Raw genomic sequence first — 72,089 nt, forward strand, 5'->3', positions numbered from 1 at the left:
TATCATCATAATAGTCGCTCGGATTAATCTCAATTTTTTGCATTTTATTAAAAACAATGCTCAATTGCTAAAAAAAACGTGAAATTTGAGATGCCATAATTTGTGCAAATCTTCCTTCTGTTAGGATGGAGGTAGGATGAATGTGGTATAAATCACATTGAATACAAGTGCATGTTTTTCATTGAGAATTTTCATGCCACTGCTCTCATAGGCACACTGCTACTTTTCTCTCTTTGTTATATGATGTGCCAATAAGCACATAGAGAAAATAAAAATGGAGAGAAGCAAAAGACTTCAACATCCCTCCACATATATCAAGTCAATAAAGAAGAAGAAGAATGCAGTTGGCTCATTAAGTCGTCAACATCTACTACTACAAAACTCTCAAAATGTTCATTGTGGCCATTTGTCCTGTTTTCTAGACAGAAAGTTCAAAATGGTGTGGCCAAAACTTAGGGGAGAAGGGATGGGAGGGAGTTTAATTTTTCTACAAATTGATCATTACCTCTTATATTGTCGCACTTTGTACTGCAGATATGACCACATATATTACCACTAACTTTATTGCTATCATTATCACTCTCCACTTTGGTGCTGAAATGTACAAATTTGGGTGCTTCTTTCTATTTTACATTAAAAAATAAATAAAGAATATGATATTTTGGTGTGTGGTGGATGGTCTCCCACATTGTGTATGTCAAGAAGGTTGTTGTAGTGCTTGTGATATCAATATAAGGAGATGCTCTCGTATGCATGAGGGATGTTCATTCTGGTCCTATCTTGTGTACTCTACATTGGTGGAATAGATGAGCATATGTATAGGTAGTTAAGAGCCTTCTTGATTTTTCATATTCTTGCTTCGTTCAATGATTATGTACCCCATAGAGCCCAATTAGGCGTCTCTCTTGCAACCCCTATGGTGTTGAGGTTGTGTAGCAATCATCAAGTCCCTCTCCATTGTGAAGCCACCCCTCGGCCTTCTAAACCTCAAAAATGAAGGAGGCAACCAAGCCATCTCTTCTAGATTAACCACATATTAAAAAGCTTAGGAGGAAATCCTTGCACAAGAGTAGTGTGGCCCTTTCTTTCGGGTGACTAATTGATCCTTTTTTGTGGATTCCTTCATTGTTGGTTGCCGAAGCAAGAGATCTCATCTACAACCCATTGCACCAATATTCCTGTCAATTCGGCTTTGGTATGTGGCAGTAGTCTTTCGACCCCTCACAATCAACAAGGGATAGAATTGACCAAGCGGCTTTAATTCGATTCATACACATGAGCAGCTCATCGGCCTCATCTTCTTAAGACTTTTGTCTTGGTTTGTTGCTGTGGATGTGGAAAAATTGATCTTCCTAAATTAGATTTACCAACTGATATGATGGTGCTAGCGAAGATATTATTAGGGATAGTGTTCAAGGTGTTGCCCAAGCCTTGATTGCATGCTCGATGAGGCCATTGATAACCACTCCCAAGTCTTGACCTTGATTTCAAATGTTACAAGGGGTTGTGTGGTGTGTGGCTGGACGGTCTTGGTGTGAACCAACATTGTGTAGGCCAAGAAGGTTGTTGTAGTGCTTGTGATATCAATATAAGGAGCTGCTCTCATATGCAAGAGGGACGCTCATTCTGGCCCTATCTTGGTACTCTACAATATTTTTCACAAAAAAAAGACCAAAAAATGGTATTGAGATATGAAAGGATTGTTATTTGAATACATTAGCTTGCCTAAGACAATTGGTTTCTACATCACGAATGATGACCCACCCACAAGTAGGATATGCATTGTCGCTCGATGTGGACAAACCCGCACAAAACAAAAGAGGGTCGCACTCTTCTCCCAAACACCATACACATTTCACCAGAGCGGCTATATTCTTGCATTCACCGCTTTTTTTTTAAAGGCTTTATATAAAGTGGTGATGGTGTTCTCTCTTTCTGCGAAGAGATGTTGAGCAAGGAGCAGAATAAAGGAGCTCATGTTCACTTAATGACCTCTTTAATAGTGGGAGCAATATCGCCACTATGAAAATTTGCAAACATTTACTGCGGTAAAGAAGGTTTGTAGAGAGAGAGTCCAAAATGGCTCGCCAAAGAAGAGGGAGGAGGACAAAGGGACTATTTTTTGAACTAATAATATTATCGCTAATATTACCAGGTTATTACTGAGGATTTTTTGACAAATATTACCAAGTGTATTATCTCGAGGGGAGTTTTTGCACTATGGAATTCAAATTTGAGTTTCCCTCTATCTAAGCAATTTTGCTAATGATCAAATTTTTAAAATCATGATTTACCTCTCTTTAAAAATGAATCAAAAAACAATATCAAAACTTGAAATGACGGTTTTGAGAATAAATATGAAAGTACAAAGAAAAAGCTCCATGCCTAAAGCACCACTAGAGATGAGAAGCCAAACATGGACAACATCCATTGCCGAAGCTTGCATATACCCACAAGTGCAACCCACCAACCATCCATCATGTTTTGTAATGAACCTCATAAATTGAGGTAGCCGTCTCACACCGTTATGGTAAAACACAGACAAGCATGTTTTACAAATATAACCCCTCGTCTTCTATGTACACCATCGAAGCTTGGTGATGGTGTGTTTTTGTGATGGAATAGAAAGACCTCCATTCAACAAAGCATCCCCGCCTTGAGAGTAAAATATTGAGTGTTTGATCAAGTACCCCTTTGGAGCCCACATTTTCCATTTTTGATAGTGATAGAGTGAGGTATGCCGACATTTTACGAGATGGCAGTGTCCTCTCCGCGTGCCAAAGCTTTGGTCATTCTTGCATGGATCGACTTGGGCACTAATGATATTTGCAAAGCATGAAAGGTGTTGAAGAATCGAGGGTGCACTCCTGCCTCCATGGACTTGCTTCCATGCTTCCCTCTCTTGCATACACAATGCCTTTTTCATTGCCCACAAGTCCACCCACTTGGCCATAACCTTTGCATTGAGGATGTAAATTTTGTCGATGACTCGGCGTAGATTCAAATACATGTTAATTAATTTTCCCCTCCCACTTGTTACATGTGAATTCATCCTTGCATCCTCCTCATCTGACAGCATACTAGGCATTGAAGGATCAACTTGTACCAAATACTCTAAATTGTAAAAAAATGCCTCTTGCAAAATCCATCCTTTGGCTATGCATGTCTCTGATTGGGCCTGTAGTCGCAAAAAATCTTTGAGAGTCTTTAAAAACCTCTCTAGAAAGAACATCCATCATAAACTCACTACTCCACATATAGCGATCTCCTCAACCACATGAACCAAGAGGTGGACTTGACAAAGAAGAACGCATTGAGGAAATGCATCCTCAATGGCACACGGTGTTTCCATGGCAAGCGTTTGAGCAGTAGAGATGATATCTTTGGAGCTCACAAATATACAAGATAACACACAAGAGCACACTAAGAGAACACACAAGAAGATATAGTTATATAGAGAAGTTTAGTTGAATAGAAATATGAGATACCTTGCTAACTCCTTGATTTTAAAGATAGCTCTCCTCACTTTTTTTCAGGACATATGCACATACTCACCGGAAAAATAAACTACATTGTCAAAATATTAGAATATCCAAACCTCCAACGGGCACTCTCTTTATGGGACAAGTATCTCTGTTTGATGGAGGGATTGTTTGGCCATTACACTCGGAAACACCTTGCAACCTATGTCCTTACGCATGCCGCTCTACACTGGTGCCAAAATCTTAGTTCTCCGTACCGCATTGGCAATGCTTAATTTGCACTCTATCTACGGTTGGTCTGATGTCTCAATCACAGAGATTTCCAGGTAAACACAATAATCCTAAGCATGGTAAAGTGAAAATTACAGTTCATATAAAGTGATCAAAGGGCTGACTTGTTCATGTAACATCAGGTTGCTGAATGAGCAAATCTTCCCAGAAGAGAATCACAAGCCCCCTACCCATCTAGCCGCTAAAAAGCTTCTTACTAATTTGGGCTTGAATTATCAGAAATACATGCATGTCCTAATGATTGTATACTTTTCTGCAATGAGTATGCAAACCTGGAACAATGTCCCAATTGTGGATCAAAGAGGTACAGGGAGGTCACACAGGAAAACTTTATCCCAGCAAAGGTCCTTCGACACTTTCCTATCATTCCAATAATAAAGAGCATGTTGAGGTGCAAATCCATTGTCGCTTTAATGATATGGCACTCAAATACAGATCGAAAGATGAAGTTATGCGGATAACTGCTGACTCTCGTGCATGGAAGCACATAGAGAAAAGTTGGCCTACATTTAAGGACGAGCCTCGATGTATCCACTTTGGTCTGGCAATGGACGGAGTAAACTCATTTGGATTATGGAGGTCGTCATGGAGCACGTGGCCTATTTGTCTGGTTAATTATAATCTTCCACCATGGCTCCCTATCAAGAAGGGCCATTTGTTGTTGTCATTGATCATCCCAGGAAAGTACAAAGCAAAGAACATGGACGTCTATCTCGCATCACTTATAGAATAGCTCCAAATCTTGTGGATAGGAATCGATGTGGTTGATATGTCCCAACCAATCAGACAATGGAATGTACATGTGTAAGGCATTCTCATGTGGACCATGCACGTTTGGCCAGGGTTCGATGAGTGCTCAGGTAAGTGCCTTTAAAACCCTCACATGCATGTGATTCATGGCTATGTCAACGATTTTAAATATTAATATGTGATGTTTTAGGCTTGAGTTACTTGGGCAATCATGCATGTCCGAAATGTGGTCCTCGACTTGGCTTCTTCCGCTCTGAGCATTTGAGCAAGACAGTTTAAAATCTAACCAACCCAAATGATTTTCTCATATTAAATTGATCACTTAATGTAGGAGAATGAACGGGAACAATTATTAAGATATAGATATGTTCTTATAGATCTATCTCAACACGGGGCCAATAGTAAAGGGGCCCAAATGAGAGATGGTCTAGCAAAGAGCAAGGCTAACCAATGGAGCATAAGACCTTAGGGTTAGCTTCATTGAAGATCTCCAATAATGTGTGTAAAAGTCCTTTGACCTTAGGTAAGCTAGGTCTGAGCTTGAGGTGGGAACCCGGCCCAAGCCCGAGGTGCTTGTCGTGCTTGAGGTGCTTGAGGTACTTCACCTGCTGCATGATTAAGGTGCTTGAGGTTCTTTGACATGCTTGCCTAAGATGCTTGTGGGAACACCCCTAGTCCAAGTGCTTAGTCATGCTTGATGACTAAGGTGCTTGAGCACCAAAGGTCAAAAAGATCCCTACAAAGAGGGGGGCGAGCCCTTTTCTTAGGGGCTAGAGAGAGAACACACACACACACACACTCAAGGAAAGCCCAAGCTTACAGAGGAAACAGGGACACATGTCAAGCCCCTACCCATGTTACCTCCATGAGGTGCTTGAACTCTATTGGCTAGGATTAAAAGGGGTCCAATGATAATTTACCACAATTATCTAATTGTTTTTGCATTTATCGAGTCCTCTCTCTGAAAGGGGAAAGGGGGGCACTTGTCCCAAGACTACACCTATTGCTAGAAATGGCTCAAGCTTGTGATTGGCTAGGCTTGGCATGAGCCAATGAGCTTCAATGATGAGCTAGAAAAGGGGGTCGACCTAGCAAGGAGGGGGGTTCTTAGGGGGTATACTTACCCACACACACTCACAAACCCTCTCATTGTGTGCTATGCAAAGTGCAAGAGCTCCCTCTCCTTCTCCAAGCAAGTAGAGGTTGAGAGCCTACACCAACACTCTTGGATATGGAGTGCAAATCCAACCAAGAGCCATGCTTCAATGCTTAAGCTTTCCATATCCTTCTTCTTCATTACTATGCTATTATGTATGCTAGCAACAAGAGTTATGATAAGTGAGGAACTAGTTCTTTCTCCTACGAAATGTTTCTTCTTCCTCTTCCCTACCCTCATTCCCTGCTAGCTCTCTCCACCTTCGAAGGTGTTTGAGGTCTTGGGACTGAGGCTTGGGATAGTTAAAGCTTTCTTTAAGTTTATGTTATGTTTGTGATGCATGAAGCTTTCCATCTTCATTGCATCACCTAGGTCACAAGGAACACAAAGATTGTATTGTAACAAGTCTCTCTTAATGGGAGAAATCATAATACAAATGTTTATTGGAGGGGGGACCGGCTCCACATAAATCCAGTCCTCAACTGTTGTCATGTTCTCTAAATTCTCTCTCTTGCAAAAGTATTGGTCATGCCAAGTGAACTAATTGTTATGATTATGTTGCTACCTTCAATTATGTTCACCCGCTATGCTCACAAAGTCATTTCTCAAAAGTACACTCATTAATTTCCGCTACTCTCAAATTAAATAGGCCAATTCCATTACACAGTTTACGAGAAGCATGGTAGATTTTTGCCTGAAGGACATGAGCTACGTGGACCAAACATATGAAAACATGATATGCATCCATTGAAAGCGAGCAATTGGAAAAACATGTGGGCAAGCTGCGTTCATACACGATCCACTATGGACAGAAAATGATGAGAATGATCTGTCTAAACTCTCCTGGCTCTATGTCGTTCAAGTTTCTCCACATAGCAAGCAAGTGTGTGAGGGATTGGATGTTGAGCTCGAAGAGGTGATACATGAACAAAGCGCAGGACTGACTCCCACTTTAAGTTTAGATTTTGCGGTGGATGTCAGCATTCAGCAATTGTCTGAACCTAGAGATGAGGTGTCAAATAGTGAAGCTGATGTGGAGAGCGACGAAGAAGTAGAGTTCAACAGCAAAGATGCAGAAGTACAGATTGAGATAGAAATCTTTGGTGCATCAGATCTCATAGAAGATGAGAGATTAACTAATGACTTTTGCTAGGAAACCTTCTGCATGGCTCTTTTTATTAGTCTACAATACACTTTAGATTTTGGTCATTTATGTAGCAGTTTCGTTGATTTGTTGTTTGTATTGATTAAGCATTTCTTATGTAAACTAACGTATTTTGTGGGTTTTGTTTTTGTATGATTAGCCATGGCCGATGACGATGAGCCCTACCATCCTAGTTTTAGTTTTCTAGTCACTCCGGCCGGCATGTCACTCGAGCAGATGGGCTCGTTTTTGTCTTAGGTGACACTAGAGCAGATCGCCATGGCACAACACCTTTGGGGTGCAGATGCAGGTACCTCTAGACCTACTACGGCCACCCGGGATTAGTGTGGTCCCTACATCTAGCGGCCCCACACCTTAGTCTAGTGTGCCCTCTACGCCTAGGACTTGTGTGCCCTCTACACCAACGGGTGGTTCATCCTTGAGACGACGTCGCCATTGTTCTCGAGGCGGTGGTTGCTATGGTAGTGGTTCTACCGATGCGTCCACACCAACGAGAGAGCACCCACCACTCTCTTCAGTAGATAATTCCCTTATGGGCACACCACGTACACCTTGGGGATCACACAAGCATGATCCTAGCAAGGTGTGGATGAGCAGGGATGGGGCTGTTGTGGTAGATAGGGTGGGAAAGGAAATGTGATAGAGGATTCGATAGCTTTGTACGATTCAGTTTGGTCATACTGTGATGGAGATTTGGAAAAATCTCGATCTTGAGACAAAGAATTACATTGTCGACACCAGTCAGAGAGAGTACAGGCCGGAAGAGGGGTACGGCAAGGTCTCAAAAACCTAGATTTTGAGCGTGGCGAGGTCCACAATGTCACACCATCAGTCAAAGGCCAGAGACAGATTCAACGACGGTGATCCCAAGCCAGCATGGTTGGACGCAGAGGAGTGGATTGGGACTGCACGAGAGACACAAGACAATTCAAATATATTTAAGCAACAGAGAGATGCAGCTAGAGCACGTTTGGAGTCTACTGGAGCGTCACATCTTGGGAGTGGAGGCTACGATACGCTTCGATATGAGTTTGTTAGTATTATACGTATGCTTTAAATTATGATAGTATATATGTTATTTGAAGATTTATCTAATGATTAAACCATAATTTTGCAGGAAGTTGCTGTGAAGCGCTTGGAACACGCGCCTTCGGAAACGCCAAGAGGAGAAGTATGGGTACAAGCATGGACTTGTGGCCCTTTTGACCCAGTTGGAGGAGGAGGGAGAGGACATCAATTGGGAGGCATTACCATGGGGGCTTCTCACTTAGTGACCTCTTGCATATGTACAGTTTTGTAGTACATATATTTATGGTTTATGGTTATGTTTATGGTATGGTTAAGGTTTAACAGTCAACTTATGTTTATGGTTTATGGTTATGGTTTTGGTTTTGGTTCACATGATGGTTATGGTTTTGCTATGATGGTATAGAAATCGTGCTATGGTTATGGTTATGGTTGTGCAAGGTTATGGTTATGGTTTTGGTTCACGTGATGGTTATGGTTTTGCTATGATGGTATAGCAATGGTGTGATGGTTATGGTTATGGTATGGCAGACAGGTTATGTTTATGGTTTTACAGTTTTCGACTCATTTTTTAATCATGTTAACAAGTTATGTTATTCTTAAAATTTTGCTAATTTCCATACACTCGCTTTTTAGCGTCAGCTTGTAGGTGGAGTGAGGTTGCTTGTGCACTCTTCCTTTGGGCAGATCGGGTTGTTTTCTTTTGCTGCAGTACATGTAGCATTAGTTCCTAGCCCTCTCTGCCCAAATTTTTTTGCAGGTTTTGGTCATCGGTACAGGTTACGGTATGACCGTCGGTATCACGTAAGAGGCATCGTAATTTAATATATTAATATCAGTGCTTATTCCGTTGATTATTCGACGCTTGTTTATAGGCCTATTTCGACGCCTGCGACACCGATAGTTATATCGACCCTACGATACCGGCATCTCTTCTGAATCTTATTTCAACGCTTTTAAGTTTAAAACTTAGCGCTATTTCATCAATACCTGCACCGAATTTTGCACGACCTCTTGTAGTGTCCCCCCCAACGCACCCCTTGAAGAAAAGAAGATGTTTACGCAAAGACAGCGTGACACAACCACCTTTATCGCGCTCGCAACACCGGAGACCAGGAACTCAATGAAGGCTTTGAGACAATGCGAGAAGCTTTGGGCAAGTGGGAGACATGGGGGTACATAAACAACTCTGGGAGGGCCGCTTTGCAGGCGGAGATTGACCATTTGCTTGTTTGCAAACGCACAATCAACCTGGTCGACATCTCTGGGTCTAATGTGGTAGAAATTGCAGCAAGATATAAATAATTATGCACTAATTAATATATTTAAATAAATATGAACTAGCTCATAATAAATTGTAATAGTGTGATGCAAGTTGTACTGTGTGTGTGTGTGTCTGCAGGCTTGATTCCCTACCTAATCATGTAAACAATTTATTTTAATTATATGATGGTGTTTCACTCTTCTCTACCTTGGTGAGAATAATTTATATGGCAACTTTTCGGACCGTCCCCTCTCTCTATCTGACTTAATATTATTGAAGTAGCTTTGAGACTTATAATCGGCCTGGTCTACTAACACATCTTCAAGATCTATCATAGATTAGGGTATTGTTCATGTCTTCTAGCAATGTAACTACAAGCTGTTTGAAAGCCACAACGTAATGTACTATATATTGTGCAAATCTATGTGAGTTTTCTATATAGTTCAAGTAAAAGATGAGCATGTCTTTAGTATCTACCCTACTTTTAGTAGAATGTTGTTTCCTGTCCATGTAGGTGTTGTTGCAAATAAGAATGAATTCTTAATACGCCAATTTGAAAGTAGGAATCTAAAAAATATTGATGGTTGTACTTGTTTGGGAAGAGACGTACCTCAAAGTAATGATACACTCATAGACTCTTGCAAAAAAAATAGTAATTAAAAACACTTTAGTGAGTTGAAGAACAGCTTATGAAAATAAAAACACACACATATAAATAAAAATATATATGATATAAACGAGTATTTAAAAAAACTTTACCGAGTTAAAGAACTGCTTACGTACATAAAAACACACATATAAAATAAAGATATAATATATATATATATATATATATATATATATATATATATATATATATATATATATATATATATATATATATATATATATATATATTCTTAGAATGATAGCGTAAAGAAATACTGATAAGCAATCAAAATTTCAACAGCATAACAACATGAAAATAAAAAAAAACAAAATCCCCATTCCATAGTTGCTTCCGTGAAAGCTTGCCTAACTTTCATTAAATAAGCTTTGTATACATGAAACCATGATTATATATGTTTCCAAACATGATTATTTTCACAAGCAGTCAAAATTTCGGCACCATAACTGTGTGAAAATTCAAACAAAAAAATTTCCCATTCCATACTTGCTTCCGTAAAAGCTTGCCTAACTTTTGTTAAGCTTTGTATACATGAAACCATGATTATGTTTCCAAACATGAACAAAAAGCATGATTATATTCACAAGCGCCAATCAAAATTTTGGCAGCATAACGGTGTGAAAATTCAAACAAAAAAAAAATCCCCATTCCATACTTGCTTTCGTGCAGCAGATCAATGCTCATGGGAAGGAGAAATTACATACGCAAAAAAACATGTGTTGGTATATTACTTTGGTAAATCCAAAGCTCTGAACTAACTTCTAAATAAATATGAAATCATGGGTGAATTGATAAGGACGGTCAATACCAACAACATGCATGTCTTCAATAATACCAAAGAAGTGGCATCCAAACACCATGGTCACTCGTCGTACCATACAAATCACAAACTAGAAAACACCATAGATAATACCAATGTTGATGTCAATCAAGGGCAGTGTGATCCGGGCTCTTATTGTTGCCAGTCAGTCTCCTCATCGCTATTTGCATCAACTGCTAGAATAGCACGTACACATGGAGACTTGGAGCGTGAAAGATGCTGCTAAGACCTCTGGATCACTATCTATGCAGAGGTAGTGTCTAGACAACTCAACGCAAACATGGCCTAAGACACCACATCCAGAAAACATTATCAACAATGTAGGTGTGCTCAATAGTAAATGTCTACACAAGCCAGCTAAAAAAAGGAAAAAAACATGTGCATTTTTACTTTATGTAACATAGTCTAATAACGCATAGTAGGAAGCATATATTCTTACCAAAATAATTCAAGGCTAGGCTCTGCAGTACCTCTAAGAGCGCGTCCTCCAATGTACTCTCCATCGGCACGCTCCACCATTATTTCGGACTTGGCATCGAAAGAGTTGTTGTCCAGTCTCTCTCCATCTCATCGATCGTAGATAAGACGTTGACCGTTATGAAAAAACAATCCTAGCAATAGTGTTTCCACCTACAAATTACAATTAGAATGTGATCTAATTGAAGAAAAATATGAGCATCCTTTTCAATTAACAAATAAATCTACTTACTATCTCAATCTCAATGGTCTTTCGCACATAACCATCGGGGATCAAAATAAGGATGGTGTGCATTATTTTGAATCCCATCTCGATGACATGTCTAGATACAATGCCAAAGTGATCAGTGGATCTTAAGGTGATGTACCACCCATTGTCTGCTAGCTATTATGGCCACTTTCTTACTTAATTTTCGAGAGAATTGATTCCATGGAGGAACCTTCATATTATGCATTGTTAATTTAATTAAAGTTCCAAAACTATCATAGACTGCCCATTGAGGTTTTGAAGAATACATACCTCATTCTCCGAAAAAAAATCAACTTTAAAATTTGTTGGAAAATCCGCAAACAAAAGAGAGGCCACTTCATTGCTCTTTTCCCCATCAACATGGGTTGAATGAAGAAAATCCAATCCTGCATACGATCAAATACATGTATTTCAAACATTCACAACAGATACCACACATAGTCAGTCTTTCTTCTCACATGTATTTACCATTTCTCATCATCGAGAGAAATTTTATAAACATCTAGCATGTTGCCAATAACGGTCACATCATAATCTATGGAAGGCAGTGCATAATCAAAAAATAAAATATTTCATCAAGAAAGTGACAGGTAGATATCTTTACAAGAAAGTTCAGGTGTGGAGCCATGAGCACCTTTCTTATTCTTTTTGGGAGACTTCTTGGGCTTCTTGAAATTAAGAAACTCCAATTGTTTCTTTATGGAGGAGATTGTACTATTGTTTACTCTTTTCAAAGAGGTGGCTTTCTTGAAAGCTGAGCCAATCTCCTCAATACCATTTTCATTTCTTTCAAAAACGTGCTCTAAAGTAAACAAAAATATGTTTCTCACAAACATAGTCTAAATAATATGAGCACTTTAACAATTTTGTTGTTTTTATAAGTGCCAAAAAATAACGTTATATAAGTTCTCTTTGTCCCGTGGATAGGTGCCTCGAGTGTAATCTAGCCACCAAGGGCAATACTCAATTTCCCAAGCAATCAAACCATAATCTCTCATACATAATGGATACATACACTCCTCAGAAGAGAGGTCCCTCCAACTTTCAACAACAATTGTCAACTTCTCAAACAAAGTTTGATCGTAAAACTAACTTTATTTGAGCTTCTTTACCGAGTGACTTATTTATTATACAAACTCTAAGTGCAAAATAGAATAACAACCATAAAGATATCAATTGTATTACCTGAATAATACTCTCCTCGAAGATTCCATAAGCTCTGGAATTTTTTCATCCGACTCTTTGGTATTGAGCTTACTCCAAAGCTCCACAAAATCTTTATCAATGTGCTCCCTCAAGCGGTGATGAAACCATGCTTCAAAGCCCTCCGACATTTCTTCAATCATTTTCCCTTTGATCCTCAAGCATTGCTTCAAGATACGTCTCCCATACCGCTCTTTACACAAGTACATTTTAAATTTCGTTGCACTAATATAACGCTCAAGAGTAACATCATCTACACGGCAATGCATCAAAGAGCGCAATATTTCCTTTTCCCTATAGAGAATACAATAAACAAACCATAAATGCATTGATTCATTTAATGATTTCATGTGTATTTTTTATCCAAAGATTATTACCTCTCCGGTGATATTTTAGAAGTTGCCAAAGAGTGGACCTTGTCTCTTGTAAGGCCCACCTGATCCTTTTCTCTTATCCAATTGAAGTTAAATAACAAAGAGAAGAACCCTTGGCCATTGGCGGGGTTGGCAATGGCCAACATCTATGTTGCATTAGCACGAAATAAAATAAAATCAAATTTTCAATCCAATAAATCAAATCCAAATGACATGTCAACTTACAATTTTGTAGAAATTCAAACATGAATGGTCAGAAGAGAAAGTTTTTACCTTATAAGCTCTTTCTTTGAATATTTTTTATACTCTTCCTCGAGCAACCATTTCCTTTTCTGGCAGTGAAATCAAGGGATCATTGACCTCTTGCATCTCTTTGATAAGAGACAAGTCGAACTCTTCCTTTTGTAGAGCAAGTGAAAAAAAAGTAAGATTTTATAAAATTATGCCAAGCTTTAGAAATTACATAAAAAGTATACTTTAAGGAAAAACAATATACCTTCCATATGAGCATTGCCAATTAAAGAGCAGGAGCATTGTAACAACTCCCTTTAGATGCCTTCTTCTCGCAAGCAAGCTCTACCTCTATCCATCGAACCCAATCTTGGGGAATGTCTTTCATTAAAGAATCTTTGCTTGCCACAACTAGTTTTTGGCACAAGAAGATCTTCTATCGAAAATTTTGTGCTCACAGTGGTTCTACCGATCCTAAACCACAATATCTTAAATTAAATGGAAAGAGAATGACATCGATAAAGTAATAGAAATATCTTTAAAAACAAAAGATGAGCCTACTCATTTTGAGAGCGCAAAGCTAGCATAAGCCCCCCCTCTGCACTTCTATCAACATAGACAAATTGACACTTGATAAAATAATGTCTCCATTTTATCATTGAAAATTCTACAGCAACAAAAAGGAAAATTAGAAAGCATAGAGTAATACAAGACAACTTTATATTAAACAAAAAACAAATCACTTACATGTTTTTATTTACCGCATCCAAGTTTTCAAGCTATGATTGCCATCCCAAACAATAAAATTTTTCCCCCTTAAGTTTTCCCACTCAAGGGGAGGGGAATTATCAAAATCATCGCTTATTTCTCGCCAAATAGGCGCCCATTCATCTTTGTCTAAGTCGGAAACATAATGTTGATCATGGCCTGGCTTCATAAATGACACAAGAAATGGAGCTCCAAGCATAGTGTATCCAGGCATCTCAAAACTTTTCACCAAGTCCTTAGTGCCTGGACCCACCACTCTAATGGCTTTATTTTCTATCAATCTGCAGAGAGGAATGTGAGGAGGTTCCCCACCTCTCTTTACAATAGAACCCTCTACAATCTCCTCCAATATGCGACCATGAACATCCTTTCCAAACACTGTTGGATGATCGACAAGTTTAGCAACAATTGTCGTTGCTTTAGAAATGCTTTGGGCCACCAGTTCACCTTGTGTAACATGAATATCTATGAGCTCCTCTTCTTCATGCATATCACTCAATATATCCTCTTCTTCATACACATCACCCAAAATATCCTCCTTCTGACGGTCATTACAAGAAGCAATGGAAGATCGTGCATTGGCCCTATGCCCTGTACTGCCAGACCTTAATGTGTATCCTACTCCTAAAAGAAATCAATAATAACAACACAACTAGTTTAGTGAGTATGGACAAAAGAAAATAACACAAATCGCTTAATGTAGTTGAACTTGTTTTGAGAGATACTTGTCTTGCCACAATTAGATGGTGTATGAACCATAATCTATCAACCATAAACAAACAAAATCTTCTTAGCAATGACAATATAGATATAAACTTTAAAATTTTGGCTGCAAAACGACATAAAATGAAAATTAAAAAAATCATCCCATTCTCAACTTGCTCATGACAAAAAAAAATACAAATCCATTTCGACATTTGTAGAGCTCTGCTCTACAATGAGTTGTACAATATGCAAATGCATCATTGTAAGTGTGTTGATGTGTGTGAATTCATGATTGTTACTGTATGTGTGTGTATGCAAGTGTAATGTGTGTGTGTTTGTGTCATGTATACAAGTGTGTTGATGTGTGTGAGTGCAAGTGTGTATATGTGTGTGTGTGTGTATGGATGTGTTGGAGCTATATATGGCTCACTCTACTCAACTTGGTCTCACCTATATATTTGTATCTTGTCCTCAATATGAATCAATCTTTGGGAGCGTACATGGTGTGTCTCTTGTCTAGTCTCTCTCTATCTCTCTCTACATCTCAACATGGTATCAGAGCGGTAACAATCACGCGCCGATTCAATTCGTGGTGACAAAACAATATGTGTATGCGCTTTGCATGTAAGATTCAAAGTTTCTACAAATTTTATTTTTTGAGGATTGATTCTTGTTAACTGTGGTTGTTTTGTGTTAAGAAGAATATGATTAGTGTTTTTTGTGGTGTTTACTGCTAATCCGTATAACAAATCATTGATTACATTTTCTTGTTGATTTGTTTTTGGACACCCTGAACTTCGTCTCAATTCTTGGGGGTCTTCTGCTCAAAATTTGGGCACCTTTCATCTAAAACTTGTTCGTCTCCTCGAGCTCTTTGAGTTATGTTCTAGGTTTGCGTCAATCGGAGTTCACAACAGAAAGTTACGCTGTTTTTACTGCAAATTCAGCTTGACGCATCTTTCTTCGTCATGAGTCTACGTGAAGCATTCGCGATCATTTTTCTAATTTTGGCGTTAACTTTTTCAGGCAAAATAAGCTTTATTCATATTGTGGCCGTTAATCTTGCGTCTCACATCACTCTTTTTTGAGGACTCTTTTATTATTGACGTCTCCTTTTCCCTGCTTTTTTGAATGACTTATGTCACATATTTGGACGTGTATTGAGCATCCTTCTTGCATTTATCATTGATAGAACACAGTCGTTATATTTCTCGCGTTCTCAATTGCAGCCTTCACCATATATGGTGTGCAGATTCTGTGATCTTATCTTATACGTTGTGAGCGGGATGAAAACACACACAATGCCTCTATAATGACCCCACACACACTCTTGGGATGATACACACACACACACACACACACACACACACACTATGGGGCACCACTTGGCTTACACAACCCACCTGGCGGAGACAGGGAACATACCGATGGAGTGACAGGAGAGAGACTACCCATTTACCCACTCCACATAGAGAGAAACACACACACACACACCCAAAAAAATCAGCTCAAAAGAAGAGAATTACTGATGTTTAGATACAATTGAGCTTGGGCCAACACCAATGGGGCAAATAGCTCACACAATATAGGTAAAATATGCAAGATACAATCACAAATTGGAGCATAAGATTCGCTCATAGGAGGAGCTTACACAATCAAAACAACAAAAAAATAATGAGGAATTTGGAAAAAATGGACAGCATAAAACCCCACTCTACAATGTCAAAGTGCTCAAATCTCGGATGAGCAGTTTATGGCCAAAACAGGCTCCAAAAACAACAAAAACACAGTTGCGGCTGTTCCTCCTCTTCTCTCCACGTATTTTCTTGTCTTATCTCAGTTTTTTCAGTTCCCACACTTAGCTTTATTACTTGGGCACCCTTGGCCTTTTAGATGACCTCAAACGGACCCCGAACAGGCCAAAAACTGGCCTCGCAGTGCATAGTTGTCACCCTGGTGCATCCATCCCCACACCTAGCACTCAACTTTTTTCAATAATGCATCTCTGCCACCACGTGAAGTGGCCCCCAAATATAGTCCTCATGATGATCTCTTTGCATAATTATCAGAAGAAAACACACATGTTGTGTCCGTACTTATCCACGTGCAAATATTGACCCATTTAACCTCTTGACGCCACTAGATTCCATCTGATGCACCTGCTCACCTCATGTTGTCGGACCGTGGATAGATTCCTCGAGAAGTTTTACGCACTGCCAACTCCTCATTATTATAGAAAAAACACACTGGTACTGGAGATAGTTAAAATCGATGCACTATATACATGTTGTCGCACTTGTACACATGTGGGCCCCACGTAACCACCTGGCTCTAGAAAATGGGCAATCCTTTATTTGATGCATCATGAATGGATATGTACGTATGTGCAATCCCTTACTCTAAAAAACTCCTGACATAGTTTTCCCATCCCCTAGCCTGCTAGATCATTCATGATCAGGGGCAGCAAAAAGAGATATGAGACTCGCCGCGTCACATGTCTCCTCATCCCTCACCAATATTACTTGCCCCAAAGATAGCTCATCCTTCTCCACCATCATTAACCTGGCATGATATAATTTAAGACGCAAACCATTTACCCTTGACTTATGTAAAATCCCATCCAAGTTAGCCAGTAGATATGTATCATTCGGAAAACACTCCACTACCTTGAAAGGGCCTTCCCATTTAATTTGAAACTTCTTTTGGAAGGTGTTGTCCAACTTACTATTGTAGCACAAAACCAAGTCATGCTTCATGATAACCTTACTTTTGACCTTTTCATTTATCTTTGACAAAGACCTATCCTGCATCTGCCCATAATGTTCCAATGCACTCATCCTATCCAGTTGAACCTCTTGTAATTGTAAGAGCCTCTCTTGGAATGCATCACTAGGCGGCCCAAGAAACTTCTCTAGAATCTTTACTATAGGAAAATCTACTTCCACAGGCAATAGTGCTTGCTTCCCATATACTAAATGAAATGGAGTAAACCCTGTACTTGTCTTCACCGAAGTATTGTAAGCCCATAATACACTAGGCAATTCCAAATCCCAATTCTTTCCTTGGTTCTCTGTCACTTTCAAAAGGATTTGTACCAACTCACCATTGAATCTTTCATTTAAGCCATTACACTAGAGGTAATAAGGAGTGGTATGCTGGTGCCTAATCTTCATCTTTGCGCATAAGAAGTCTAGTATTTTAGCTCTAAATCCCGGCCCCTTATCTAAAAGTAGCTCTAGTGGCACCCCAAACTTGCAACATATTTCATCATACACATATTTTTCCACATCCTTTGCAGTGATTTGTTTTAATACTATAGCCTCTTTCCATGTAGAGAGATAGTCCACTACAGTCACAATATAGCTTTTGCCCCTGCTTGTGATAGGTAACGGGCCTATTGCATGAATTCCCCACTTTTCAAACACATCAAATGCCAAAATGGTTTTTTGTAGCTTTAGCTTCAACACTCTCTTCCCAAATGCTTGACACCTATTGCAAGACCTACACCAATGGTGAACATCCTTGTGCAAACTAGGCCATACATACCCCTCTTGCAAGATCTTATGCAAGGTGATCTTTAGAGCAAAATGTCCACCACATGAGCCTTCATGATTCTCTTCCAACACTCTATAAATCTCCTCCGGCCAAGGTACATGTCTCAACACGAGATCAGTCCCTTTCATGTATAAGACATCACCAATCAATTTGTACCTCGATGCTCTACGCACAAAACCATAATTCTTAGACTTCTGAATGTCCTTTGGAATGATTCCTGTTAGCAAAAACTCCTCTTCTTGAGCCAAACTTTCCCGGCCATGGTAAAGAGGTAAATTGGTCCTCAACACAAATAGCTCCCCAATCATGCTTTGAGCTGCTTCATGTGCCTCTCCATTTAGAGCATGCTCAATGTGTCTGATTATCCATGCTTCGAACTTCTTTAATAGGCCTTTAATTCTGAAGTACATTTCCTTCAATGAGGTGTTCTTGCTCTTCCACACACCCGACACTTGCTTCACAACTAACAAGGCGTCACCTTTTATGCTCAACCTTCTAATCCCATACTTCAAACAAATGTGTAAGATGGCTTCCAATGTAGCATATTCAGCCTCATTGTTAATATGTGCATCGAATTAGAACCCTCTCTTGCATACTAGCTTCCCCTCTATATCATAAAGTGCTATACCCCCTGAAGCCGCATCATGGCTCTTTCTGTATGAGCCATCAAAGAAAAAAACATGTGCATTGCTAATCTATGGCACTTCTTCAACTACCTTTCTCGCCACCTCTTCCTTAACAAGAAGGGGATTCTCCTTGTAAGTCAATAAATCAGCTAGGGTAGCTCTTGTACTGTCTTCCATTAGAAAAGAGAGCTCAAACTCTTGCAGCTAAATTACCCATTTCTTGACCACATTTGACATGTTAGTGCCATTAATTAACTGTGGCAAAAAGGCATAACTCGTCAAGACAAAAAAATGTCATGGTAGCAGGTAATGACGAAATTGTCGACAAGCAAATATTACACTGGACATCACTAGCTCTACTTCCGAGAATTTTCTCGCTGCTACTAACTTCACTAAGCTTGTACAATACACTAGCCTCATATAATGACTTCCCTTCCCCTTTGCAATAGCATTATTCCAATGGCATCATCCCCTACTGATGGATTTACATAAGACACTTTTCCCAATCAGGAGCCTGCATGGCTGACAAACCACCTAACACCTCTTTTAACTCTTGAAACACTTCTTCACACTTATCATCCCATTGCAATGGATCATGCTTTGCCACTTGTTGTAATGGATAAAGGAGCTATGAAGACAATGGAATAAACCACGCCATGTACTTCACTTTGTGTATGAAGGTTGCCAATTGCTTTGTACTTGTACGTGATGGAAGAAGAATAATAGACTTAACCTTGTCTGGATCAGCCTCAATGCCATTTTCTGACACCATATGGCCCAATAACTTCACCCTTGGCTGTGCTAGATGACATTTGTTTGGATTAAGTTGTCCTCCACATTCATCATATCGAGCCAATACCATCTGCAGCTTTTGATGGTGCTTAGCCCTACTGCTGTAGACACAAAAGTCGTCCATAAAAGCTTTAACACAACTACCAATGAATGGTTCCAACACCCAATTTGCTCTCTCTTGATAGAAAGATGGTCCATTTGACAACCCAAATGGAAATACTGTGTAGCAATAGCAACCCCATGGCATAGTTAAATTTGTCCTTGTCGGTCTTTAAGAGCAATCTTCAATTGAAAATAGCCGGAAAAACCATCACAAACACTATACCTCTCATAGCCAGCCATTGAATCCAAGATATGATCAATGAATGGAAGAGGATATGGATTCTTCTTAGTGGCTACATTTAAGGGTTTAAAATCTACACAATCCTCCACTTTCCATCCTTCTTTGGACCTACTACTACTAGACTCACCCATTCTGTGGTCTCCACTGGGACTATGAACCCTCCCTTCAATAACTTGTCCACCTCTTCCCTCAAGGCTGTTGTTAATTCTTGAAGGTGATGAACTCTCTGATGTTGTCCTTGGAAATCGTGGTTGTCCGCCTCAGCCTGTTGATACAGATCATTATGATCGCTTATCACTGAAGGACCTATATTTGAAGATTGGAATGTTGTGTATACGGATTGGTAACGACGTGATAAAGCATCTCGTCGATATATTCTTTCTGCTCTTAGTGATTCCCTTTTGTTTGATATGTATGAACTGCCTACTTTTCACGACGTATGGAAGTATCTTATTGCAAACTTTCAGGAGAAATCTGTTACAGAAATGCTTTATTTGAGAGGGTTGCTTAACAAGCTACAATATGAAGTTGGTATTGTCATGACGGGACATATTGAGTCTTTCCAATCTATTATTAATCAACTTGCTGCTGTCGGTGATCCTGTTCCACAAAAGCAACTGATTACACTTCTCCTTGATACGGTGAAGGACTCCTCTTATGATAACATTGTTACTATTCTCTCTAATAAAGATGGTCTTGATTTCGACCAAGCCTGCATGTCTTTAATTGAATACTCTCAACGTCAAGAACGACATAATGCTGGTCATGATACAGCTATGATTTCACAAGAGGAGACCGAGTCACAACAGATGGAACGTTCTTTATGCTCGAAGGCGTCTATTTCAACGAGGAAATCGCAGAGGTGGCCATCATGGTAATATTTTCTCTCGTCTCAAATTTCCTAGTAAGCAATGTTCTTACTGCAACAGAAATGGCGATACTGAAGATGATTGTTGGGCACGTCAATATGATAAAGAACACAATATTACCATGAAACAACCACGTTTATCTAGAGACTCTGCTTCTTCTTCTTGTGAATATTGTGGATGATCTGATCATCCCACTCATATGTGCTATAAGTGTCAATTCGACACAGATCGTAATAGAGCATATGCTACTGAACATCGAAACAACATTGTACCAAAAAAAAGCTGCATCCTATGTTCAGTTGCTCTCACATCGGATTCTATACAATCTCTTTCATTAGGAAAAATGTGGACTCTCCTTGGGCCATATAGGATTAAGGTTAATTAGGATCCAACCAATAGGAAGAGAGCAATGTATATAAGTCTAGAACCTAATAAAGTAGAGGGAATAATAGGGTTTTCCACTCATTTATTGCTTTGTATCCTAGAGGGAGGTGGATGGGTAAAAGGGGGGGGGGGGGGGGGGGAGTGATGGGTCCACGGATAAGTTTTTGCAAAAACCCTAAAATTTCAAAATTTTCAAAAAAAACTTAAATTCAAAATATTCCATCCAAAACTCCCCCCAAACCTACCCTATGATCAAAAAGTCATTTTCTCACTCTAGAACCTCTTTCCCAAGACTCCCTTCCTCCATAACCCCTTTCCATAACACATAGCTCCCACTGTCTCTTTAAACTCTTACACCTTCCTCCTTCCTCAAGCTCTCCATTGCAACTTTAAGCTCCGACTCTCTCTCCCTCCTCCTTTCTCAAGATCTCCATTGCAACTTTAAGCTCCCACTCTCGCTCTAAACTCTGTGTCCCTCCTCCTTCCTCAAGCTCTCCATTGAAACTTTAAGCTCCCACTCTCTCTCTAAACTTTGTCTCCCTCCTCCTTCCCCAAGCTCTCCATTACAATTTCAAGCTCCCACTTAAGAATCCATGGCCAACAATGGTCAAAATAGACTCCCTAAACCCATCATTCAAAGTATGGTTCTCCACAACTCGAAGAATGAGGAGCAGCAATGGGAACCTCAGGTTTTTCAAGAAGGTGCGTGGGTCTACATGCAACCTTCCGCAATCGGTCCCCATATTGTTCATGAAAGAACAAACGTTGATCTCCATTGGAAGGGAAGACTAATAGGCTTCAAGCAAGTAAGAGACAAGGGTACGGTGGAAATCGTTCAACATGTCTTCATGTTTGGACACATGCGTCTACGAGGGATCACCAACCCAAGGGATTTTCCTTGTAATTGTAAGTCCCTTGCACTTCAATGGTTTTGGTGGTAAAAGAAATTGGACTTTTTACATCTCACGGACTGTTTTGTTTCCATGTAGATGTTTTTCCTTCTAGCCTTGTGGAGGAGCAACCACTCTCGTTCCTTTCAGGCACATTTACGGCCATGCATGCAAGTCTTGGGGATATGATCTTCCCGAACACATCTTCATCAAACCTTGCATGACAAAGGGTTTTCTTCTACACCCACAAGTACATTGTACCTACAGATGAGCAAGGCTACGGAGAGCTACAACCTTTGGTGGCTACAACCTTGAGTAGCATGGAGTGGCCAAAGCCAGATGCATTCATTGTAATTTATTTGAAAGCCAAGATTGTAGCTGATGTGACAACATCATTACAATTTGGAAAAGCCTCGCGTTCCGTTGGGCTTGGATGGTGTTTTCCTGCTCATGTCTTCGCTAGCATATTTGGATCTTTGCCTTTTGGCATCATACAAACACTATGTATGTTTGCAAAGATCTACATTACGATACATTGGAAGCCATCCATGGTGAGAAGTGGGGGTATCTCGAAGGACTTCACAACGGAGATCTCTTTCGGTGTCAGGTTGGAAGTTTCGGCATTGCTATCCATTTCATCAAGGTGCGCTCCACCCTTTACGTGCGGTACTTCTATGAAAGATGGATGTGCAAGCTTGGTAAATGGATTCCATTGCAATCCACCAATGCTACAATTGAGGTATTTGAAGAAATTGCAATCAAATTGTCGAGTGGTGCTATTGAAACAGTCCAGGTGAACAAGCATTGGACATTGGCCAATGTGCGGGAGCACTTAGGGATAAGGGGTTTAGAGCATGGAGAAGCTATAAAGTTTTTCATTGGACGACGTAAGGTGAATGATCTTTCTCTCTTAATTATGTTATCTTTATGTTCTTTGGATTATTCCTCACTCTAAGGTGGGTATGCTATTTCTTATTTTTTTGCTAGATTGGTAGCCGTATGGAGAGCACGATTCAAATTGAAAAGGCGCGGATGACGGAAGAGAATATGATCTTATCATTAGAGTAGTTATGTTTTGAACTTAAATTTCCTATAATATCACAATTGTAAGTTCAAACAGATGTTTGTATCAAATTTTGGCAAAGCACATTATCTTAAAGTCATAGCGATATGTTTTTAGAGTTAAATGATTGTAATTTAATTTGAAAGGTTTTTATAACTTCTTGTTATTTGTGTTACTGTATGAAAATTGATTAATATTTTAATTATTGTTATTAATTTTGGAGGGGGAGGGGGGGCACTATATAAAGCCTCCTAAACCCTACCATTTTCACAATTCACCTACATAGCCTGTTCACACTCTCATTTGATCTCTAACAGTTTTTTCATCCCTACCTTAGCAGCTAGCATCATGGCATCCTCCTCCACCCCTCCCGAAGCCACGGCGTTACAACGCTTCCAAGCGTTTTTACAAACAACCGAGTGGCAAGATCATGACGATCTTCACAATTTCTTCACCCAATTCCATGATGTGAATGCAACTATTCACCTAAACATCCAATCTTTTCAGCCTATCTTGGAATTTTTTGAAATCTACATTGACAAGTATGCTGTACCAATTGTCGGACAAGAGGAATTGTGGATTCCATGCAATTTACTTCACTACATACACAAAGGTGATCGGCCTTTCACCCAGCGGCTTCAGCGATTTTGTGTAATTGTGGGTGAGGCACGTCAGTACATTGAAGATTCACGTTTGAGAAAAAAGAAGGTCGGCACCCAGTTTCTAAGTCACTTGGCGACTTTTGTGTTTCTTCTTGCGGAGGAGCCTGAAAGATCTCAGGTGAGTTTGCCTCATTTGCGCCTTGGAGGTGTCGTCAAGGACGCAAAGGAGCCCATTACAACGCCCTGGGATGCAAGCAAAGAGGGCAATATTCTTGCCCTAACCTACCCAAGAGGTGTCATGGATGCCACCAAATCCATGGGTGATGAGGGTGCAGAAGTATCCTTTAAGCCCGCTATAGATGCGCCGGAGGAGACATTAACCCCGGAGGTTTTTTTTGAACACCTCTCCTCAATTGTCATAAATGGGGAGGAATATTTGTTTTTACATGATCTTGAAAAAACTTTTGACATCTGCATGGATGAGTGCCTGTCCATCCTCTGTGCCACTGTAGAGTCCTCTGCCATTGACCCCTCCTCCGATCCACTGGATCAAAGCCTCCTACCCCTTGGAGAGAGTGTGGTAGATACAGTGGAGTTGGCAATGGTGGCGGTGACAGATGTACCACACTCATCTGTGTAGGAGGATGAGTTTGTAGCTACACGCGCATTGATTGAAGCCCAACTCACTCCTATGCTGGTTCATATGGATGATCTTGAGAGTGTCTCTATGGCTCCCAATTCCTCTATTTCTCTTGACAGCAAAGGCATAAACGATGAGGATGACAAAAAACAAGAGGTATCAATTAATTTCTGTTTTGTGATTATGCATTAATTTTCATTGTTGCATTATGAAATATTTTTTACCTATTGATTTCTTTGTAGAATGTTGTGGAGCTGGATGAGCATGTAGGTCGGGGAGGAGATGGTAGGCGCCAAGCTTTTGGATGGCAGTTATCCCTTGCGCATTACCTTGGCAAGCTCCCTCAGGACGGCTTTGCGATAATCCACAAGGAGTACACTCCTTGTGGTCAATTTTGGGTGTCAATGATGAAAGCAATGAGCCGCATCCTATGCGTGTCAACCATATATCAAGCCTCCCAAGTCATTTATCTTGTAAATAAATCTCTCGCCAGTGATGCATTTGCGACACATTCGTGGTCGTGTACTTTGTAACGTGGCCTTAAGCCAAGCTGTAGGTCTAAGAAATGTGGAACAAATTGCTTGGGATGTGCTGCACAAACAGATTCCCTGCGCCCAAGAGCAACGAGAAAACATTGCTCACCATATCTTAGATGGCTCAAGCACTCAATAGCTCCATATATCTTGTAATTAACTCTTTCAAATTTGTAATGGGATATATCACATCTTTGTACTTTGCTATTTCTAATTTTGAATGGGACTTGATTATTACTGTGAAATTCTCTTTTGAGTTTATGGTATGATAGACAGTAGGTGATTGGTTCTATATTGTGGTATGATTGTGCAATTCTCTGAACCAAAATCAAGAGTTTCTTTTTCATATAAGTAACACCAAAAAGCCATAATATGAGTGCATTTTTATAAACCTAGCCTAAAGAAGGTAAAAAAAAGCTGTCTGGGAGCCTGCCGCAGAGACGCGCGAGAAGGCAAAAGTAACTATTACTTTTGCCTTCTCGCGCGCCTTTGCGGTAGGTCCCCAGACATCTTTTTTTACCTTCTTTAGGACAGGTTTATAAAAATGCACTGATATTATGCCTCTTTTGTATTTCAATTAACCACAATCGGTTGACAGCTCTTGTAATCAACTTCTATCGACATCTCTCTCTCTCTCTCTCTCTCTCTCTCTCTCTCTCTCTCTCTCTCTACTTAGTTCTACTCATATCACTTATAAACACAAATGTTCAGTACGATGAAAAAGAAATCACTAAAGCCACGACACGTTATATTTGAAAAATATATCTTTACATTGCCAAAATTGCATAATAGTCAAATTCAGTCTCTCTCTCCTCTGATTTGACGCGCAAGAGCTATATCCGTTTTGCATGAATAGCACACAAGTTAGTGTCTTCAAAAAGAGAAATTAGTTGATATTTTTTCTCTTCCTGTAGAGCTGCTACGGCGATACCTTGAACTCGAAACGCCATTAGATAACTTTGCATGATCTCTTTCACCAAACGTGCGAATGGTGCCTTGCAAATGAGAAGGTCTAAAGTCTTTTGATAGTGACGAATCTCTTGCAAGGCCCTTGGAATGCGTCGCTTCACAGCAGGAGCCCGTTGTTGAGGGATGGTAGGATCTGGGACATGGGCCTTGCGAAGTCGAACCTTGAAAAACTTTTTATTTCTATGAGAGGGCTTGCGAGGAGGAGCTTGCGCATCTTCAAGGCCACCATGTGCTCTGACTGGCTCTTCAAATCCACCCTATGCTCCAACTGGCTCGTCTTCTATATCATCAAAATCCTCTTCATTTAGTAACCCATGATCACGTCTAGGCTGATCTGACGGCAGAGCTCCGAACCCACGTGGCAATGTCTTCCCAACCGAGACTCGATGATTGCTTGGGATCTCCTGTCTCCTCCATGGTGGGCTTTGTGCTTCGTTGTCCGTCTCGGTTTCAATGTCTGAAGTCACTACCCGTCTCTTCTTGCGTGAAGGTTGTCCATCTTGTTGGTCTTCACCTAACCATTCCCTCTCCATCTCTTCTAGGAGCTCTTGTTCGTGTATCCAAGGTGGTTTTTGAGCACCTTGGACGGACGAGTGAGGGTGAGCAAAAAAAGGTTAATCTTTTCTTGCTGTTTGCTTCGTCCGTGTCATTGTGTAAGAAGGGGCAATATTGAAAATGAGACTCCCTCTTCTCTAAAAGCTCCCTATTTAAAAGAAATTGTGTAAGAAGGGGCAATATTGAAAATGAGACTCCCTCTTCTCTAAAAGCTCCCTATTTAAAAGAAATTAGTCTCTTCACACTTGACCAGGCCACTTAAAAAACTCTTAATATCATCAAAATATAAAAAACAAAAAATGGATAAATGAAGAAGTATTATATGTAACTCAACAAAGACATTTTCAAACATAAACATTACATTGCATATCATCATTTGTTTTACATGTTGGGTAACCAATGTTTACCCACTCTATGGCGATTTTTCACGCCACCTAGCATAATTAAGGGGTCTGGTGGAGTTTCTCCATTTCTCTTTAGCATTAAGTCGAGATTGTCTCCTAACCTCCTTGGCAAGACTTGACTTTCGCGCTCGCTCTATGGCATGACATCTCCCCAAAGAACAACGAAAGAACCAACCAAACATCTCCTTCATGTAGTTGGATCTCGTAGTTCCACCACCGTGACTTGTATTTTTAAAGTAAACACCTTTGGCTCGATAATGTGATTTCTCCATTCCTTGAGTGCTCCACATGTCTAATGAACCATATTTTGACATAAAGAATGCTCCATGCGCATACAAAATATGCTGCATCAAGAAAAAATGCTTAGATCAAATGAATGTTTATGTATAGCATCAAAATTTGAACTAAACAAAATAACTTACCATGTAGTGTGTGATATTGCTCTCTCCCCACGCTTGCAAAAATGCTTTAGTGAAATAAGAAATGTGATCTTTGAAAAAAATTTATTTCTCGCTCGTGGTTTGGGGTTTCCACATGATTTGAAGCACTAACTCGAACTGGTGCCACACTTGCCTACGCAGATTTACAAGCACGGGATTGGAATCTTGATCGGTCGTACACTTGCAAAGTGCTTTCCATAGCTCCGATGGAGAATCCTCCTCACCCCTCTCCTTTCGCATCTCTGGTTTCTTGAAAAACCTACGTGCTTTCACACCATTCATAGATACTTTTTGTGGCACTTCATGCATATTTTCCACCTCACCGATCATAGAAACATTGCCACCATGACATCCAATCGAATTTAGAATTGCTTCAACTATTCCAATGGCTTCCACGGATCTGGAAAGTGGTTTCATTGTGAAAGCGTACTCTATGTGAAGCTTTAACAAGCGATCAAATATACGCATGAAGGCATGCAAAGTGAAAAAGTGTACATTTGTATGTGAAAATTTGATAATGGGATGCCATGTTCTATCTTTTGTCAACCGATTGGGGACCTCCATGATAGGACACTTCAACACCGAGCACACCCAATCCATTGCATCATCATCCATTGACCTTGTTGCCTGACTTCCCTTGACACTTTTCTTTGAAGATGTGCAGCCACGCGTACTCTCCTTGTATCCTCGTACACAATATGGACAAGGAAGAAGTGATGCAGCACCTTGTTTATATCCAAGTATACATTTGTTTGTTTTTAGATCACCTCCTAAGTGCCACTCAACATCAAATGTACCTACTCCATCTACTTCTAACTTTTCTCCCTCTAGTTGTGCCTTAATAACCTTTGTGATCCACGAGAACATAGAGAAGACCCATGCCAACACCTCATGAGTCTCTTTTGGAAATTCAAAAGCTCCTAACCACCATATTTCCTTTTCCGATTGTACACTAAATGATGGTTTCTGAGAATGATCACCGATAGCATCGACTTTTGTAAAAAACATTGCCTCATTCATGAGTGTCACACTCATACGTTCCAATCTCCGTCCTTTGACAATTTGACATTCATCTAGCTTAAGAATAAATATGAGCTTCTCTCCAAATACTGAAACAACATAGGAATTGAATTGTTATACTGAATGATATTCAATACAAATAAAAAATGACATTACAATTTGTATTACCTTGTGGAGACAAAGCATAAAATTTAACCATAGCTCGTTGTAGTCGTTTCAAGTCAACAAAAATATTGTTGAATTGATGAGAACCAAAAGAATTTGCCCCACTAGGAATAGTATTGCCCCCCTTTATATTACCACGTGACTTGAAACTTGTGGAAGAGTATATCATGGATCGTTCAATGTGTTTGTATTCGCCAAAGGATTCCCTAGCGAGATCATTGTTTGATTTTTTTGCAAGTCAGACCCTATGTGGAATAGGAAACAAATTCTCGGTGATGCCTTGCTCTCATAATGCATCTTTCATCAATCCATGAAGTGCGTGGTATGCATTTGTGTTGATCCCAACCTCATCACAAGCTCTCTAGACATCATCCTCAGACACAAGGTTAGAGATCTTTTTTAGGATCTCCTTTGTGATGGTTCCTTTCATGTGTTTGGCCTTTTCACAACCTATGATGTAAAGTATATCTTTCTTTGAGATGCATCCTAGGAGAAGATTGCAACAGTCCTCTTGTCTAAAACTTCCACACACATCTTGTATATATGTCCTATTTCAAAAGGTGAACCGAGTTGCAAATTGATGGAAATTAATTGAGAGTTATGAACACTGTGAATTAAAAAAAATACCTGGTTTCCGTGATCCGCTTATACGTGCCCCTCCATTAGAGGCTAATTTTTCAATGGAAGAGAACTCCTTATGCTCACGCATGCCAAATGGAGTGGCTTTTAGGTGCATCATTGCAATCTGTAGCTTAGTTACCTCTGTTTCTGTAGCTTTCATCTACTCTTTAAGATCTTTGAGTTGTTTCTCTGTGGAATGTAGTTGTTGTTGGAGATTTGTGGAATGAATGTGTAACACTTGACATTGTTGTCGGAAACATGCCGACGCACCTGCGTGATTGGAGTCGAATCTCTTACAATACCCAAGAAGACCACGTTCTCCTTCTCCCACATATTTGATTAAGTTTGGGAGTGTACGGAATGTTGGATGACATTTCACGAGCGGATCTTTTGGATACAACCCTCCATCAAGCCACAAGTCAACATTGGTTTCTCCTCGAAACCGTCGTACGGATGCCGGTTGAGATGCTTTCTCGTCATTTTTTTTTGTGGGAGCAAATTCGATTGGTAGATGCAGAGTGACATTAGTTGACCTACTAGATGACGGCGCAGGATTCATTGGTTATGTGGCGAAGAGACATGGTGGAAAGTTATGATCGGGGAAAAAATAGATAAGATATACTTTTTGAGATAAATAGTCAATTTTTGGGATAAAAAGAAGTCTTAAAAACATATTTTTCCATATGTAGACATATATAGGTTCAATTTTTTAGCTCAAAGGAGAGAAATTTTTAAATTTGAAAAATTTCAATTTTTAGGCTTTATAAGATGGACATTTTGATGATGTGGCATTATTTATTTATTCTTGGAATTAATGTAGAGAGGGACCCATGGAATTTTAGATTTGGAGCTTATAAAAGCTAGATTCTTCTAAAAAAAATATTGATATATATATATATATATATATATATGGACCTTTTTAAAGCTTAAAAGATCCATTTTGAAGATTTTATAAAAAAATCATTTTTTGGGGTGAATTGATGCACGAGCTGAAAAGTGGATTTTGTCATAACTACTTACTCTCTTTGTGGAATTAATGTAGAAAGGGACCCAAGGAAGTTTAGATTTTGAGCTTATAAAAGGTAGATTCTTCTAAAAAAATACTGTTATATATATATATATATATATATATATATATATGGACCCTTTAAAGCTTAAAAGATCTATTTTGAAGATTTTATAAAAAAATCATTTTTTGGGGTGAATTGATGCACTAACTGAAAAGTGGATTTTGTCATAACTACTTACTCTCTTTGTTTGGTGATAGGTAGAGAGAGAATGGTTCTTCTCTCTACTTTTACTCCTCTCTCTCTTTTTACCCCCCTCTCTCCCCTAGTTTACCCCCCCTCTTCCTCCTACTTTACCACCCTCATTCCCTACTTTATCCCCCTCTCCTATCTAGAGAGAAGTTAGAGAGAGAGAGAGAGCTACAAAATTAGCCCTATTTATTGTCTTTGTTCCCTCCATCCCCTACAAAATTAGCTTTAATCCCTTAAAATTAAAAATCCTTACATGGCCCCAAGGGGGTCCAATTTTTCGCTTTTGGGTTACACTGATGCAGATTGGGCAAGCTCACATTTATCTATGCGATCTACTCGTGGAAACTTGTTCTTTATAAATGGTTGTCTTGTTTCTTGGACCAGCAAGAAACAACGTTGTGTTGCAGTTTCTACGACCGAGTCAGAATATGTTGCGGCATCACTTGCAGCTCGTGAGTTGATATGGCTTCAACAAATGCTGGTTGATATTGGTCACTCTCCTCTTTCTAGCACACCCTTGCGGTGTGACAACCAAAGTGCTATTAGTCTTGAAAAAGACTTTCAACATAATAAGTCAAAGCACATTGCTGTCCATTATCATTATGTCAGGTATGAAGTACGCAAAGGAACCATTATGGTTGAATACTATCCAAGTGACCAAATGATTGCAGACATTCTGACCAAAGGCCTCAACGAGTCACGTTTCATCCTCTTGCGTTCGGAGCTTGGAGTTGCTTCGGCCTCACTCTTTCTAGATTAGCTTCTTTGCTATTGTAATAGCTTTTGTACGTATGACATTGTAATCCTGTAGGTACCATGCACTATACACACTGCACATCTGCACATTCTGATCTTTGAGTCACTTGCATATTTGCACATAGATGCACAATTCACTTTCACATCATCATCATCAATGGCTCATATTTTCACATTGTATAGGGGCTTGAGTTTTTCCCTTGAACTCTCCGGATCCAAGGGTTTTTCCATCCAAAGCTAGAGACCTTTGTTTGAGTGGGGGTGTTGGAGCTATATATGGCTCACTCTACTTAACTTGGTCTCACCTATATATTTGTATCTTGTCCTCAATATGAATCAGCCTTTGGGAGCGTACATGGTGTGTCTCTTGTCTCATCTCTCTCTATCTGTCTCAACATCTCAACAGATGTATGTTACTGTAGGTGTGTGAATGCAAGTGTGTATATGTGTGTGTGTGTGTGTGTGTGTGTATGGATGTATGTTACTATATGTGTGTGTATGCATGATTGTGTGTGCGTGTTTGTGCTATGTGTGCAAGTGTGTTGATGTGTGTGAATGCAAGTTTGTATATGTGTGTGTGTGTGTGTGACTGTACTGAGTGTGTATGTAATAAAGTGTAATGTGTGTGTGTATGCATGAGTGTCACTGTGTGTGTGTGTGTGTGTGTGTATGTATGGTCTTGTGTGAATGCAACTGTGTGTGTAGGTGTTTACCTACGCTCGCCCTATCCACCGGAGGAGATCCATTGGAGCTTCCCCATGCCTTGAAAGGCATGGTCAGAAGACAGCGCGCTCCATTAATGTGTGTGTGTATGCATCTCCACGCTGTAATCTTCTGGTTGAGATAATATGTCCAACATGAAAGTGACAATAACTTGGAAGGTTGGTGGTTAGATAGTCAACCACAACATTGAGTTGAAGGGAAACTCATTGTTGCTTAGTGCTTACTATTTGTAGAGCTTGCTGCCTCCATCTTTCAATTCTCAATCACTTTCTTCTCTTATTGAAAGTGATTGTTGCCTCACAAAAGTCTTATGCAACCACAATGGGATATTGAAGGTCACCAACATTTCTTAATAGATGGATCTTTCACTATAAAAGGAGTTGTTGAAAACTGCCAACATTGTCGCGAAAAAACAAAGGAGAAAGGAGAGAGAAAAATTTGTGTGGGTGGCAATAACCACGGCTACAAACGCTGTCGGGGATAAATTGTTCACAAGTTGAGCCGGGTCCGCACCGGGCTGCTCGCTGTGGGAAACGGTGAGAGAAAGATGCACACCTCAAGAGAATATAGCACAAAAGAACACCGTGAATTGAATTACTTAAATGAACTAAAATCTGAATAAAAAAAAGTAACAATAGGCAAAAAGCGCTCTTGAACTCGCCGAGACTATGAGCGGAAGTGCAAATGCCAAATCTGTATGGCTTCAATGCCCTTCCCTTGCTCTTCCCGACCACCTTCACGTGCACTCACTTTGCCCTCGATTGCTCTGCCTGATCTCTGACAATCTCAAGGTCCTCTAAGTCCTGGGGACCTTCAACCTTCTTTAGTGTGTGTTGTAACACTGCCTTTCGAGACACTTCTTCCCTGCTTTAAGGTTGGGTAACTAACCTTCTTCTCTCTCACTTTGAGATGATTATTCATGGAGCTCCTCTTGGCGTTGCTCCTTCATGTCAAAGACAACCTTCTTATGATTGTCATTCCAGAAATTAGCTTTCCACTCTCCCAATCCTGCAAAGCTCGCATTTTCATAGCCATGGTCTCCCTAGATAAATGGGTAACCATTTCCTTTGGTAGACATGACATAGAAATCCACTGCCTTCTTAATGCCAAAGGCCTCCACAAAAACATTTTTACAAATGCCTACGCACCTAACCTTGCTATTGTTTGCCATCTTGACCTTAATTTCAGGTGTCTCCTGGATGTGCATGCCTAGTTTTTGCATGAGTCCTTCTGTCATGATGCAAATTTGTGCACCCTCATCCACTAGACCTTTCCTAACCAATCTCCCTTTTATGTAACAATCTAGCACAGGTGTAATGTCCTCATTCATTTCAGCTTGTGCAATTTTTACAACAGGCACACTCTCTTTTACCTTTCTCCTAGTGCTAGCTGCCCTTGTTAAATCCCTCCTAACTTGTGGACATAATGCAAGAAATTGAGGCCATGAGATATCAGGACCCTTACCTCTCATGTCTTCCAACAGGTTGTATAGAGCCATTCCATGTCCAAGAGGAAAGTCTTGGAGGTTGATACGACGTCGAGTCCTCTTGGCTTCCTTGGTCTCCTTTGCCTTCTTTTCTCGTCCATGGTCACTTTGTGATGTAACTCCTTCTTTCTCCTTACCTTTCTCCTCGGCACGCTTAATGCCATTTGCTTCCATGTTAACCTCTCTTGAATTTGTCACCTCTACCACATGCACGTTTGGGTCTCGCAAAGGTGGAACTCCTTCCACTCCTTGTGGAGGTGCTTGCTCCATTTGGCCTTTGTATAAGCCGTGGTTGCTGATTAGTTCCTTCACCTTCATTCATCACTGGGTAGTTCAAGTTAGGTCTCCCTGGCTCCCCACGGGGCCAATGACAATTATACATCCCATGTCCAGACTCACCGCAATTCCAACATTGCAAGACTCTCCTAGGTCGTGGGTATCGCTCTTCAGACTTCTTTGCTTGTCCCTTTGGACCTACGTCTTGTGCAAGGTGAATTGACAAGCTGCTTAAAGATTCATTTAACTTCTCAATCACTTCCGTCGTTACCCTCAGGAAGCTCCCTAGATGTTGATGCTTGTGACTTACTTTTGGGTCTAAGAACTTCTATTGGAACCTCCCCCCTTAAGCACTTGAGTTCCTATATTTCTCAGCAGCCCTAGTTTCAGCTGCATCAAAGGTAGCAGGTGCACCTGCCTCAACTTTTACCTTAAGGTCAGGAAAGAGTCCGGCTATGAACCTCTCCTTCTTTAGAAATTCTGCACCATCACCAGGGTTAGCAACATTTCATATCCATAGAGCCCAAAGACGTAGGAACTCTTGCTTGTACAAGTAGTAGTCATCTAAGTCTTTTTTCTTATGAGAAACAATGTCTTGCCATAATTTCTGAGTGTTTTGGGGATCAAAAAATATTTCTTGAAACGATTCAAAACTTCCGTGTAATTCCCTTTAACTTCCTCAGGAAAAGAGTCAAACCAAGTTCTAGCATCTTTCCTAAGGACCACCTCAAACATTTCTACACGTTCTTGATCAGTTACTATCCTCTTGATACGGCAAGACATGGCCCACTATTAAGATCGTTTCAATAGCCTTTCGAGAATTTGACTTCAAGTAGTCATAAACCTCAAGGACCTAAGGGAAAACTCAAAAATTTTCCATCAATCAAGTAGTTCCATCCAATAAAGCATAAGCATGATCCACTGCAAAGTCTGTAAATCTCTTGCCATAACTTGTAAGCATGATGAACACCACCGGAATCATCCAGTAAGTAGGTCAATTGCCATAGATCATACACACAACCTTGTCCTCCTGGATCAAATGGCATCAACCCCTTAATAAACATGTTGATCACATCTTTATAACATCCCATAGAACCATATGTACCACTGCTTGATAGGAGATCAGAAAACTGAAGCAAATATGTAGTTACCTCAATCTCTACCATAACTGGTACTGGATCGACATCACCCCCTCTAGCATGGGAGGTGTAAGCATGTAATAAAAAGCTATCGCTATCCATACCATTCGCATGCACCTAAAAAACTGTAGGCAAGTCATCTCTGGTAAACTTGAAATCCTCTAGAGCTTCATCGAGTATCTTCATGAGTTCTCTATCATCTGCTTCATTTCGTTGCTCTAAGTTGCCTATGAAATGCAAGCCTCGAAGGTCCTTCCCATATGGAATAGAAAACTGTCTTGAAGCATCGTCTAAAAGAGCAATAAGCTCTACATCTTTCTCAATCGGCAAAGAATCTTGTAAAGCTTGTATACCTTGATCCACATAAACCTGTAAACTCTCTGAACCTTGATGTAAATAAGTATTAGCATGCATAAAAATCATCGGTTTGGTAAAACACTCTGCATTCTTTTTACTCTCCATCAAATATCGTTCAACTGCATCAACACAAGATCTTGCATGCATCTCAAAGATTTCATCAAGCTTCCTAGTAAGAGCATCATCATAATAGATTGGGTTAACAAGAGCATTGTATGACTGCACAATACCTTCCTGCACCCCCTCTGAACTGATACTAAGCACTGAGTAATCTATATACTTGGGTGCTTCAAGTTCACTTACCATCGGTTGGAAGTCAAGATCAAGTGGTGAATCTAGCATGTCATCCATATGCATCTGTGTATGATTGTAATTATGCACTTGTATGCATCCGTCTGTAGGTTCATCGAGCTCATCTAGAGTGCTCCATTTATACTCCTCCACCTGTGGAGCTTCATCTGGTACAAACAAGCCATGCAAATCTTCAACCTCATCAAATATCTCCTCTTGCACATCCAAACCATGTATATTTGCAGCTACAATAGATATCTGCTCTAGTACTTCCAAACCATATGAATTCTCATGTATCTATAGACCCTGTATATCGTCATTCTTATCCAATGGCATAACTAGATTTCTAGAATATGGAATCCCAAGCTTTACATAAACCATCTTTGCAATCCCTTGATCATCTGTAATCTGCAATAACTTGTCATTTTCAAGCAGACACTCGTCCACAACAGCTTCAATCTTGGCTTTGATTTCTTTACAAACATTTGCATAAGTGGGCACATCAGCATCATCTCTATCTTCATATGGAGCATGATTCTCTGGAGCTAAATCTGATACTTGCAAAGCTGCATCTTCTTTAGCTTTACTTCTTGCTTGAATCTCCTCCAAAAATTCATCATAGTTGATTGCCTGCAGTTGATCCCCATCACCTTTACTGAAAGTAACCTGCTTTTTCTGCTTCATCTGCTCTATTTCAAAGGCTATGTTCCTGTTACCCACTTGTACAAATGATTCTTCAAATTTAGCCCAATTATCTGCATACTTATCGATAAGCTTCTGTATCTGATCACGCAATTCTGGAGCTATTAATCAGTCAAACTCCTTGATCATATGCTTAGTTGGAATATCCATAAGCTCCATCTCTGACCTGTAGCATGCAAGATATCCATCACTATCGTAGCCATCAAAAAGACCTCTTTCAGAAGAGGCTTTATCCAATGCTTCTTCTACTACTTCATCTCGTTGGGCTAATCCTCATAAAAACTCTTCTTGATCCAAACGAAATTTCTCATAAGTAACTTGCTGCTGCATGAAAGCATCAAATAGCTGCATCATTTCTACTTGAGACGTCGTTGTCATCCTCTCTGCCAAAATTTCCCACCCCGGCTCGCTTCACGTTGGGTTCACCAAAGATGTTGGGGATAAATTGTTCACAAGTTGAGCCGGGTCAACACCGGGCTGCTCACTGTGGGAAACGGTGAGAGAAAGATGCACACCTCAAGAGAATATAGCACAAAAGAACACCTTGAATTGAATTACTTAAATGAACTAAAATCTGAATACAAAAAGGTAACAATAAGCAACAAGTGCTCTTGAACTCACCGAGACTATGAGCAGAAGTGCAAATACCAAATCTGTATGGCTTCAATGCCCTTCCCTTGCTCTTCCCGACCACCTTCACGTGCACTCACTTTGCCCTCCATTGCTCTACTTGATCTCTGACGATCTCAAGGTCCTCTAAGTCCTTGAGACCTTCAACCTTCTTTAGTGTGTGTTTTAACACTACCTTTCGAGACACTTCTTCCCTGCTTTTAGGTTGGGTAACTTCACCACAAGAACCAAAATAGTCTTGTTAATGTTGTTGACTCTCCGATCAATCACCCAAAAACTGGTATCACACTGTGGACTAGTTTTGGCACTCCTTGTCTCGCCTTCAACACCCTCAACCTCCACTTCTATGCTCTCCGAGGACAATCACTCAGCATCACTATCTCCAAGTCTATGTTCCTCTCTCTTGCTACTCGACGGCCTTGCTTTTCTCTTTACAGAAACCACCTTGTCTCCTCCTACAAACCAACTGGCCAATAATCTGGCTCTGAACCTTTTCTCTCTGTAACCTCAGAGCTGCTCGTCGCGGACTCCGTTGCTGGCCTCCCCAGCTCCCCTCTTTGTCTCCTCACGTTCTCCCTGCCAGATCACTTCTCTCCTGCAGGTATCTCCGTGCTGTCTGTAGTTGACGCTTCTGCTGCTGTCGGCCCTGCACGCGCTCCTCAGTTGGCGCCCCTCCCTCGCTGCCTCGTCGGCTCCTGCAGTCCACGGCCCCTGCTCCTCGCCTCACGGCCCCTGCTCCTCGCCTCACGGCAGCTCTCCTGCTCTTCCAAAATCTTGTCGGCTCCCTCCTTCTCCTTGCGTGCCCGGGCGGCTCTCTATCTTCACTTGCCGAACCCTTCTTGACTGCTACAATTCATGCGCCTCCCTGGCTGCCTTGTCTGCTCCTGGCAGGCTCCCGGCTCACGGACCTCCTTGGATCTCCTCTGCTCTCATTTGTCGGCCCCACCAAGACTCTCCTGCCCAACTCACGCTGGCCCCAAGAGCTCGTCAACTTCGTCCCCTCCTACAGATGCCGATCCTGCTTTTTTCCTCAGGCTGGCCGCTCGGCAACTTTTCACCGCACTCTCTTCGGCTCGCTGTAGGAAACTCTTGCTCCTCGCCTCAAGGCGGCTCTCCTGCTCCTCTCAACCTGATGCAGTTGCCACCGCCCAGGCCTCGGCTAATCACACGCCTGCTCGACCTTGTTTGTTTTTTCGTCTCGGCTACCTTTGACGCCTTCCTTATTATCACCACCTTGACAGTACGCTATTCCCCTTATTTAGCTGCGTAGTTCCATATTAATAAAAAGCCTCGCTTGCTTTATTGATAGCTCCATACCGTAAGCGGACATTCACACAAGCCCCAAACTCATCCTCATGGCCTTGCATTTTGAAGCATTGCTTTTACCTCATGGTCGTCGCCCTCTTCATGATGCTGCTCGACGCCCTTCAACTCCATAGACCACGCGCTCTGTCTTCACTTACCGACATTATGTTGGCTTATGCCGCAATCAATGCATTCTAATGAATAAGTCATCGCAAGGTACTTTACTTGGCTTATATATCAACCGAAAGCATTAGCAGTTGCATTATATTCTCCAAACGCTTTGTTGGTGGAAGAAAAAACTCATCCCATGGATCTCTCTTGGAATACCTTTTTGAGCAAAAAGAACTTTAACTGCTTCTCAAAGCGCACCACCTTTGATATACATTTTGTCTACTTCCATACCAATCATATCTTTGCAATCACGATGATTCCGCCTGAGGCTTAACAGAACCCAAAATTCATCTCTTGACTGAGATTCTCCTAGTGGACGCGGCACGTCACGACAACGCGGTAATGGTTTGTCAGCAATAAGCGCATCAATAGTTGCGACAATATACTCACTGCTATTACCGCTGTTGGGAAACAAGAAAACTGAAACACCTCTATAGTGATGTCACCCAAGAGCGTTGAAAGAGAACTGTAAGACACCAAAAACTTTGCAAAAACCTTTTGAAACACCACAAGTCCAATAGGAGTAGACCCTTGGGAATTTACTAGCCGTTGCCCACCCAAGAGACTACGTCACATAGGAGCAAAACCCTGTCAAAGCACGGATTTACAGCACACGCCGACCAATGCAGATGAAGACGAGAGCCTCTCCTTTCACAATCAAACATCACAAACCCATAACTTCAACATCAATTCCACAATTCGTAGATACATGCCCTCCGAATCTGTCTACACACAATTTGCCACTAGGCTGCCATAGCCATAACCCTGCAAAGAACTAGTCGTAACCTGAAGAGAGAAACTCCAATTGGGGCACTTTAAAGCTTGAAAAAAATATTGAAAAATGACTGGCGAGAAATCTGAAGGTGACCAAAATTGATTCCATATGCCTCCATGAGAAAAATTGACGCGAACAGAAAGCTGTCCCAACACGACTGTACGTAGAGAAGGCTAGTCGGGGCAAAAAATTGCATCCAAGAGCACCAAGGAGACACAACGAACTAAAACCTGAAAATTTCTGATGTTTGGCTGAACGTTTTTAAGTTTGTACATGAGATTAAGTTATATACAAGTCTCACTTCAAAAACCTCACTCACGGGCACTTACAGTAGCCCGACAGATGTCACTAGACTAGCGACTTGCAGTGCATGTACATGTGCTTTCTAAAGTAAGCTAAATCCCCCACAAAAAGAAATCCCACACGCCCTTTTGACATCAGGCGTCATGTCCGTATGTACAAATTTACAAAAAACGGGGTGTCAGAAATACGCCCAACATAGTTTGCCACACCCCAGCCTGCTAGATCATTCATGATCAGCAGCACAAAAGAGATCCTGTAAACCACATGAGAGAGTCTTCACTTCATCCTCATCATTAACCACATGGTCAGAAAATTCTTCAAAAGAAGGCTCATCCTCAATCATAGTCATCAACCTTGCAATATACTTCTTCAACCTGTAGCCATTCACACGTGCTTTATGTGGGGTACCATCCAAGTCAGCAAGCTGATATGTGCCATTTGGAAACCTGTTTAGGACCAAGAAAGGACCTTGCCATTTGATTTGAAATTTCTTTTGAAAAGTTCTATCAATCTTACTATTGTAGAGAAGCACCATGTCACCCTTCTTGATGTCCTTGTCCTTTACTTTCTCATTTGCCTTTGCTTGATTCATCTTCAAGACCCGCTCATAATGCTCAAAAGCCAACAACCTATCCAACTGTACACATTGCAAATATAGAAGCATTTCCTTGAATGCCTCATTGGGCTCTTCTTCAAGCTTTAGCATCATATTTAAGGCTGGTATCTCCACCTCAATAGGAAGTAAAGCCTCTTTGCCAAAAACTAGATGGAAGGGAGAAAAACCAGTACCTGATTTGATGGCAGTCCTGTAAGCCCATAGAGCACAAAGTAGCTCTAGATCCCAAGTCTTCACATTGTTTCTTGTCATCTTTGTAAGCATCCTTTTAAGCTCTCCATTAAACCTTTCATTCATGCCATTGCATTGGGGATAATATGGAGTAGTAAACCTGCGATGCACATGAAGCTTCTCACATAGATAATCCACCAATTCTCCCCTGAAACCTGGACCCTTGTCGGAAAGTAAATCCAATGGCATGACAAATTTGCCGCAAATATCTTCATATATGAATAAGGAAACATCTTTACTTGTGATGTGCTTAACAGCTTTGGCTTTGGCCCACCTGGATAGATAGTCAACAACAGTAAGTATGTAACATTTACCTCTAGCTGTCATAGGTAGAGGATCTATAGCATCAATACCCCACTTCTCAAACACATCATAAGCCAAAATGGTGCCTCTAATTTCTGATTTGAGAACCCTATTTTCCATGCTTTGACACTCTTTACAAGACTTGCACCAATGATGAACATCACGTTGAACACTTGGCCACACATAACCCTCCTGCAAGACTTTATGCAAAGCGATCTTTGAAGCAAAGTGACCACCAGAAGAACCCTCATGATTCTCCTCTAAAATTTTGTAGATTTTCTCTTTCCAAGGCACTTTTCTCATCACAAGATTAGCCCCCTTCATATACAAGGCATCACCAAGTAGCACATACCTTTTGGCACGACGTAGGAAGGCGTACTTTGTAGGCTTCTCCAACTCTGATGGAAGCATACCTGTTTGTAGAAACTCTTAGTCCCTCTCTAAAGCTTCCCTTCCCAAATAAAGAGGAGAATCAGCCCTTATCACATAAAATTGCCCAATTGAAGCTTGCGCTGCACCATGTGCTTCTTCATTTTGAGACCTGTCCACATGCCTTAAGCTCCAAGCTTCAAAATGCTTAAGCAGATTCTTCACTTGAAAACACATATTTTTCAGCCTTGGATTCTTACTTTGCCACACCCCAAGTACTTTCTTAGCCACCAAAAGAGCATCACCTCTTACTCTCACACGACGGATGCCAAGCTCAAGGCAAAGATTGAGACCTTTCTCCAAAGTAGCATACACAGCTTCATTGTTGCTTTGTGCGGTAAGCTTCAAACTCCTTTTAGTCATCAAGGCACCTTGAGGATCATAGATTACCACACCTTCTGAAGCTTCACCATGCGCTTTCCTATAAGAGCCATCAAAAAACAATAGATAGGCATTGTCTATGTCAGGAGCTTCCATCTGTTGCTTCTTCACTGCATCCTCCTTAAGAAGAAGAGGGCTTTCCTTATAGGTAAGAAAATCAGCCAATGTAGCCCTTGTACTCTCCTCAACAAGAAAAGAGAATTGGAATTCCTGTAGCTCCACAATCCAATTCATGAGCCTCTTTGACAAAGTAGGGCTATTAACCAATTGAGGTAGAAGAGTGTAGCTAGTGAGGAATGTGAATGTTTTAGGGAAAAGGTAGTGCCTAAACCTTCTACATGCATAAATCACGCTTACCATAATGAGCTCCATCTCAATATAGCCTCTTTCCACCTCTAGCTTCACCCTGCTAGCACAATAGATAGGCTTCATGTAGTGGGAATTGTTACCTCGTTGAAGAAGCATAGCTCCAATATCATCCTCACCTACCGATGGATTCACATAAAACTCCTTATCCCAATTAGGAGCTTGCATAGCATGAAGAGAACCAAGAACCTCTTTGATACCTTGAAAAACCTCTTCACATTCATTTGTCCATTGTAGAGGATCCAACCTTGCTACTTGTTGTAGATGATAAAGAAGTTGAGAGGACAAAGGAATGAACCTTGCCATATACTTCACCTTTTGAATGAAAGTAGAAAGTTTCTTTGTATCTCTAGGTGGTGGGAGGAACACCAAAGCCTTCACTTTGTCAGGATCCGCTTCAATCCCATTCTGTGAGATCATATGCCCCAAAAACTTCACTCTTGGTTGAGCAAGATGACACTTCTTTGGGTTGAGTTGACCTCCACTTTCATCATATTGCTTGAATGCCATCCCAAGCTTTGCTCAATGATCCTTTCTAGAGCTATAAACACAAAAGTCATCAATAAGATCCTTCACAAACTTGCCAAGAAAGGGAGAGAACACCTTGTTGACGCGCTTTTGATACTACGCACAGCCATTCATAAGACCAAAAGGAAGCACACAATAACAAAAGCATCCCCATGGCGTGATAAATGTGGTCTTATTTCGATCTTCTAAATCCAAGGTGAGCTGAAAATATCCAGAGAATCCATCACATACGCTATACCTCTCATGCCCTGCAATAGAATCAAGTATGTCATCTATGAACGGAAGAGGGTATGGATCCCTTTTCATGGATGCGTTTAGAGGCTTAAAATCAACACATATCCTCCACTTTCGATCCTTCTTGGGTGTGACAACAACAGGACTCTCCCATTCTGCAGTGCTCACAGGACATATGAAACCTGATTCAAGAAGCTTGTCTACCTCTTCCTTTAAAGCATTAAGTTGTACATGCCCCATTCTCCTTAGCTTTTGGCGTACGGGCTGAGCTCCTTCCTTGATTGGAATGTGGATTTTCTCTCCCTTAAAGCCTCTAATTTCCTCATAAGAAGTGATGAATAATTGGGGAAATTGTTGTATCATATGTAGGTACTCACCCTTCTCATGACTAGTCAAGTCGGGAGACAACATACCTTGTATCAACTCCTGTTTGACATTAGGTTGAACTTTGGGTTGTATCAGATCTTCAATTTGCTCATAAGGACCAGAGATATCCTCATTCTCCATAAGGCCAAGAAATCTTTGTTTCTCATCATGCTCTTCTTCAAGAAACAAGGAGGAAACATCTAGATCACTATCGCTGCTATCTCCACTTCACTGCCATCATCCCCATTGTCTTCTTCTTCACATGAGGAATCTTCTTCATCAATTTTCTCATCAAAATCAGCATCCAAAGATTTCTTGCTAGCCATGTCAAACCTCTTCTTATCACCCCTTCTATTGTAGAGAGTGATGGTACCATGTCCCCAATCCTGTATAGCTTTGGTTGCCTGTAACCATGGTCTTCCAAGGATGAGAGGGAAAGCACCAATACCTGCGGGCATAACATGGAAATTGACCAGCACTTTAACATCAAATACATCCACCTTCAAGTCCTTTACAACTCCCAAGCACCTCACCCTTGATTGGTTGGCAAGCTTTATGCGAAAACCTGAATTCTTCACCATGTTGAGTCCCAACTTTGATACACAAGCTTGAGTAATAACACATACCTGTGCACTTCCATCAATATAAGCCTCTCCAATGAACTTCCTCTTATGCCATGCATCCATAGTAGGGCATATATCAGGTAGCTCATTCAAAGATAGGACTCTCAGTGACCCCCTTGCAGGCTCCTTCTTCATGGGGTTGACTACATGCTTCCATTGCCTCTTTAACTTGGGACACATCTCCATGAGTTGTCCAAAGGTAACATCAGCATTTCTACCCACCAAATCAGCCCTTAAACTATATTTTGGTTTCCCTTCTCCCAAAGGAAAGTCGGATGCATTGTAATGTTTCCCGGCTTTCTCTTCTTCTTCTCTTTACCTGTACCTGTTTCAACCTGTTTTCCTCTTTTATGGTTGGGACTTGCATCACTCATGTCATGATCTCTTGTAACCCTCTTACCTACAGGCATGACCATAGCTCCCAAATCATCCTCTTTCTTCTCCAAACGGATTATGCTTACCGCTTTTTTTCCCCCTTCTCGTCAGCTATTAAACCGCTTGGACCTGCTTCCCCCTTAATCTCAATACCATAATCTTGAGCTCGAGAAGGAATTTGTGGAGGAAGAGGAAACATGTCACCACCCATTCTCTTTGGCTTGTCACATTGAGGGATTTTATGACCCCATTCACCACAATTATAACATTGAAACATATCCCCTCTTCCAGCAATGCCTCTTCCTCTACCACCTGTAAAACCCTCATTGCTTCCATAACCACGTCCATATCCATAGCTTTGACCTCTTCCACCTCCCATAATATGCACACCAAGATTCTTCATAAGACCTACAACCTCTTGCATCTCCTTGCGAAAAGCATTCACATCATGAGAAGCTTGTTGATCATAACCTGGCTCCCTAATGAGGACCCTTGGTTGCTCTACCACTTTCACTTCAACCTTTGGCTCGACATTGATTCCAAGTTGACGAAGACTCTCTGCTTTCCACTCTTTATTCTTTGCAATTTCAACTGCCTCCTCAAAGGTCCTTGGCTGCTTAAGCTCTACCTTCAAGTGTAGGTTACTCCTCAAGCTTTCAAGAAACCCGTCCTTCTTCAACATGGCTGGAGGAATTTCAGCCCCCAAAGATGTACACCACTTTTCCCATAACGCATTGAATGCCTTCACAAAGTCTTCTATGGTCTGGCCTTCACCTTGTACCAAGCCTTGAATAGACTGCCATACCTTTTGTGGGTCTTCCACCTGTTGAAAGTGTGTAAGAAAAGCATGCCTTATCATTTCATAAGTCATAACTCGAGGAGGTTGGGCTGATTGTAGCTCCTTTTCGTAGCCTTCTAACCATTCCCTAGCATCTCCCTTCAAACAGAAATAGAAGATTTGCAGCACCAACGCTGGGTCTTGCTTGTCAGCAAGAAGGCAAGCAAACTCCATTCTCTCAATGAAAGCTTTGGAAATTTCATTTGATTTCCCACTAAACTCTGGAAAATTAAACACCGTCTTCAAAACATGTAAAATGAAGGTAACTTGAAGCGATTCCTCGGTGGCGGGCACCAAAACACTGTTGGGAAACAAGCAAACCGAAACACCTCTATAGTGATGTCACCCAAGAGCGTTGAAAGAGAACTGCAAGACACCAAAAGATTTGAAAAAACCTTTTGAAACACCACAAGTCCAATAGGAGTAGACCCTTGGGAATTTACTAGCCGTCGCCCACCCAAGAGACTATGTCACATAGGAGCAAAACCCTGTCAAAGCACGGATTTACAGCACACGCCGACCAATGCAGATGAAGACGAGAGCCTCTCCTTTCACAATCAAACATTACAAACCCATAAATTCAACATCAATTCCACAATTCGTAGATACATGCCCTCCAAATCTGTCTACACACAATTTGCCACTAGGCTGCCATAGCCATAACCCTGCAGAGAACTAGTCGTAACCTGAAGAGCACAACTCCAATTGGGGCACTTTAAACCTTGAAAAAAATATTGAAAAATGACTGGCGAGAAAGCTGAAGATGACCAAAATTTATTCCATATGTCTCCATGAGAAAAATTGACGCGAACAGAAAGCTGTCCCAACACGACTGCACATAGAGAAGGCTAGTCGGGGCAAAAAACTGCATCCAAGAGCACCAAGGAGACACAACGAGCTAAAACCTACAAATTTCTGATGTTTGGCTGAACGTTTTTAAGTTTTTACATGAGATTAAGTTATATACAAGTCTCACTTCAAAAACCTCACTCACGGGCACTTACAGTAGCCCTACAGATGTCACTAGACTAGCGACTTGCAGTGCATGTACATGTGCTTGCTAAAGCAAGCTAAAAAAACCCACAAAAAGAAAGCCCACACGCCCTTTTGACATCGGCCATCATGTCCGTATGTAGAAATTTACAAAAAACGGGGTGTCAGAAATGCGTCCAACACCGCGCCCTTTGTCATTGCTATTACCGCTAAACACCGGTTCAAAAATAAAGGTGCTCATTTGGGCCACCTAAATTTGGGTGGCCCAAATGAGCACCTTTATTTTTTACCTGCATAAAAACAATAAGACATCAATTGTTTTTTGTAAAAGTATAAAAAATACTAAAGAATTGAAATTGAATTTACTTTACCTTGACAATTAAAAATGCAAAAGATCAACTATTTAAAAAAGTTACAATAAAAAGTAAATAGTTGTATATACATTGTGCCACATCGAGACTTTACGAAAGTTTTGACAAAACATTTTTTTATCTAATGCTCGTCGTCGTCGAGAGGCATGTATGTTGGATCACTTTAACTCTACATAAACACAAATTAAATTAAACAATTATCCAGAGCTCAAAACAATTGACACAAAATTACTTGTTTAAACTTACCACTTGTAGTGGTTCAACCGCCGCATCAAGCTGCTCGTGAGAGATGTGGTTGTTACAACCATCGCCAAGTATCAAATTTTGTATGTTGCTTCAGATTCTTGACCATCTCTCTAGTTGGTCGAGAGAGAGTGACATTTTCCTAAGCTAGCAATAACAATACCAAATTATCAACTACAATCTTTACAATCAACGATTGACTTTAAAATTCAAATAATCTTACATATTTATGCTTCCAAGCTCCCTTGCCTCCTGAGCCATAGTGCATGGGAGTCTGTCTTACGCGGGCCTCGCGTTGTTTTCTATATGATGAGCCCGTCGCAGCTTAATCGCTCTTCTCTTGAATTGCCCACTCCCACTCCGCGTCTGCCATGTTGCCACCGCAGTAACTGCTCTCTGGATGTCTGATATGGTTGGCTGTTGCGCGTCGCACACTGGACTGTTTGTTTTTTAGAAATGTCTTTATGTAGCTCTCCAACCATTGTTGTGAAAAACGTTGATCGGGGGCGTTTGGAAATCTAGGTAACAGAGCGTCCTCAACGTATAGTGCATGATTGGGCAGTTGGTCTTTGTACTTTATAAAACAATTCTTATACGTTGAATGTATAAGAATTTGTAGAGGGCCTTGAAATGCCCTCCCCTGTGTTGTGCGGAACTCAACCTCCCCGCCATATTTAACCTTGTAGTAGCGCTCATGCGTGTCTGGCACAGGTGCGTCATTATCCTCGTCCTTTGCGTTAGGGGCGGCATGCTTTGAAAGCGGGGACTCCGTTCCCCCACCACTACCAAAACATGCAAAACCACAAGATCCGTCGCCGCTTCATCTGTCACGGCACTCGTTGCCCTGAGACGAGCGTCGACGCGTGCTGCCAGAGGAAGTCCGTCAACGATGTTCTAGCAAATCCGGAGTGGAATGGAGTGGCGTAGTACCTTGTGATTCCATGGTAGTAGGACCTTGCGATACAAGGAGAGTAGGACCCTGCGATGGAATAGGAGTAGGACGAATGGAAGGGAGAGTAGAGGGAGGTGACACCGGTGCGACGCTCTGTAGGTAAGGAGTCCCTCTGTGACTCCCCCATGGTGTAGTCTGCGGAGAAATGCCGTAGGTCACAAGCTGTTGTGGCGTGTAGCGGCCAAGCAAATCCTCCGTCGAACGGAGGTACTGTTCTCATAAAGAGATGGCCCGCTGTAAGTCAGGATCTATGACTCGTGCAGGAATCTGAGAAGGGTAGGTGTAGGATGGCCATGCCTAAAAATAACAAAAAAAAACACTATGACACTCATGGTTTATGGTTTAATACGTAGAAATATTATTTATTTCTTTGCTTGTTCTCACCGTCTCAAGACTCGAGTCCACTAGAGGCGACGTCCACCCCGAGTGGGAGCCCACTTGAGATGTGAACCAACCAAAAGAAGAGCCAGCTGGCTGCTCCTCACCAGTCGGTCTGTCGACAGACATCTACATTACAAAGAGCAATACAAGATTAAGCTTTCCACCCTACTCACTAATCTTAATATACATACACAAGTATATTACCACACAAACACGTAGATGCATATACATACTAGTAGACCTAAGTAGAGGCTAGTATTGCCAAAGGTCAACTGCACCTCTTTAGATATCATCGCAGTCTCAACCGTGGTAAGGTACGTTGCGGTAATCCATGCATGAGTGGATCAATGAACACAACGCCACGATTAAAAAAGGACTATACCCAAGAGGAAGCTTCTAACCTTTGGATGCTATGCTCCAGTACTTGGTGCCTACATACATGCATAAACAGATATATATATACACACATATATATGTTAAGGTTGTAAATGTAGCCATCGTTTTGTGTTGGCTGTACCTACATTCAACATCTAAGTGATCGATTGATTTGTAACATTACAATTCTAATGTAATGCAATAAGTATTTCTATTTCTTTCACTCTATCTCTCTCTCCACATCCGAGAGTCATGTCTGCACCTCCATGTAAAGCAAGCACTCTCAGAGATGAGAAGCCAAACATAGACGACATCTTCTTCCGAGGCATGGAGCCAGGTCTCGGCTAAGGTAATGGTGGCTTTGGACTTGGGCACCACTTTTTCGGGCTTTGCTTACATACATGCATAAACAAAATGTTTACACATATATATGTTAAGGTTGTAAATGTAGCCATCGTTTTGTGTTGGCTGCACCTAAATTCAACGTCTAAGTGATTGATCAATCATAACATTACAATTATCTCCCTGAGGATATATATATTAGCATACAAACACGTAGATACATACACATACTAGTAGACCTAAGTAGAGGCTGGTAGTGCCAAAGGTCAACTACACCTCTTTAGATATCATCACAGTCTCAACCGTGGTAAAACCAAAGGTACCTTGGGGTAATCCATGCATGAGTGGATCAATGACCTCAACGCCATGATTAAAAAAGGACTACACCCAAGAGGAAGCGTCTAACCTTCGGATGCTATGCTCCCATAATTAGTGCCTACATACATGCATAAACAAATATATATGTACACACATATATATATTAAGGTTGTAAATGTAGCCTAAGTGATCAATTGATCGTAACATTACAATTCTAATGTAATGCAATAAGTAATTCTAGTTCTCTCACTCTATCTCTCTCTCTCTCCATTCCAGAGTCATGTCTGTGCCTCCATGTAAAGCAAGCACTCTCAAAGATAAAAAGCCAAACATGGACAACATCTTCTGCCGAGGCATGGAGGCCTCGGCTAAGGTCATGGTGGCTTTGGACTTGGGCACCACTTTTTCGGGCTTTAAGTACGTCCACAAAAGCGACCCAGGCACCACGAATAGCTTCATCCTGTTATTGCAAAACATAGATCAACATGTTTTACAAGTGGAACCCAATCACGATTATTTACTCCTGCTATTTTTATGCAATTTTTTTCCACAATCTTGATATAGATTGGTTAAGCAGATCAACTTAAGCTCCCTAGCTGAGTTTCATCAATTTTGGATAATTCATGTTCAAATGGTCAACAATTTTGTGCCTACAGACAGACTTTGCAAATTTGGTCACAATTTTCACTTCAATGATCCAAACCTTTGATTTGTGGACTTAATATAACATGTTCAAACTAGTGGTATGCTGGGTTGGTAAAAAAAGTTGGAACATGAGACAGAAGTAAATAATCATGATTATTTATTTCTGCTATAAATATGCATCGTTTTGGTTAACTATAACAAGAATGATATGAGGGAAAGTCCATATGGACCTCAAAGGGGAAACTATTTCTACCATCACCAAGATATCAAATAGGTCCAAACAATGCAACCCAAGGGAAGACAAGCCTCAACCATTATTGGGTCAACAACCTCTTTTGGGTCAAGAGAATGAAGCAATCATAAGGTACACATAGCCTATAGAACACTTGCAAGTCCGCGAATACTACAACCAAATTTATTCTATGAAGAGTCAATCAAATCTTATGATAAGGAACTCGAGAGAAACACGTATGTTGACAAAGATCATCCTTCTTGGATTAGTACAGGTCATACCACACATCTATCATATTATATGCAACCAATCAAAAAACATTATATGATGGACAAGAACACGTTCATGTTCATAGCTAACCAAAACTATAAACCTAGGGATTATCCTCCAAGGGCAGGATAGCCAATGGGGGCTCCACAAGCAATCCAACAAGTAGGTCAATACTATGAATGTGGAGGTGATCATTGGGTGAGGAGCTGTCCACACAAGTGTGAACTTGTAAATATTTTTGGTAATTGTGATGAATGTGCCATCAATCATGTTCTTCAAGAATGTTCAAAATTTTTGGATAACAACGAAAAAGAGAATGAATATCGTCGATGTTTTGTTGTAATTGAGTGGATCTAAGATTGAGCCTACAATTCTAGTAAATTTTGTGACTAGAGCTCAAGCTCAAGAAGCTGCCAAAAATAAACCTATCGAGGAAAAACATAAGTTGCCTACTATGAGCATATCAGTGAGGAATCAAAGGAAATCATGGAAAGCTAAAAAAGACAAAATGAAAGCAAAGAGGCTAAAAGAGCTAATTGCCTTGGAAACTAAGGTACAACAATCTAAAGAGCAGCTAAAACAAGAAAAGGAAAATGAGGGACAAATTGGAGGAGTGGTGTCATCCAAGACATCATTGAGAGGTTCAATCCTGGTTCATAAAGTTATAGAACCTTCAGAGGCTCTATTTCAAGCTTATGAGGCTAAACCAAAAACCAATCAAACTTTTGTAAAAAATACTTGAAATGTGTAAAAGTCTCATAGAGATAGCTCAAGCTCTAATGGAGCCAAATAAACAAAAAATCCCTAGACAAGAAGTATTAATTAATATAGGGGTTGGGAAATTGAGCACAAGAAAAATGAAAGAAAGGATCAAAGGAAGTTAGAAACAAAAACACCATTAGAAAATGGGATAGTGGCACGTACCACAAACGACTCCACGTTACGAATGATGCTACCAATTCTTAAAGTGGAAGAGCCATGACCACATGCCTTATGGAAATCTATGAGGAATAAGAAGGATGGTAGTGCAACTTTCAAGTTTACAGATATCAATGAGATCCACATGACTCATGAATTTTACCTAGGAGATATATACAATCTCTATAGGGTGATGCAGGAACAAAAGCATGTATTTAGAGTAAACGTGGAATGTTGAAAACTTTTTAGTCCTTCATAGGAGAATACAAAACAAAATCAGAGGTTAGGGAATCCCCTTAGAATGGAAGTCAATTCCATTGTAAGGGACACTAAGATGATGGAAACTAAGAGCATGCTTTCATAAACTAATGTATAATCCTACAAAATGCATGATAATACTCTATGAGTTATGATACATTTGACCACATATGTGGGGAGAGGTAGGAAAAATCTTAGAGAAGATAAGATTGAGAATTCCTCTTGAAGACAACCCCTTAGATGATCAAATGGATAAAATGACACAATAAAAACCTAAGGCATAACTAGTACTTGTAAACAAGGTTGGGTGATTACCATGAATTAGAAGGGAATACCACGTTGGCTAGAGTGTCCAATGCCACCAAAGAGATATGGGAGAATTGGAAAAGACCACCTATCAAGAAAATAAGAATGAAATTTCAGCTTGTAGACGGTTATGTTGAGATACATGTGGGTATGTTAGAATAGATTGTAGTAACCTCTTATGGGATAAAGTATGAACATACTTTCATATAAATAGATTTTGGCAAGGGAAGCAACATTGAAATCATTTTAGGGAGACCATTTATGCATCAAATTAAAACGGTACAAGATTGGGGCTGAAGATTCTTATTAATGTCACTTAGTGTAAAGATATATTGAAGGAGTCAATTCGGGACTTATGCTACATTTGGGCGAGGAGAAAATTCCCATATTTTTTGCTCAAGGTAGTTGCTAGTAGCACACAGTGGATGACCTTCAGTGATGCTATTTTTAGCATATAGTGATTCATTTTTTGATAGAAATTTCATTTGCATATGCACTTTTTATGTATTTATGGTCTCTACATGAATTCTAGGTTGTATATTTGACGCTACCATGATACCTAGGAGCTGTAGAGATGCACATAGTTCTATGCATCTCATGGGAGGCTGGATATATTTTTTATGCCCTAGGTATAAAAGTTTAAATTAGGTCAATTTTCACTTATCCTCTTGAGAGTAGAGCTTTCATGGAAAGCTTATGAAGAAGGTGGAGATGGTGATTCTAGTAGTGGATCTTCCTCTTGTGGCTCCAGTCTTTCTATGGCATGCAATGGAAAGTTAAGTGTTCTTCTTCTTCTATCTCTTTGTCATTTGTGTCCAGGATGTGTGGTTAAGTGTTAATTAGTCTCGGATTAGTGCTTCTTGCACTCATTCCTCTTGTTCTTCACTTGATTTGTAACCTCTCTGATCTTTTGATCTATATATGTGTGTGATTGATTGACGAGAGTGTGCACCGTTGTCCTCTTGATTTGTGAGATTAGAGTAGATTAGAGAGTAGGCATTGAGTAGCTATTAGCATTGTATTCCCTTCTTCTTCTCTCTCTCTTGATTAGGGTCCTCTTCTTGCACATTCTCTGACTCCATGACTCCATGAACTAGCCGGGTTTTGATACACCGGATTGACATTATGTCAATGGATTGTTCCATTGATTGTACAAAATCATTCGCAAAAGGGCCTTCTTTTAGTCTAAATACACTCATTTCTTTGATACAATCAATTTGATCCCAAAAATTGAAGTAGAATGTATTGACTGCATGATAGAAATTTTCGACCACCTTTGTATTAGACATCAGATCTAAATTCCAATACTCTAGATCAAACATGTAAGACACACTATGGAGTGGAGTATGAGCGCTCTTCCATCTTGCATGAAAAAGATTGGCCAAAATTCTTTGTTATTTTGAATGGTAGTCACCACTCCTCTACTATAGACTCTTTTAACTCCTCAAGATTTTCCAGACTTTGTTGGACTAATCCCCATGTCATCCACACTTTTCCCATATTTGATTCCTTTTGATCAAGGTTGTGAATCACGAACATAAACGGGCATCATTACATGGTATGCATCCATTACACTCCTCCACCAAGCAGGCTAGCTTGTTTATGGACGGTCCCCACATAGACATGTAATTTTCTCTTTCACTTTTTTGGTCTGCTGAAGATACCATTTTTCAAAGTCCATACAGTTGAAAGTGTCAATCACAGTGCACTTATTGCATAGGGATGATTCCAATGTACAAAAGTGTGCGGAAAATTGAGTTTCACTAGGTATTTTTAGCATAACTGACATGCGTATCTTGTACAAATCAAGCACTCTGTCGTTTCAAGATGAACTTCACTTGTCACGCTGTGTCAATTATTTTGTTGAACCATGTGGTTTCTTTACTAGTATACCAATCCTTTAGCACCAAGTTTTGTTGAGATGTAGAGAGAAAGAGAGAGAGACGAGACAAGAGACACACCATATACGCTCCCAAAGACTGATTCATATTGAGGACAAGATACAAATATATAGGTGAGACCAAGTTCAGTAGAGTGAGCCATATATAGCTCCAACATCCCCACTCAAACAAAGGTCTCTAGCTTTGGATGAAAAAACCCTTGGGGAGTTCAAGGGAAAAACCCAAGCCCCTATACAATGTGAAATATGAACCAATGGTGATGATGTGAAAGTGAATTGTGCATCTATGTACAAATATTCAAGTGACTTAGATATCACAAGGTGCAAATGTGGAGTGTGCATAGTGCATGGTACCTAAAAGATTACAATGTCATATGTACAAAGCTATTACAATAGAAAAGAAGCTAATCTAGAAAGAGTGAGGCCGAAGCAACTCCAAGCTCTGAGCGCAAGAGGATGAAACGTGACTCATTGAGGCCTTTGGTCAAAATGTCTGCAATCATCTGGTCACTTGGACAGTGTTCAACCATAATGGTTCCCTTGCGTACTTCATACCTGACATAATGATAATGGACAGCAATGTGCTTTGACTTATTATGTTGAACATAGTCTTTTGCAAGACTAATAGCACTTTGGTTGTCACACCGCAAGGGTGTGCTAGAAAGAGGAGAGTGACCAATATCAACCAGCATTTGTCGAAGCCAAATCAACTCACGAGCTGCAAGTGATGCCGCAACATATTCTGACTCAGTCGTAGAAACTGCAACACAACGTTGTTTCTTGCTGGTCCAAGAAACAAGACAACCATTTATAAAGAAGCAATTTCCACTAGTAGATCGCATAGATAAATGTGAGCTTTCCCAGTCTGCATCTGTGTAACCCAAAAGAGAAAGAGATTGCATAGAATCCGATGTGAGTTGTCGTCGATAGACTAAACCAAAATCTGTAGTGCCTTTCAAGTATTTCAATACACGCTTTGCAGCAGACCAATGCTTAAGAGAAGGACATGCAAGATGTTGTCCAAGATAGTTAGCAGCGAACAGAATATCAGGACGAGTGTTCATGCCAACAAACTGAAGACATCCAATCAAGTTAGCATAAGGTTGATTTGTGACAAGTTGACCGCCATTGTCAGAAGTATTCTTCGTAGAGCTCGCAAGACAAGGTGTGTTGGCTGAATGTGCAGATTCCATACCAAATTTTTGAATAGTATCTGCAATAAACTTTGACTGTCGAAGGAATAAAATACCTTTTGTACGGTTCCGTTGGATTTGAATGCCAAGACAAGAGTGAATCTCTCCAAGATCCACCATATCGAATGCAGAAGACAATAAATTTTTCACTTGCTGAAGAAATCCCAAATCATTGGAAACAAGGATGGTATCATCCACATAAAGAGCAAGAATCACAAAACTGCTACCTTGGCGTTTTATGTATAAGTTGGGGTCTGACGAGCAAGAGATGAATCCTTTAGAGGTGAGAAAAAGATCAAATTTTGTATACCAGGATCGCGAAGCTTGTTTGAGACCATATAGTGCCTTATGGAGTTGAGCAACAAGGTCTTCTTTACCTGGAATAAAAAACCCTTCTGGTTGTTCCATATAAATTTCCTCTTCTAAGTCACCATTAAGAAAAGCAGTTCGCACATCCATTTGATGAGCTTCTAAATCAAATTGAACAGCAAATGCCAATAAAACTCGAACACTTGTAATGCGAACAACTGGTGAAAAAGTCTCTTGATAATCAACACCAGCTACTTGGGAGTAACCTTTTGCAACTAAACGCGCCTTGAACTTGTCAAAAGATCCATCTGCTTTTACTTTTGTTTTATACACCCACTTACATTTAATAGCTGTATGACCAGGAGGTAATTCAGTTAGTATCCATGTACCTTTAGAGATAAGAGAATCGTACTCTGCTTCCATAGCCTCTTGCCATTGATCCTTTTGTGGTGAAGAGATAGCTTCATCATAAGTATGGGATCTTCAGAAGTAGAAAAAGCATTATTAGCAATATCGTCATCATAAACATGACATGAGCCATGTTCAAAATCAATAGGCAGATCAACAAAAATATCAATATCATCGGTGGCAACATTTGGAATGGATGGTTGTGAGGAGAAAAGTTGCTCTATAGGAAGTGTTTCATCTTCTGAAAGAAATGGAAAAGCCTGAAGCAATGATTTAGTATCATCAGAATCATCCATGGACCATGAGCCTCCCATAAGCTGTTCGTTAAAAGTAGCATCACGATTCACAGTTACTTTCTTGGAGGAAGGGTCATAGAATTTGTAGCCTTTGGAAGTGTCAGAATATCCAATAAAAATAACTTTAAGACCAGGAGCATCAAGCTTTGTTCGTGTTTCTTTGGGAACATGAATATAAGCAATACATCCAAAGGTTCGAAAATGAGATACAGAAGGAATGTCACCTGTCCATGCTGTGATGGGTATCTTACCAGAGGGTGCAGTAGTAGGAAGATGATTCTGAATAAATGTTGCTGTCAAAGTAGCTTCAGCCCAGAAAACACGAGATAAGCCAGAATGAATCAGCATACATCTTACAGCATTGAGAATAGTGCGATTCTTTCGTTCAGCAACACCATTCTGTTGAGGCAAATATGGAATAGTGTGTTCATGATGAATTCCAGTGTCAGCACAGTAACTCACAAACTCTCGAGAAACATATTCGCCTCCATTGTCACTACGAAGCTTCTTAAGGCGACGACCAGTTTGAAGTTCCGCAGCCTTGTGGAATTGTTTGAAAACAGATAAGGCTTCAGATTTTTGTCTAAGTAGAAATACAGTCGTATACCTTGAGAAATCATCAATGAAAGTAATGAAGTAGCGATATTGTGATCTCGAAGAAGGTAGAGGTCCACATATATCAGTATGAACAAGATCCAAGATGTCATGAGAATGAGCTGTATTTGAAAGAGGAAAGGGTTTACGATTGTGTTTCCCAAGAGCACAAAATTCACAAATTCCCATATGGGGATGGGCTTTAAGATCCATGCCATGAACAAGATCACGACGTTGAAGATCAAGGAGTTTTGAGAAATCAGCATGAACAAAACGGTGATGCCATACTTTGCAATCATGATCACCTGGAGTAGTGACAATATTTGCTATAGCATCGTTGAGAGAGAGTTCAAATAAATTACCGTTTCGAGGAGCAGTGGCTATAGTCTGTCCATCTTTCTCAATTCGGCATTTGGTATAATCAAATCCAACAAACAGACCAAGATCAACAAGTCTAGCAACTGAAAGAAGATTACGTTGAAGATCTGGTACATGTAATACTCCTCGCAAAATTCGAGTGGAAGAAGATAAGGTACCAAGATATAAGTCTCCAATACCCTTTACTTGACAAGTAGTATCATCAGCAAGATAAACAACACGTTGAACTGGCAGTGGATGATAGTTATGGAGCCACTTAGACTGATATGTCATATTTCCTGTAGCACCAGAATCGACAATAAAAAGTGATCCATCACATACATGAAGTATTCTGTCTGGAGCAACTGAACATAGGACGCAGCTTGTTTCTGGTACAATGTTGTTTCGATGTTCAGTAGCATATGCTCTATTCCGATCTGTGTCGAATCGACGCTTATAGCACATATGAGTGGGATGATCAGATCGTCCGCAATATTCACAAGAAGAAGAAGAAGAGTCTCTAGATAAACGTGGTTGTTTTGTGGTAATATTGTGTTCTTCATCATATTGACGTGCCCAACAATCATCTTCAGTATGGCCATTTCTGTTGCAGTAAGAACATTGCTTATTAGGAAATTTGAGACGAGAGAAAATATTACCGCGACGGCCACCTCTGCGGTTTCCTCGTTGAAATGGACGCCTTCGAGCATAAAAAGCACGTTCCATGTGTTGTGACTCAGTCTCCTCTTGTGAAATCATAGCTGTATCGTGACTAGCATTCCGACGTTCTTGACGTTGAGAGTATTCAATTAAAGACATGCAAGCTTGGTCGAAATCAAGACCATCTTTATTAGAGAGAATAGTAACAATGTTATCATAAGAAGAGTCCTTCACCGTATCAAGGAGAAGTGTAATCAGTTGCTTTTGTGGAACAGGATCACCGGCAGCAGCAAGTTGATTAATAATAGATTTGAAAGACTCAATATGTCCCGTCATGGCAGTACCAACTTCATATTGTAACTTGTTAAGCAACCCTCTCAAATAAAGTATTTCTGTAACAGATTTCTTCTGAAAGTTTGCAATAAGGTACTTCCATACGTCATGGGAAGTAGGCAGTTCATACATATCAAGCAAAAGGGAATCAGTAAGAGCAGAAAGAATATACCGACGAGCTTCTTTATCACGTCGTTGCCAATCCGTATAGGCAACATTCCAATCTTCAAATATAGGTCCTTCAGTGATAAGCACATTATCATTATTCGTATCAACAGGCTGAGGCGGACAAACACGATTTCCAAGAACAACATCGGAGAGTTCATCGCCTTCAAGAATTAACAACATCTTTGCTTTCCAGCCTGGAAATCCTTGACCTTGTTATCATTATTCGTATCAACAGAACGTTGGCCAGAAGGAAAGCCGTTGATGAGAATATTCATAGCCATATCTTGTTGCGAGAAGATGTATAAGATAAGATCGCAGAATCTGCACACCATATATGGTGAAGGCCGCAATTGAGAATGAGACAGATATGAGTACTGCGTTCTGTCAACGATAAACGTAAGAAGGATGCTCAAGGAACGTCCAAAGATGTGAGAGACGTCACCCAAAAAAGACAGGGTAAAGGAGACGTTAATAATAAACGAGTCCTCAAAATAGAGTGGCGTGAGATGCAAGATTGACGGCCACAATACGAATAGCAAAAAGCTAAATCTTCTCGAAAAAGTTAACGCCAAAATAAGAAAAACGATCGCGGACGCTTCACGAAGAAGTAGGACGAAGAAAGCTGCGTCAAGCTCTATTGCAGTAAAAACAGCATAACTTTCTGCTGCGAACTTCGATTGACGTAAACCTAGAACTCAAATCGAAGAGCTCGAGGAGACGAACAAGTTTTGGATGAAAAGTGCCATTGCGCTACGCTCCATTGCGCTTTTCCCGTTTCTCCAAATTTTGAGCAGAACAACAAGAAAAATTGAGATGAAGTTCAGGGTGTCATTAACAAGAAAACGTAATCAACGATTAGATTGATTATAAATAAACGCCACATAAAATACTAATCATATTCTTCTTAACACAAAATAACCACAGTTAACAAGAATCAACGCTCAAAAATAAAATTTGTAACAATTTTGAATCTTACATGCGAATCGCATACACATATTGTTGTCACCATGAATTGAATCGGCGCGTGATCGTTACCGCTCTGATACCATGTTGAGATGTAGAGAGAAAGAGAGAGAGACGAGACAAGAGACACACCATATATGCTCCCAAAGACTGATTCATATTGAGGACAAGATACAAATATATAGGTGAGACCAAGTTCAGTAGAGTGAGCCATATATAGCTCCAACAAGTTTAAATTGTGTGTATTGAAACCTTGGAAAAAATGTATAGAAAGCACTTTTTAAAAAAATTCTAGCACTTTTATAGTTTTTTGCATTGTCCATGACTACTTGAATGACATGTTCAACATTGATTTCTTTAACTACATTAATTAAGACCTCAAAAATGTATTTGTCACCTTTAATTGCACAAGAACTGTCAACCATCTTTATGAACATTTCTCCCCTTGAACAAACTAGTGTCACATTGATCAGTGTTCTTCTTTGAACATTAGACCAACCATCACTCACAATCGTGCATCCTGAAAGAGATATATTCCAAAGTATTATTTCAAATGATACGCTCTTGGACTTTGATGTAGTATTTTCCCTAGAGATTATTTCGTATCGCGTGATACAAAGGGGCTGAAAATCGTAGGCCGAACTCACCAATTTTCTTCCATGCATGCTTCCAATGATTGTTGTCTACCATGACTAGAGCACTCCCAGTGAAAAAAAATGCTTTGGTGAGTGCAGTTTGTGCTTCTTCCTTCGACTGCATTTGCAATCTTTGATGCAATGATTTTTGATACATTTGCCCTAGTCCACCTTCATTGTGGGGATGGGATGCATTACACTTGCTACATGATGCTTCAACTGACTCTCAAGTGGATGAAGCTTCTCTACAATGCCAATGTATTACGGCCTGGGAGAAATTTGGCGGGTCGTGCGTCATGCATTACACCACCCATATTGCCCCCAACTACATAAGCATGTTCTTCACTGAAAGAGAAAATCGTACTTACACTTACATGCTTGAGCCTATCCCCTTGTCGGTGATACGCACTATCCCAGCCATTTGGCTAAGCTTCCATTCCCTTTGATGCAAGACATGGTGTTGGGGAAATGGAGAAGAGTCAACTTGATAGTGCACACTATGCTCACTGCAAGTTCGAGAGTCCGTGTACCACAACCTACTACTGTGCTCAGATTTTGGTCACATCCGAACTTGCTTCTCTCACATTTTCAGCCATGACTTAGACCTACACACATTCCTCTCCCAGCTACAGTGTGGGCTCTCCATTACAACTCTCATCACCACAATTTTGGAGCATCGAGAGTCATTCATTAGCCATGCACATACTACATCACATGTAACTTTGGTCCCATAGGTCATATTTGGCGTCCAAGGAAGAGAATAATCTCTCTCTCTCTCTCTCTCTCTCTCTCTCTATATATATATATATATATATATATATATATATATATATATATATATATATATATATATACATATACATATGTGTGTGTGTGTGTGTGTGTGTGTGTTAAGGAGGATGCTGGCAAGAACGGCCTTAGGAGGAAAGGGAAGTGAGTGTGACCATCACCAAATCAGACGAGCTCTGGACTGTCAAAAGCACGTTGTAGCCTAAAGAAACTTTTGTTTCATCACTCTCTCTCTCTCTCTCTCTCTCTCTCTCTCTCTCTCTCTCTCTCTCTCTCTCTCTCTCTCTCTCTCTCTCTCTCTCTCTCTCGCTATGTTGCTCAAGAAAACACCATCATTGTAGTTTGTGTTTCAAACCGACCACCCAAGGGGGGGATCTCTTCCACCAAATAACTCAGATGTGGGAGCTTACCCACATCGGCACACCCCCCTCTTCTAGCCTTTGGAATTTGTGGAGAGTAGAGGGCTTCAGTAAGAACTAGCGAGGGTGAAGATCAACATCAAAGTAGTACTATGTAATCTCTACAATTTGAAAAAAAATCAAATACAATTTTATATCCTCATTCCTTTTTTTTGCAGTAATTTTTTTTGGAAAAGTTTTCTACTAGAAAATGAAGTCAACAAAATGATGTGCTAAGAAAAGCTAGCCATACCTAGCAAAATCTTTTTCTCTATTCAAGTTAAAGGTTTTGTACTCCTTTTTGGAATGATGTTTTTCTATGGGTTTTCAAGTATTGGCAAGTTTTTGAATTGGATAGTGAATTTTGGCATTCAGTGTCGACATTTAGAATCAATTACAAATTGGAAATTTTGATTTGGCAAGGCTCGTCACTTTCATTTGCAGTTGCTCGCAGCCGGTTATGGTTTGCTTTCAATAGGTGATTTTTACTACAAGATACATATTTTTCTTGCTATCACAACACATTATGCCATGGATTCAGATACTAACATGTAGCATACATTTGATTTTGAGAACCTTTCCCCATTTCCACTTGCTACTGTGCCATGATCGTCCAGTCTCATGGAGGGTTTTCATGTGAGGACTGGATCGGATGATAGCATGGAATTGCTTGACATCCAAGGGTTTAGAGCACTGCAAACACATATGCTTGTTTTAAAGTATAATTTTTCATAGTTGAATGCAAATGTCACTAAGATGTCTACTATGCTTATTCAATTTATGCAACAGTCAACCAAGGGCTTCACTAATGCGCATACTAGGGTTTTTGTGACACACGTCCCTGATAAGAGTACCCCTTGTCTATAGGAGCAAGGCTTTAATCTGGAGGGGTTGCACCTTTTCTCTCAAAAAGAGGTGGATGACTTGTTAAAGAATACTAAGCCACCAATTTTTGGCAAAGAGGAAAGGAAGTGTAACAACGATATTGTGAATATATACCTTGGAAAAAGTATGGGACTCATGATCTTAGACGCACTCCAGATGCAATCAAGGCACTTCAAACAAGTCTAACACTAGAGTCTAAGGCCTATAAATGGTGGATGTTGCTTGATGAGAAGGGCATCATCATACCACAGACTTGGGTAGCCTTCAAGGATGTGTTAGAAAAGGAATTTCTTCCCGCAAATGAAGTGGACAGAAATTGGTCTACATGAGACAAGTGCTTTATCGTCTTAGCATAAGACACTATTAGAATATACATCACACTATCGTCATGTGATTTTCAAGATGGAGGGTCTAGATACCTTTTAGCAAGTGTGTGGGCTCATCCGTGGGTTAAAACGAGAGCTTAAGAAGAGTGGTAAAACGAGGCAATGAAAAACATTGTACAACACTCAGACTTGCCTAGCATTGCACATGCAAATGTACAAACATTTCATGGATATAATAAGAGAACATTTATACTAGCTATATCATCTGATCCATCCAAGAAGCCAAAGGGGCTTAGGAGCCAACGCTATGTTTTATATGTTTAGGTAGTGGACACCACAAAAAGGAAAATCTGCTACCCAAGGTAAGGAGAAAGTGGTACACATGGTGCAATTACTATCTCTCTAGTCCTCATCTTGATTTTCCAATATGGAAGTAACACCCATCTAAGTGATGCACGAGTGTTGTATCACGGCCTCAATGTGGTAGCCAACCTTTGGTCCACATGAGCTGGTGCGCATACATAGATTTATCCAAGGTCACAAGGTGAGAATCTTAGTAGACCATGGTACTTCACACAAATTTTTTTAACTATAAGTTAGTGAAATGGCTCAATTTACCCCAGAATCCTAGTTTCGACCATTACAAGTTAGCGATGATCAATGGACACGATACCGAGGTGTGGGATACATAGGTAAAGGATATACCACTGAAGATTCAAGGATATCCTATATCCTTGAATTTCTAGGTTATGAATATGGATCAAGTAGATGTTGTACTTAATCGAGAATGGTTGTATGGTTATGGTCACCATTAGCATAATAGTTTGATGTTTGAATCCAATAGCATGCACATGCTGCGATTGGAGCATAAGGATGCTCTTTCATTGTCAGTTATTTGTACATCTTATGAAGCTCTCTTATCAAAATGAAATAGAAGAACTCTTTTTGTGTTATTGTGTTATTTTTTGTCAAATGTTGATAATGTTCTAAATGACAGTTTCTTAACGCTATATTCTTCTCTCTCTTCCAACTATGGCTAATTTTCTCTCACTAAAACTAGCAAATGTTGCTAAAAAATATTAATAGAATACAAGAATGTGTTTCTAGATGATTTTTACCATCAAAGTTATCACTGGCAAGTGTTATGCAACATGGCATAGACATGGTTGTAGACAGTAAGTCCACAAGTAAACGACACAATGAGTCATTCTAAGGCTATTGAGGTGGAACATCAGCTTGTTGACCACCTAAGTAGAGGGTTTATACAACCTAGTTCTGTTATGGAATTGATATCTTATTATTTATTGCAGTTGTGATAGGTGGAAAAGGCTTGACGGAGCTAAGCTACTGCAAAAGGATATCATATTTTATGTACATTTTATTATTCAAGTGCTCTTTATGAGCTTTGGCCATTTATGACCGGCCGGTCAGTTTGTACTCACTTTGACCATTCAAGAATCTATAAATTAAATACGTGCAAGAGGGAAATGGTCACTCTTGCACGTGGGGAGATTGCACCCAGTGTCTGCATTCTTCTTCTCACCTCTCCTCTCTCTTCTCTCACATGCCGGCATAGCACTCCATTCTAGGAGGTGCGTCTACACGCGCCCTATTGCTTCTGTCTCGCACCCTGTCTCCTTCTGTCCATGTTTTTCGCAATTATGCGTCTATGTGGTTACCAGACATGTCAATTAGTCTGTTTTATGGGTTGTAGTATGCTATTTCGGGTATTTTAGAGGGAACTCCATGGCTCCGTCTGTAGCAGTGGTATGAGAGCATGGGCTACGTTCTCGAATTTTACAATAATCATGGCTATGTAAATCAAGACGATCAAAGATAAGTGATACTTACCTGTACTTTAATTTTCAAGTTGCTTAAAACTTTTATATAGGCGATTATTATTAATATACTAGGACTACAAAAGTGTGTGGATAGTTCAAGAATTGTGGGATTTTCACAGTGAAATAGAGATAATCTAGTGATTGTAATTGGTCGTAATACTAGTACAATTAGCAATCTAGTTATGGTGACTCTTGAGTACAAAAATTCATTAAAACTCATGCATGAAAAGAAGCAACCAAACTATGCTGATCATAAAATTGAATTTCCATTCCATAGTTATTACGCAGGATCATTGTACATGTCTCTCGCCAATACATAGCACCTAGCAAGATATCGCCCTGATATCTTCATCAACTTCCTGTAGTGGATCTATTATGTATGTATTAACTAAGACATACATTTTATATGAGAAATAGGAGATATGTCTTGTAATTTATAGTGTGTGTGTATATATATATATACATATATTTATCAAGAGAAGAGGTTCTGAGTTGAGATAAAAGAAGTAGTGGAGAGCGTGCGTTTGTTTAAACAAAGAAAAATAATGACTCCCAAGCGATCTTTGGCTACGAAATTGATCGTGTGAGAAACCACTTTAATAGAATTATCTTGAAATAATTCAAATTTAAAGTATGTTTTTCCTGCGTCCCGACTCCCGAACCATGCGCCACCTGCACAAAATCATACACTACCCAACTTGTTGTGGTTGGTCGCAAAGTTGGCAAAGGAGGAAGATTAACAGGCGGCAAACATAGAATCCTTTGTCTTTGACCTGAAGAAAACCAAGCCGACAAAGGTGTAAATTTGCATGGCTAATCCAATCCCTGCAGTTAAGCGATCCTCATAGGTGAACAAGAGAGTGAAAAACGGCAGAGGTGTGCGACAGTAGGAGAGCTGGCCAACCACTTGGAATTTCTCTCTTTCTCTTTCCTTTTCTCTCTCTCTCTCTTTCTCTCACGGGCGTCAACCACTCTCTCTCTCTCTCTCTCACAGATCAACTGTCGACACACTCTCTTATCATTTGTCGACTCTCTCTCTCTCTCTCTCTCTCACCAAATGGCGGCATACCCGTACTCGACTCTTGCTGCCAACCACCAGTAAAAAAAAATATAGAATCTCTTTCTCTCGTTCTTGCATGGCGTATAAGCTGCATGCATCACAACCTTCCCTGTCTACTTGTGGCGCCCACATTACACCAACACTCTCGCTCCCTAGCATCAAAATCGCCAACCACCCTCGGTCTCCCTCTATCACTCCTTGCAACCTCCGGTTCCACTGCCTTTCTCTTTTCTTACCAAGACTACCACCCACTCTCTATGCAAGCGGGTTGAGACCACTTCCCAAATCACCAACTCCTTGCCATGCAGACTCCACCGGCTGTCTTCTCTTCCTCTTTCTCTGCGCCCAAGCAGTTAGAGTTTTCTTCCTTCTTTCAGTGGCGTCCATCGTGCAGCCATCACCCATCTACCCTGTGGCCACCCACTTTCCACCACGATATTGCCATGCGCGCGGTGCTCATCTCTTCACTTCTCTATCTCAGAGCCGTCGGCCCCTGTTCTGATACCCCCACAAGGAGAAATGACCACCTCATTAATTAAGGTTGTAAGATTGAGGCTCTGTGGTGCAACGCGGGTGATGGTGTGAGGAGAGTTCAGTGATGTCAATGCAGGTAGGAGTTGAGGAAGCTCTCGGGGCAGCTACTCTATAGATAGAGAGAGGTAGGCGGTGTGCATATTGTGTGAACAGTTGATGAATATTGGGATGAGAGGCGTAAGGGGAAACCAACTGATGAGAGACAGAGAGAGAACCTATCTGGTTGGTTGAGGTTGGCCGACTAGTCTCTTTCCCCCACCTCACTTTATATCCCTCTCTTCAAGTACTCCAAGGATCTCCCTCTCTCTCTCCGTTGTCGATAGCTGAGGGCGTATCCATGATGAGCCAACTCTCTGTCGAGAACAGCCTCAATGGCTGCATCAAAGTCTCACTCTATCTCCCTCTCCCCGACTCCTCGAGTACGATGGCGTACAGAAGCGGACACTGACCAAGCTCTGCAGAGCTCACTGCTTTGGCAAACACCCGACGTCGACGACGCTGATTTTTTTTTAATTTTTTAAAAGCTCATTTTCATTTTGATTCTCACTTTACTTCAATTTTTTTATTTTTTATTTTTGGCTCCTAGGAATTGGATCAAATTCACAAGGATGGTATTATTTGTTTGGCCTCATGTGCAATTTTGGCCTTTTGAAAAATTGTTAATATAAGTTCATTTTTCTCTCTCTCTCTCTCTCTTTTTGGCTGTAACAAACTCCCGGTCACTCTCCCTTTCTCTCTTCCCCCTTCCCCAATACGGCTACTTACAATGGCGGGCAATGACGAAGCTCTGCAACGGCCGCTGCAATACTTTCTCAGACGACACCCGATGCTGGGCATCCTGGGGCATTCAGGATGATGTTGCTGCACTTCCTGCGATGATTTCAAACTTTTAGTTTTACTCTTTCACTTTACTTCATTTTATTTTAGTCACAGTGATTGTATTTGTTTTGACTCAAATGTAAATTTGGCTATTGTAGGCATTTCATGTAATGTTTTATTTAATTTAATTTCTCGCTCTTTTCCCCTTGTCTACTGCTTCTGGAACCTCCACCATAGTGTTTCCCCCTCCCCCCCCGATATCATTGGTCACACTCATCATTAATCTCATAATGTCAAGTCTCATCACATAAACACTGCCGTGATAAAATCATTAAATACCAAATCCCTATCCAATTCCAATTCCACAATATAAGACCAAATCCAAATCACTTTCATTATGTCCTGGGTAACAAAATCATACCAGTTGCAGTGGTGGCCAGCCACTGCAGCATGATTTTTTGATTGGTGTTGCCTAAATCAACGAATCTACACCAATAAGACGTGTTGCCTAAATTGGTGAATCTGCACTAATGTTGTTTAGTTTCATACATTTTTCTTTTATTATGTGATGTTTTTGACACAACATACTAATCACTGTTTTCGACAAGTATTGTTTGGAGATTTTTATCTTCGCAACTGAGGGCAGTTGCTTTCCAACGGAGAGGTATGTTATGGAATTGATATCTTATTATTTATTGCAGCTGTGACAGGTGGAAAAGGCTCGACTGAGATAAGCTATTGCAAAAGGATATCATATTTTATGTAAATTTTATTATTCAAGCGCTCTTTATGAGCTTTGGCCATTTATGACCGGCCGGCCAACTTGTACTCACTTTGATCATTCAAGAATCTATAAATTAAATACGTGCAAGAGGGAAATGGTCACTCTTGCACGGGGGGAGATTGCACCCAGTGTCTGCGTTCTTCTTCTCACCTCTCCTCTCTTCTCTCTCGCGTGCCAGCATAACACTCCATTCTAGGAGGTGCGTCTACACACACCCTATTGCTTCTCTCTCGCACTCTGTCTCCTTTTGTTCGTGTATCTCGCAATTATGCATGTATGTGGTTGCCAGATATGTCAATTAGTCTATTTTATGGGTTGTATTATGCTATTTCGGGTATTTTGCAGGGAACTCCACGCCTCCGTCTGTAGCAAGTTCTTCACCATGTGTCTGTCCTTGTTGGTGAAGAAAAAAGATGGTAGCATGTACATGTGCATAGATTAGCGTGGCCTGAATGCGGTCACTGTTAAGAACAAATTTCCGTTGTTGAGAGTGGATGAGTTATTTAATTAACTCGCTCATGCTCAAATCTTTATGAAGATAGATTTGTGGTCAAGGTATCATCAAGTATATATTAAGATTGTTGTTGACATACCCAAAACTGCTTTCTGAACAAGGTTTAGGGACACTATGAGTTTTTGGTTATGCCCTTTGGATTGACCAATAAGAAAAGTGCCTGCTTTGAAAACTTGGTTAAATTATTTGTATGGAGCTAAATTTGAGATTATGTTTGACCAAGAAAGTATAAAATGGTTTACACAATAAGTAAATTTGAAGGGTCAAAAGGTCAGGTGGATCTCGATTCTTCAAGAGTATGATGCAAAGTTTTGGTATCATAAAAGGCGATACAATGTGGTAGCTAATTCTCTTAGCCATATTTATAAGATCAACTCTCTTATCTTTACAAAGCTTTGAAGTGAGTTTTTGAAATCTCTAAATGGAGGAATTGAGCATGATAAAACATACTCCAAAGTATAGAGCCATGTGAAAATGAGGAATCTTTCTCACTTCAATGCTGATAGTGTGTCTTTTTCCTCCACACCTTTTTCTCCTCTTTCAAGTGATGAGCTGCAAAGATGGAAGAAAATTTTCAAAGATGATGGGTACCTACACAAGGAGAGAGTTTGCGTACTGACTGACATAGACATTTGGTGCCAGATTCTTTATGAATGTCATGAAAATCTCATTTCAGGCACCCTAGGCATAAAAAAACTTATACATTTGTACGATGACAGTTTTGTTGGCCCGGTTTATATGGGTATGTTAAAAACTATGTCTTATATTTCCAAAAATGTTAAGTGAATAAAGCGGAGCATCTGAAAGGAGGACTTATCTTCCATCCATTGGATATTTTTATGGTAAATCGGAAAGTATCTCTATGGATTTCATTGTGGATTTATCAACCACACTATACAAGGTCATGATTGTGTTTGTAACATTTAATGGACTAATAACTTATGTGTAGCGGAAATTAGCATGAACATAGTGGGCATTTCATTAGAATAGATTCCTAATGAGAATTACATGAGTGCTTGGGTGGAGAGAGCAACAAAAAGCATAACACCTAGTTAGATAGCATCGACAATACTTTCAAAAGAGAGAGAAATTAAGCTAATGACAACAGTTGAGGACCGGATTTGCATGGAGCCGGTCCCCCCTCCAAAAGGCTTTGTATTATGGTTTCTCCCATCAAGAGAGACATTGTACAATACAATTCTTTGTGTTCCTTCAAGACTAGCTAGTGCAATGAAGATGAAAGATTCATGCACTAAGCAAAACACTTAGCAAACACAACTTGAATTATCCCCGTTCTCAGACCCAAGACCTCACACACCTTCGAAGATGGTGAGAGCTAGCAGGGTATGAGAGTAGATTGAGAGGAAGAAGGAGTATCTTACGAGAAAGATGTACATCTCCTCACATAATCACTCATATTAGCATAGCTTAGCTTAGTAATTAGCTTGGTAGAGGAGATGAGCATGCATTGAATCTTGGCTCTTGGTTGGATTTGCATCCACATGCCAAGAGAGTGTTGATGTAGGCTTCTATCTCACAAGCTTGGAGTAGGTGATGAGCTCTCCATTAAAGCTTGGGAAGAGATAGTCTTCTTTGCTTCACACATAGACTGTGTGTGAGTGTGTGTGTGATAATGCCTTGCAAAAATCAGCCCCCTCTCTCTCTTGGGCGAGCCCTCTTGCTATTTGCTCTTGCTGAGCCCTCATTGGCTCTCCCCAAGTCAAGCCAATGACCATTAAGTAGCATAAGTGATAGCCTTTTGACATGTGTCCCCCTTTCCCCTTTTGTGAGCGCTTTAGGTAATTAAATAATTAAACTAAACTCTCATTGGACCCCTTTGTCTCCTGGCCAATAGGAATCAGGCAAGCCATTGGGCTCCTGAATGCTCAATGGACCCCTTGGGAGACTGCCTGATAGTCTTCTAGGAGACTTAATTCTCATTGGTTTTTTTTCTTAAATGTTTTTAAATTAATTAAACTAGATTTACTCTAGCTTAATTCTCATTGGTCCACTTCAAGGGTCATCCAATAGAAACTGGGCACACCTTGTGGGCATCTGGCCTAGGGAGCTGACATGTGTCCCTCATTCCCTTTGTTGTGTAAAGGGAGCCTGTGTGTGTGTGATTTTATCTCTCATCCCCTACCTTTAGGGCTCGCCCCCTCCCATGTAGGGATATACAAAGACTTTTTTTACACACACAAAACATCCAATTTCCCCTAGGTTTGACCTTTGGACACAACCTTTGAATTTTGGAACCTTAGCATTTTGGAAGTCTTAATGGGTTGAACCTTAGGGTCTTTCTAGCCCATTGTTGCACATGGATCTTTTGCAGATGCCCCCCCCCCCTTGGATCCCTATTTTCCCTCCTTTGGATCCCTACTATGGCCGGTCTACTAGCTTCACCAATATTCTAACCTTTTCTCCCCTGGCACTTCCCAACATTAAATGATCAGTTTAATATGAGAAAGTCATTTAGGAGAATTAGATATTGATTATTATGATAGTGTTTATCAACCACTATATGACAAAAGCATCTCTATGGATTTCATTGTGGCTTTACAAACCACTGTATGAGGAAAGTATCTATATGGATCTCATTGTGGATTTACCAACCATTGTATGAGGTCATGACTTGGTATGGGTGGTTATAGATCGGTTGACTAAACTTTACAAATTTATTACAACCAGGTCCACAATTAAAATTTGAGAGTTAGATAATTTATTTATTGACAATGTCTATATACTAAACGGGTTGCCCAACAATATTCTGAGTGATTGTGATCCCAAGTTTAATAGTCATTTTTTAAGGGATGTGTTTAAAAATGAGTGGGTATACAACTCAACATCAACACTAAAGATCATTTAGAAATGGATGGTCAGATTGAATGTGGTAATCAAGTGATAGACGATACGCTACTTGAGCATACGTTAGAAAAAAAATCAAATTGGTAAGATTATCTCCCTACTCTTGAGTTTGCTTACAATAGGGCTAAGCATGTGACAACTAGTTTTAGTCTTTTCATGCTTATGTATGTTTTCCAACATAGATCACCTGTTACAACGGGGCTAGCAACCCAAAGACTTCAGGATGTCAAGGATTTTCTCCAAGAGCATATGGATATGTTGAAACTTGCTCGTCAAAATGCTCGACAAGCATACGATCGGTACAAAAAGTATGCTAATAAGAAACGTCAGCAAGTAACATTTACAGAAGGAGAAGATGCATTTTTATGTGTTCTAGAGTATCCATAAATTCTAACGATTGGGCTGACACCTAAATTATCTCTGAGATATTGTGGATCTTTTAAGATAGTCAAGTGAGTTGGAGATATGGCTTACAAACTTTCCTTACCTGCGCACTCTCATATTCATCCGATCATGTATTATGTTTATGTAAACGCTTGCATAAGGATGACAATGTCATTGACCAACATATGTTGTTTAATTCCATTGAATCTCCACCCATCCGCATGAAATTGAGAACATTCTCAACTATCATGATCTACATACACGTCATCATGTGCGTCGACGAGAATTAGTCGTGGAAAGATAGTGCCACTTGGGAAAACATTAGTGTTCCTAAGAAGAAATTTCCTTTTCTTTTAGGAAAAAAACACTTCTCCAAGGGGGGGGGGGGGGGGGGGGGGGCTATCTAAACTAAGCTCAAGGGTTTCCTATACAAGGGGCAAGGGGCTGGGAGGAGAGACATGTTATAGATTCCATGATCTGACAAGAGCCTTCAGAGTCAAAAGGTCAATGAAACATGGATGCTTTTTGGCTCCTCTCTTCTTTTCAATTGGCTTTTATCCATTTGTTACCATGATCTAGGAAAGCATTGAGAAAGGGAACACTCAAGGCCTATCCCTTCCAGGTAACAATCAACTCCTTGCTAAACTACTTCTCGATGATTCTTTGCTATGCTCAAAAGCCACCCCTTAGATACTCAAAAAGACTCTCGAGATGATTCAAATCCTTGTCATAGCCTCTAACTCTAAATGCAACATTGAAAAGTCAAGACTGATCCCCCTTTCACGTAATGATTCATTTGTTTTGTTCGATTGGTCAGGAGAAATTACCTCTGAAGGAATGGTGTTTCACCACCTCAGAGCCTCACTAAGAATGTGAATTTCTCACAAATAAAAGGGGTCACGAAAAAAATTGGGAGAAAGATGATCAGATGGGAGTATGGGTTTTGTTTTGCAAGCCCTAGCCAAAGCTTTAACCATAGAAGGATGCCCACATTCTGATTTACCATTCCCTCCATGATTGTATGCATTAGTAAGAGTGAGTTTAATGCCCAACCTAGAGAAAAACTCCTGGTTTTTTCGGCATCCAAATCACCCCTATCAGTTGTTATTTTCCAGCACATCCATAAGTTACAACAACTAATCACAGTGTCTAAGAGGAACTTACATAGCCTTTTGTGTTTTTGGTTCTTAGAGCACAACCTTCAATATGATTAGTTAAGTCTTATCGTGCAAGCACTATCTACCTCGTTTTCCATAAACCCAATGGCATTGTAACCAGATGTACTACCCACTTATAATGCATAGCTAGTGGGTATGTAGGGTACAACCCATCATGATGATGTCCACTTGAATACATTTGACAGGTTTCGCAAGACTCCACAAAGTGAGACTCCACAATACTCTTTATATCACAATTCAATGTTGTAACAACTCCCTGTAATTCCCTTTTCACTCGTCATCTCGTCAACATGTTATTAGAGCAACCGGGAAGCTCTGGTTGAAATATTCAAGTAGAAAAAGCTCAATTTTTGTAGAGTCTACACACTATTGGGGATGCAATTCTGGTTTCTCTTGTCTCTCTCATCTCTCTTCATGTGTCTCTTCTCACCTCGTCAACATGGTATCAGAGCAACCGGGAATCTCTAGTTGAAATATACAAGTAGAAAAAGCTCAACTTGTGTAGGGTCTACACACTATTATGGAAGAAATTCTAGTTTCTCTTCTCTCTCTCACCTCTCTTCGTATGTCTCTCGTCATCTCGGTAACCTGGTATCCGAGCAACCAAGAAGCTCTGGTTGAAATATGCAAGTAGAAAAAGCTCAACTACGCCATCAACAACTAGAGCCGTCTATGCTAACCACGTTGCAACTTAGAGGTCCTGGTTGAAAAACGCAAGCAAAAAAAAAG

The 72,089-nt window shown here is 40.4% G+C and overlaps 1 protein-coding gene and 1 pseudogene across 1 annotated transcript; one reads left to right on the forward strand and one right to left on the reverse strand.

Annotated features, from left to right (window-relative positions):
- Window positions 1-35,684: 35,684 nt before the first annotated feature.
- On the reverse strand, window positions 35,685-36,467 carry LOC147448656 (uncharacterized; annotated as a pseudogene).
- A 250-nt stretch (window positions 36,468-36,717) lies between these two features.
- Window positions 36,718-37,989, forward strand: LOC147448657 (uncharacterized). Its single transcript, XM_086521428.1, has 2 exons — window positions 36,718-36,840; window positions 37,342-37,989. Exons 1-2 carry the CDS (start codon window positions 36,718-36,720, stop codon window positions 37,987-37,989), a joined length of 771 nt encoding a protein of 256 aa, XP_086377554.1.
- Window positions 37,990-72,089: the final 34,100 nt, after the last annotated feature.

The sequence above is a fragment of the Adiantum capillus-veneris genome, chromosome 10, assembly GCF_014529385.1.
Source record: "Adiantum capillus-veneris isolate H3 chromosome 10, ASM1452938v2, whole genome shotgun sequence".
NCBI lineage: Eukaryota > Viridiplantae > Streptophyta > Polypodiopsida > Polypodiales > Pteridaceae > Adiantum > Adiantum capillus-veneris.

What these genes read in the sequence shown, in the direction of transcription:
- LOC147448657 (XM_086521428.1), top strand. Translation starts at nt 36,718, where the DNA reads ATGAGCAGAAGTGCAAATACCAAATCTGTATGGCTTCAATGCCCTTCC. An exon ending in TGATCTCTGACGATCTCAAG is followed by an intron (nt 36,841 to 37,341) that starts GTCCTCTAAGTC and finishes TGCTGTCTGTAG; the next exon opens with TTGACGCTTCTGCTGCTGTC.